General features: G+C 42.5%; 1 protein-coding gene across 1 annotated transcript; it reads right to left on the bottom strand.

Moving 5' to 3' along the window:
- Window positions 1-15,583: 15,583 nt before the first annotated feature.
- LOC120038322 (zinc finger protein 436-like) lies at window positions 15,584-60,092 on the bottom strand. Its single transcript, XM_038984115.1, has 2 exons — window positions 60,006-60,092; window positions 15,584-16,634 (listed from the first exon to the last, which is right to left on the bottom strand). The coding sequence occupies exon 2, from the start codon at window positions 16,531-16,533 to the stop codon at window positions 15,745-15,747; it is 789 nt and encodes a 262-aa protein (XP_038840043.1). The 5' UTR covers window positions 16,534-16,634; window positions 60,006-60,092; the 3' UTR covers window positions 15,584-15,744.
- Window positions 60,093-72,089: the final 11,997 nt, after the last annotated feature.

Below are 72,089 nucleotides of genomic sequence, written 5' to 3'. Positions count from 1 at the left end.
TTCATAAATGACCAGCATGGTCAAATAATAATAATCACAGTAGTTATCGAGGGTGTAGCAAGTCAGCACCTCAGGAGTAAATGTCAGTTAGCTTTTCATAGCCGATCATTAAGAGTATCTCTACCGCTCCTGCAGTCTCTAGAGTTGAAAACAGCAGGCCTGGGACAGGTAGCACGTCCGGTGGACAGGTCAGGGTTCCATAGCCGCAGGCAGAACAGTTGAAACTGGAACAGCAGCAAGGCCAGGTGGACTGGGGACAGCAAGGAGTCATCATGCCAGGTAGTCCTGACGCATGGTCCTAGGGCTCAGGTCCTCCGAGAGAGAGAAGGAGAGAATTAGAGAGAGCATACTTAAATTCACACAGGACACCTGTCCTATCTTATCTCCACAGAGTTATAGCTGGGTCGGTTCAAACATAGGTTAACGAGTCTCTTTGCTTTTCTTTCGGCACACACATACATTCCTTTCTTCCCCAATGGTTATCATTTTTAATTACCCCTTGTCCATGCTACATAACCTCTAATCCTAATGGTTAAGTTTTTGGGTAGAATTATTTAATCATTTATCTTAAACCTTGATAAAATATTTTAACAGGGAGTACCAAGATGGAGGCACGGTGGCGTCAACACAATGGTGGGGGAGAGCCAAGATGGAGGCACGGTGGCATCAACACTATGGTGGGGGAGCCAAGATGGAGGCACGGTGGCGTCAACACAATGGTGGGGGAGAGCCAAGATGGAGGCACGGTGGCGTCAACACAGTGGTGGGGGAGTACCAAGATGGAGGCACGGTGGCTTCAATACAGTGGTGGGGGAGAGCCAAGATGGAGGCACGGTGGCTTCAACACAGTGGTGGGGGAGAGCCAAGATGGAGGCACGGTGGCGTCAACACAATGGTGGGGGAGAGCCAAGATGGAGGCACGGTGGCGTCAACACAGTGGTGGGGGAGTACCAAGATGGAGGCACGGTGGCGTCAACACAATGGTGGGGGAGAGCCAAGATGGAGGCACGGTGGTGTCAACACAATGGTGGGGGAGAGCCAAGATGGAGGCACGGTGGCTTCAACACAGTGGTGGGGGAGTACCAAGATGGAGGCACGGTGGCGTCAACACAGCGCCTCCTATCAGTCATCTAGTGTATATATAAATCATTGGGTATGACAGGTGAAATAAGCTCATTGGGCATTTATAAAGTTAGGCTATATTCACCAAGATTTAATGGCTATGCCTCTATATCACACATTTAAAAGTAAAACAAATGCATGGACCCGAGTGGCACAGCATCTCAGTGCTAGAGGCGTCACTACAGACCCTGGTTCGATTCCAGGCTGTATCACAACCGGCCGTGATTGGGAGTCCCATAGGGCGGCGCACAATTGGCCCAGCGTCTTCCGGGTTAGGGTTTGGCCGGGGTAGGCCGTCATTGTAAATAAGTATTTTTTATTTTATTTAACTAGGCAAGTCAGTTAAGAACAAATTCGTATTTACAATGATGGCCTATCAAAAGGTAAAAGACCTCCTGAGAGGACAGCAGGACAGCTGGGATTAAAAATAAAAATGTAATAAAATATAAATATAAATATAGGACAAAACACACATCACGACAAGAGAGACAATACTACATAAAGAGAGACCTAAAGACAACAACATAGCAAGGCAGCGACACATGACAACACAGCATGGTAGCAACACAACATGACACCAACATGGTTACAAAACAACATGGTAGCAGTACAAAACATTGTACAAACATTATTGGCCACAGACAACAGCACAAAGGGCAAGAAGGTAGAGAAAACAATACATCACGCGAAGCAGCCACAACTATCAGTAAGAGTGTCCATGATTGAGTCTTTGAATGAAGAGATGGAGATAAAACTGTCCCGTTTGAATAAAAAACTTCTCTACGCCACTTCCTCAAATGGAACCGTTTTGTTCCTCTCTGTCGCTCTTTCAATTGTTACATAATGAAATAGATTATTATAAACGATAGAGGGTTGGTTGATTTTCCAGCTAAGCATATATTTTTGCAAGATAATAGACGAGAAGAGTATAGTCCAACCCATCGGGTATCTCACTGCACATTCATATGACATGTATAGAAAGATGCAGACGGACCAATTAAAACACATTTACATTGTAATACTTTTTAACTCCGCCCATAACTTTTGGACTTCATACCGTTCCCAGGAGACACAGATTATTACATCATTAGTTCCTTTTACACATAAGACAAGTACCGTCGGTGTGACTATATATGGAAAAATAAATGTTATACAATTTTGACCAATCCTCTAATAACTTTTTTTTTTTTTTTAGTCGGGGACAGCCCTAGTAGAAATGCAGGAAATTAACTTTAGGTGCCCTTAAAAATTCTGAGGGAGGACCCCCAGACCCTCCGACCAGGTTATACCTCCCCCCCTTCCAAAACCAAAGTTCCACCCCTTTGGCACATCTCCTGATCCTGTTACATTCTGACAGGTAACCATACCTGCATCATACCTGCATACCTGTAACCATACCTGCATCATACCTGCATACCTGTAACCATACCTGCATCATACCTGCATACCTGTAACAATACCTGCATCATGGTGCAGAAATAAAGGGTCAATAAAAAATACCTTCCGTACATAACAACATAAACAAGTATAGAACTTCAGTAGAATTCCCCTTAAAAACCACACATTGGTTCAACAACGGCATAGTTTGTGCCCCTGTTTTTAAATAATACTCACCGGTGTTAATCAGATCTTCAGTCTGCTCCTCCTCTCCTTCGTCGTCCTCCTTTTTCACTCCCAAAACGTCTTCCACCTTCACCTTCACTGAGGTCGCATCCTCCTCCTCTTTCATTCTGAAAGCTTCTACCTCCTCTTCCACTGTGACAGCCTCTATCCCCTCTTCCACTACAGAAGGTTCTTCCTCTTCTTCCACTGTAACACCCTCCTCTTCTTTCAGTATGATATCCTCCTCTTCCTCCTTTTTAATTATGAAAGCTTCTTTCTCTCCTTTCACTGTAATATCCTCCTCTTCTTCTTCTTTCACGACAATGTTCAGCCCCAGAGCTTCTTTCTCTGTCCAGCAGACCTCCTCTTCTTTAGCAGAGGGGGAGTAGTTTAGCGAGCTCATGGTCGGGGACGTTAGGTAGCATTAGCGACTAGCCTAGTGCTAGGCTCAGTATCAATCTTAACACGTTTGCAAATTTAAGAAGCAAATTTGGTTAAAGTTTACAGCAGATATACGTAAACAGAATTGTGTTTGAAACACTGCGATTCGCGAATGTAAATAAAACATGGTGTAAAGCGCGTCAAATGCTTCGGTTTTAAGTTAGCTAGCAAGCTAAAAAACCTGGCTGAAAGAGTAGCCGTATTGTTGCTGCAGAAACGTCCCGTCCGGTTCACTAGATTATACGTCATGCGAGAAGGGTCACCTGAAAACCACACATTCGCCAACCCACAGTCGCCATCTGCTGACTGGAGTGGGTAACGCAGTTTAGAAAAATATTTACAACATTGTTTACATTAGCAAAAAAAATATATAATTTTTTAAACACAAGATATGTTTTCTCTTACGTCTTGCAAATAATACCTTCATATACACAGACGTAGAACCCTCATGAAAAATTCCCATTGGATTCCCATTTTTTCTTAACAGGGTTACAGGTAGTTCTCAAATGGGCATTTCATATTTTATATTTTATTGTATCTATGGGCTGCCACTAGAAAGAAGAAGAAATGCATACAAGAATAGTATGGGCTCTCGAGTGGCACAGCGGTGGTAAGCCACTGCATCTCAGTGCTAGAGGTGTCAATACAGACAACCCTGGTTCGAATCCAGGCTGTATCGTAAACTCTTGCATGTCATCTCTAGCTGTCACCTTTGCTGACAGCTAGCTAGCTACTAGCAATATGCTCTAAACATTTCAAGATGGCGTAGAAGTCGGACGTGTGTTTGTCTTGTCCCGTGTAAATAGTTTTCCTCATTTTTGATGTATATATTTCATATACATTTTGATCAAAATCAAAATCAAATGTATTTATAAAGCCCTTCTTACATCAGCTAATATATCAAAGTGCTGTACAGAAACCAAGCCTAAAACCCCAAACAGCAAGCAATGCAGGTGTAGAAGCACGGTGGCTAGGAAAAACTCCCTAGACAGGCCAAAACCTAGGAAGAAACCTAGAGCGGAACCAGGCTGATATTTGATATATGAGGGGTGGCCAGTCTTCTTCTGGCTGTGCCGGGTGGAGATTATAACAGAACATGGCCAAGATGTTCAAATGTTCATAAATGACCAGCATGGTCAAATAATAATAATCACAGTGGTTGTCGAGGTTGCAACAAGTCAGCACCTCAGGAGTAAATGTCAGTTGGCTTTTCATAGCCAATCATTGAGAGTATCTCTAACGCTCCCGCTGTCTCTGGAGAGTTGAAAGCAGCAGGTCTGGCACAGGTAGCACGTCCGGTGAACAGGTCAGGGTTCCATAGCCGCAGGCAGAACAGTTGAAACTGGAGCAGCAGCATGGCCAGGTTCACAGCAAGGAGTCATCATGCCAGGTAGTCCTGAGACATGGGCCTGGGCTCAGGTCCTCCGAGAGAGAGAAAGAAAGAGAAAGAAAAAGAGAAAGAGAAAGAGAGAATTAGAGAGAGCATACTTAAATTCACACAGGACACCGGATAAGACAGGAGAAATACTCCAGATATAACAGACTGACCCTAGCCCCCCGACACAAACTACTGCAGCATAAATACTGGAGGCTGAGACAGGAGGGGTCAGGAGACACTGTGGCTCCATCCGATGATACCCCCGGACAGGGCCAAACAGGCAAGATATAACCCCACCCACTTTGCCAAAGCACAGCCCCCACACCACTAGAGGGATACCTTCAACCACCAACTTACCATCCTGAGACAAGGCCCACAAAGTATAGCCCACAAAGATCTCCGCCACGGCACAACCCAAGGGGGGGACCAGTTATCCTTGAGCTCGCTTCGAGCTAGGCCCATCTCCCGGCTAGCCAAAGAGGTCTACCAGCTAATTCTTGGGCTACAATACCTATTTTGCCAATTGGCCTGGGCCCTTTATTGCCGACATGGAGCCCCGCCAATCCATCACGACTGGTCTGCCGAGGTGATTTCAACATGTTTTTCCTTTGCGATGTCGCCGAAGACCCATCTGCTAGCCCCGGCCCGCTAGCTGTCTGAATCACCGTGTCACCAGCTCGCCTAGCGTAGTAGCGACTACCGAACGGCTCCCTGACTCACCTATTGCTGCTCATTGGACCCTATGATCAGTCGGCTACACATGCCTCTCTCTATTGTCAATCTGCCTTGTCTACTGCTGTTTAGGTTAGTTAATATTGTTTAATTTCACTGTAGAGCCCCCAGCCCCGCCCAACATGCCTTAGATAGCTCTTTTGTCCCAACCCCACACATGCGGAGACCTCACCATGCTTAACTGGTGCCTCCAGAGACACAACCGCTCTCATCGTCACTCAGTGCCTAGGTTTACCTCCACTGTACTCACATCCTACCATACCCTTGGCTGTACATTATGCCCTGAATCTATTTTACCACGCCCAGAAATCTGCTCCTTTTATTTTCTGTTCACAATGCACTAGACGACCAGTTCTTATAGCCTTTAGCCGTACCCTTATCTCACTCCTCCTCTGTTCCTCTGGTGATGTAGAGGTTTACCCAGGCCCTGTAGCCCCCAGCACCACACCTATTCCCCAGGCGCTCTCATTTGTTGACTTCTGTAACCGTAAAAGCCTTGGTTTCATGCATGTTAACATCAGAAGCCTCCTCCCTAAGTTTATTTTATTCAATGCTTTAGCACACTCCGCCAACCCTGATGTCATAGCCGTGTCTGAATCCTGGCTTAGAAAGGCCACCAAAAATTCTGAAATTTCCTTCCTCAACTACAACATTTTCCAACAAGATAGAACTGCCAAAGGGGGCGGAGTTGCAATCTACTGCAGAGAGTTCTGTCATACTATCCAGGTCTGTGCCCAAACAATTCGAGCTTCTACTTTTAAAATGTCTCTCACTGTTGCCGCTTGTTATAGACCCCCTTCAGCCCCCAGCTGTGCCCTGGACACCATATGTGAATTGATTGCCCCAGATCTATCTTCAGAGTTCGTACTGTTAGGTGACCTAAACTGGGATATGCTTAACACCCGGCCGTCCTACAATCTAAGCTAGATGCCCTCAATCTCACACAAATCATCAAGGAACCTACCAGGTACAACCCCAAATCCATAACCATGGGCACCCCCATAGACATTATCCTGACCAACTTGCCCTCTAAATACACCTCTGCTGTCTTCAACCAAGATCTCCGCGATCACTGCCTCATTGCCTGCGTCCGTAATGGGTCCGCTGTCAAACAACGTCCACTCATCACTGTCAAACGCTCCCTAAAAAACTTCAGCGAGCAGGCCTTTCTAATCGACCTGGCCCGGATATCCTGGTAGGATATTGACCTCATCCCGTCAGTAGAGGATGCCTGGTTGCTATTTAAAAGGGCTTTCCTCACCATCTTAAATAAGTATGCTCCATTAAAAAAATGTAGAACTATAAACAGATACAGCCCTTGTTTCAACCCAGACTTGACTGCCCTCGACCAGCACAAAAACATCCTGTGTCATACTGCATTAGCATTGAATAGCCCCCGCGATATGCAACTTTTCAGGGAAGTCAGGAACCAATATACACAGTCAGTTAGGAAAACTAAGGTTAGCTTTTTCAAACAGAAATTTGCATCCTGTAGCACTAATTCCAAATAGTTTTGGGACTCTGTAAAGTCCATGGAGAATAATAGCACCTCGTCCCAGCTGCCCACTGCATTGAGGCTAGGAAACACTGTCACCACCGATAAATCTACGGTAATCGATCATTTTAATAAGCATTTTTCTACATCTGGCCAGCTTTCCATCTGGCTACCCCAACCCCGGCCAACAGCTCTGCACTCCCCGCAGAAACTTGCCCAAGCCCCCCCCCCCCCCCCCCCCCCCATTTCTCCTTCACCCAAATCCAGACAGCTGATGTCTCGAAAGAGCTGCAAAATCTGTATCCCTATAAATCAGCTGAGCTAGACAATCTGGACCCTCTCTTTCTAAAATGATCCACTGAAATTGTTGCAACTCCTATTACAAGCCTGTTCAACCTCTCTTTCGTATCGTCTGAGATCCTCAAAGATTGGAAAGCTCATCCCTCTCTTCAAAGGGGGAGACACTCTAGACCCAAACTGTTAGACCTATATCCATCCTGCCCTGCCTTTCTAAAATCTTCGAAAGCCAAGATGGTTGGAATAAGGGGGTAGCTAGAGGGATGGTTGGAATAAGGGGGTAGCTAGAGGGATGGTTGGAATAAGGGGTAGCTAGAGGGATGGTTGGAATAAGGGGGTAGCTAGAGGGATGGTTGGAATAAGGGGGTAGCTAGAGGGATGGTTGGAATAAGGGGGTAGCTAGAGGGATGGTTGGAATAAGGGGGTAGCTAGAGGGATGGTTGGAATAAGGGGGTAGCTAGAGGGATGGTTGGAATAAGGGGGTAGCTAGAGGGATGGTTGGAATAAGGGGGTAGCTAGAGGGATGGTTGGAATAAGGGGGTAGCTAGAGGGATGGTTGGAATAAGGGGGTAGCTAGAGGGATGGTTGGCCATGGAATAAAGATACAATGGGGTACGGGTGTTCTTCTGCACGCCTCATAGCCTGGTTCCTCTCTAGGTTTCTTCCTAGGTTTTGGCCTTTCTAGGGAGTTTTTCCTAGCCACCGTGCTTCTACACCTGCATTGCTTGCTGTTTGGGGTTTTAGGCTGGGTTTCTGTACAGCACTTTGAGATATCAGCTGATGTACGAAGGGCTATATAAAAAATAAATACAAATACATTTGATTTGTTTAGGTCCTTGTCACAAATACCCAGCCCACATGTCCAGTCATACTGGGGGTGTCTCAGTGTATCATACTGGGGGTGTCTCAGTGTATCGTACTGGGGGTGTCTCAGTGTATCATACTGGGGGTGTCTCAGCGTGTGTCCCTTCCACGTCATTCCGTCTCCGTTGCAGCATTCAAACTGTGGTCACGGTGTGTCTGTGAATCACAACATTAAAGACGATGAGCGAATCGCAGCATTTCCACAGAACCATGCACAATACAACTTCAGCATTGAGGGCAGAGTTTTATTGACAACATAGTGATTTGGGATTTGGGATGCTTCCTCTCAAAGTACAGGAAGTTAACAAATCTGTGGCTTTAGATTGAATTCAAAGCTGACACAAATTATAAACTAAGCAATCCAATGCAACAAACCACTACGCATGTGAAAGACTGTACCACACAGGCCAGGACAATAGCCTACACATGGAGAGGAACCTAAAGGTACATACGGTACCAACCAGGATATGAGTAAAGTGGAGCTGGAGTGGGGAGCGTCATTTGGCTGGAGTTGATGAGCGTAATTTGGCTGGAGTTGAGGAGCGTCATTTGGCTGGAGTGAGGAGCGTCATTTGGCTGGAGTGAGGATCGTCATTTGGCTGGAGTGAGGAGCGTCATTTGGCTGGAGTTGAGGAGCGTCATTTGGCTGGAGTGAGGATCGTCATTTGGCTGGAGTGAGGAGCGTCATTTGGCTGGAGTTGAGAACCGTATTTTGGCTGGAGTCAAGGACCGTAATTTACCCTAGTAATACTGTGGTTACCCTAGTAGTTTACCCTAGTAGTTTATGGCTACCCCAGTAGTATACCCAGTAATACTATGGTTACTCCAGTAGTTTGCCCTAGTAATCCTATGCCTACCCCAGTAGTTTACCCTAGTAGTTTACCCTAGTAATACTATGGCTACCACAGTAGTTTACCCTAGTAGTTTACCCTAGTAATACTATGACTACCCCAGTAGTTTACCCTAGTAATACTATGACTACCCCAGTAGTTTACCCTAGTAGTTTACCCTAGTAATACTGTGGCTACCTCAGTAGTTTACCCTAGTAATACTATGGCTACCCTAGTAGTTTACCCTAGTAATAATATGGCTACCCCAGTAGTTTACCCTAGTAGTTTGCCCAAGTAATACTGTGGTTACCCCAGTAGTTTACCCTAGTAGTTTACCCTAGTAATACTATGGTTACCCCAGTAGTTTAATCTAGTAATATTATGGCTACCCCAGTAGTTTACCCTAGTAGTGTACCCTAGTAATACTATGGTTACCCCAGTAGTTTACCCTAGTAGTTTACCCTAGTAATACTATGGTTACCCCAGTAGTTTACCCTAGTAGTTTACCCTAGTAATACTATGACTACCCCAGTCGTTTACCCTAGTAATACTATGGCAACCCCTGCAGTTTATCCTAGTAGTTTACCCTAGTAATACTATGGTTACCCCAGTAGTTTACCCTAGTAGTTTACCCTAGTAATACTATGGTTACCCCAGTAGTTTACCCTAGTAGTTTACACTAGTAATACTATGACTACCCCAGTCGTTTACCCTAGTAATACTATGGCAACCCCTGCAGTTTATCCTAGTAGTTTACCCTTAGTAATACTATGTCTACCCCAGTCGATTACCCTAATAATACTATGGCTACCCCAGTAGATTACCCTAGTAATACTAGGGTTACTCTAGTAGTTTACCCTAGTAATACTATGGCTACCCCAGTAGTTTACCCAGTAATACCATGGTTAACCCCAGTAGTTTACCCTAGTAATACTATGGCTACCCCAGTAGTTTACCCTAGTAGTTTACCCTAGTAATACTATGGTTATCCCAGTAGTTTACCCTAGTATTAATATGCCTACTCCAGTAGTTTACACTAGTAATACTGTGGCTACCCCAGTAGTTTACCCTAGTAATAATATGGCTACCCCAGTAGTTTACCCTAGTAGTTTACCCTAGTAATAATATGGCTACACCAGAAGTTTACCCTAGTAATACTATGGCTCCCCCATAATTTACCAGAGTAATACTATGGCTACCCCAGTAGTTTACCCTAGTAATACTATGGCTACCCTAGTATTTTACCCTAGTAATACTATGCCTACCCCAGTAGTTTACCCTAGTAATACTATGGCTACCCCAGTAGATTACCCTGGTAATACTATGGTTACTCTAGTAGTTTACCCTAGTAATACTATGGCTACCCCAGTAGTTTACCCAGTAATACCATGGTTACCCCAGTAGTTTACCCTAGTAATACTATGGCTACCCCAGTAGTTTACCCTAGTAATACTATGGCTACCCCAGTAGATTACCCTAGTAATACTATGGCTACCCCAGTAGTTTACCCAGTAATACCATGGTTACCCCAGTAGTTTACCCTAGTAATACTATGGCTACCCCAGTAGTTTACCCTAGTAATACTATGGTTATCCAGGTAGTTTATCCTAGTAATACTATGGTTACCCAAGTAGTTTACCCTAGTAATACTATGGTTACCCCAGTAGTTTACCCTGGTAATACTATGGTTACCCAAGTAGTTTACCCTAGTAATACTATGGCTACCCCAGTAGTTTACCCTAGTAATACTATGGTTACCCAAGTAGTTTACCCTAGTAATACTATGGTTACCCCAGTAGTTTACCCTGGTAATACTATGGTTACCCAAGTAGTTTACCCTAGTAATACTATGGCTACCCCAGTAGTTTACCCTAGTAATACTATGGTTACCCAAGTAGTTTACCCTAGTAATACTATGGTTACCCCAGTAGTTTACACAAGTAATATTATGGTTATTCGAGTAGTTTACCCCAATAGTTTACCCTAGAAATACTATGGCTACCCCAGTAGTTTACCCTAGTAATACTATGATTATTCGAGTAGTTTACCCCAATAGTTTACCCTAGTAATACTATGGCTACCCCAGTAGTAATACCATTATATTGAGACGACCAAAGAGAAGCATGTGTTGATTGATTAGTGCAGATTGTTTTTGGTTGAGAATTTAAAACAAACTACATTTAAGGCATTTTCTTAATTCAGTCAAAGAAACGCTCTGTACCATGTGGTTTGTGGTAGTTCTATATGATGTCATAATACACTCCTCTGATAATCAAGTGATATTTGGAATGTCTGAGTAGTTCTATATGATGTCATAATACACTCCTCTGATAATCAAGTGATATTTGGAATGTCTGATTAGTTCTATATGATGTCATAATACACTCCTCTGACAGTGATCCCCATTCTATGAAAGCTGCTCTTCTCAGTCCAACCACAATTATAAATAACCCTTAACTTAATAAACGCTGGGCCTTATTCCCTGAAGACTGCCTCCATTAAACCAACCTTGAAAACACCTGGACTGGTGTCCACCTTCAGGTCGCCAGCTGTAACGCTGTTTCCTCTGACACATTGGTGCGGCTGGCTTCCGGGGTAAGGGAGCGTGTGTGATTGTGTCAAGGAGCACACGCTAGATGTGACCAGACTAGTAAAGACACTCTGTTAGATGTGACCAGACTATTAAAGACACTCTGTTAGATGTGACCAGACTATTAAAGCCACTCTGTTAGATGTGACCAGACTATTAAAGCCACTCTGTTAGATGTGACCAGACTATTAAAGACACTCTGTTAGATGTGACCAGACTAGTAAAGCCACTCTGTTAGATGTGACCAGACTAGTAAAGACACTCTGTTAAATGTGACCAGACTATTAAAGACACTCTGTTAGATGTGACCAGACTAGTAAAGCCACTCTGTTAGATGTGACCAGACTATTAAAGACACTCTGTTAGATGTGACCAGACTATTAAAGCCACTCTGTTAGATGTGAACAGACTAGTAAAGACACTCTGTTAGATGTGACCAGACTAGTAAAGACACTCTGTTAGATGTGACCAGAATAGTAAAGCCACTCTGTTAGATGTGACCAGACTAGTAAAGCCACTCTGTTAGATGTGACCAGACTAGTAAAGCCACTCTGTTAGATGTGACCAGACTATTAAAGACACTCTGTTAGATGTGACCAGACTAGTAAAGACACTCTGTTAGATGTGACCAGAATAGTAAAGCCACTATGTTAGATGTGACCAGACTATTAAAGACACTACGTAGGATGTGACCAGACTATTAAAGACACTCTGTTAGATGTGACCAGACTATTAAAGACACTCTGTTAGATGTGACCAGACTATTAAAGACACTCTGTTAGATGTGACCAGACTATTAAAGACACTCTGTTAGATGTGACCAGACTAGTAAAGACACTCTGTTAGATGTGACCAGACTAGTAAAGACACTCTGTTAGATGTGACCAGACTATTAAAGACACTCTGTTAGATGTGACCAGACTATTAAAGACACTCTGTTAGATGTGACCAGACTAGTAAAGACACTCTGTTAGATGTGACCAGACTATTAAAGACACTCTGTTAGATGTGACCAGACTAGTAAAGACACTCTGTTAGATGTGAACAGACTATTAAAGACACTCTGTTAGATGTGACCAGACTAGTAAAGACACTCTGTTAGATGTGACCAGACTATTAAAGCCACTCTGTTAGATGTGACCAGACTATTAAAGACACTCTGTTAGATGTGACCAGACTAGTAAAGACACTCTGTTAGATGTGACCAGACTATTAAAGACACTCTGTTAGATGTGACCAGACTATTAAAGACACTCTGTTAGATGTGACCAGACTAGTAAAGACACTCTGTTAGATGTGAACAGACTATTAAAGACACTCTGTTAGATGTGACCAGACTAGTAAAGACACTCTGTTAGATGTGACCAGACTATTAAAGCCACTCTGTTAGATGTGACCAGACTATTAAAGACACTCTGTTAGATGTGACCAGACTAGTAAAGACACTCTGTTAGATGTGACCAGACTAGTAAAGCCACACTGTTAGATGTGACCAGACTAGTAAAGACACTCTGTTAGATGTGACCAGACTATTAAAGACACTCTGTTAGATGTGACCAGACTATTAAAGACACTCTGTTAGATGTGACCAGACTAGTAAAGACACTCTGTTAGATGTGACCAGACTATTAAAGACACTCTGTTAGATGTGACCAGACTATTAAAGACACTCTGTTAGATGTGACCAGACTCTTAAAGACACTCTGTTAGATGTGACCATTCTATTAAAGACACTCTGTTAGATGTGACCAGACTAGTAAAGACACTCTGTTAGATGTGACCAGACTAGTAAAGACACTCTGTTAGATGTGACCAGACTATTAAAGACACTCTGTTAGATGTGACTAGACTAGTAAAGACACTCTGTTAGATGTGACCAGACTAGTAAAGTCACTCTGTTAGATGTGACCAGACTATTAAAGACACTCTGTTAGATGTGTCCAGACTATTAAAGACACTCTGTTAGATGTGACCAGACTATTAAAGACACTCTGTTAGATGTGAACAGACTATTAAAGACACTCTGTTAGATGTGACCAGACTAGTAAAGACACTCTGTTAGATGTGACCATTCTATTAAAGACACTCTGTTAGATGTGACCATACCAGTAAAGACACTCTGTTAGATGTGACCAGACTAGTAAAGACACTCTGTTAGATGTGACCAGACTATTAAAGCCACTCTGTTAGATGTGACCAGACTATTAAAGACACTCTGTTAGATGTGACCAGACTATTAAAGACACTCTGTTAGATGTGACCATTCTATTAAAGACACTCTGTTAGATGTGACCAGACTAGTAAAGACACTCTGTTAGATGTGACCAGACTAGTAAAGACACTCTGTTAGATGTGACCAGACTATTAAAGACACTCTGTTAGATGTGACTAGACTAGTAAAGACACTCTGTTAGATGTGACCAGACTAGTAAAGTCACTCTGTTAGATGTGACCAGACTATTAAAGACACTCTGTTAGATGTGTCCAGACTATTAAAGACACTCTGTTAGATGTGACCAGACTATTAAAGACACTCTGTTAGATGTGAACAGACTATTAAAGACACTCTGTTAGATGTGACCAGACTATTAAAGACACTCTGTTAGATGTGTCCAGACTATTAAAGACACTCTGTTAGATGTGAACAGACTAGTAAAGCCACTCTGTTAGATGTGACCAGACTAGTAAAGACACTCTGTTAGATGTGAACAGACTAGTAAAGACACTCTGTTAGATGTGACCAGACTAGTAAAGACACTCTGTTAGATGTGACCAGACTAGTAAAGACACTCTGTTAGATGTGACCATTCTATTAAAGACACTCTGTTAGATGTGACCAGACTAGTAAAGACACTCTGTTAGATGTGACCATTCTATTAAAGACACTCTGTTAGATGTGACCATACCAGTAAAGACACTCTGTTAGATGTGACCAGACTAGTAAAGACACTCTGTTAGATGTGACCAGACTATTAAAGCCACTCTGTTAGATGTGACCAGACTATTAAAGACACTCTGTTAGATGTGACCAGACTATTAAAGACACTCTGTTAGATGTGACCATTCTATTAAAGACACTCTGTTAGATGTAACCAGACTATTAAAGACACTCTGTTAGATGTGACCAGACTATTAAAGACACTCTGTTAGATGTGACCAGACTAGTAAAGCCACTCTGTTAGATGTGACCAGACTATTAAAGACACTCTGTGTACCTACCTGATTAGGTTGCAGACGCATGTCAGATCTCATCTTACGACGTCTGAATAGATATTTGACATATCAGCTAACCACATCATATGATATAACATTCCGATGCCCTACTACACAGTTAAAGACGTGGTTGATGCAATGCAACATATGCACGTCTAGTCGGTCAGGAACTCCACCAAGATCTGTAGGATGTCACCATACTATTCATTTACAGCCCCTCTGTCAGATATAAATCATCAGAGTGGGAAACCAACTGACATGGAAACAATGGAGCAAATGTATCACTATCAGAGGTGTGTATTATGACATCATATAGAACTACTCAGACATTCCAAATATCACTTGATTATCAGAGGGGTGTATTATGACATCAGATAGAACTACTCAGACATTCCAAATATCACTTGATTATCAGAGGGGTGTATTATGACATCAGATAGAACTACTCAGACATTCCAAATATGCCCCACTAAGATGTCACCATACTATTCATTTACAGCCCCTCTGTAAGATATAAATCATCAGAGTGGGCCACCAACTGACATGGGTATGGGGAGAAACACCGCTGGTAGTGGGGTTACTAGGAATCTGGAAGGTTACCGTTGTGGCTTGTTGCCTGGTAGATATTGCGCGGAATTATTCCAGCAAAGCATTGAAGGCCATGCGTCCGCCAAGGTATGGAGTCCCTCCACAAGGTTAAGAAGTAACTCCTCGTGTCTTCCAATGGTGGCTCCTTGGAGGAAAACAATGGAGCAAATGCATCACATCCAAATAGATTATCTGTAGTGCTGGAGGAATGACACACACAGATAAACACACAAACACACGCAGTTTTAAAATGATCATTTAATCACAACGCGTCTACATTGACACTGGCATACTATATATTTAAACTGAAATACTCCATATTCAATTTGTGTTTAAAAAAAAAACATACAAATATATTTTTTGTACAATTCGATTTAATATGGCATAAAAAAAAACACATTCTTCGTAAAAAATACAAGACAATGGGAGCACTGTGTTTATTCTCTGATGAACTTTAAGTTAATGTGACGTGAAATATCAATTTACAGGTCCTAGGAGCATTGGAAAAGCTTCTCTCCTGTGTGTGTCCTCATGTCTTTTCAGGTTCGCAAACAAGGAAAAACTATTTCCACACTGGGAGCAGTGGTAAGGCTTATCTCCTGTGTGTGTCCTCATGTCTTTTCAGGTTCGCTAACGAGGAAAACGTTTTCCCACACTGGGAGCAGTGGTAAGGCTTCTCCCCTGTGTGCAATCTCTTATGTTCTTTCAGGTGACTTAACTGGGCAAAACTCTTTCCACACTGGGAGCAGTGATAAGGCTTCTCTCCAGTGTGTGTTCTTTGATGACGTTTCAGGTGACCTAATTGTGTAAAACGCTTTGCACACTGGGAGCAGTGGTACGGCTTTTCTCCTGTATGTATTCTTTCATGTTCTTTCAGGTCCCTTGACTGGTTAAAACTCTTTCCACACTGGGAGCAGTGGTATGGCTTTTCTCCTGTATGTATTCTCTCGTGATCTTTCAGGTCCCTTGACTGGTTAAAACTCTTTCCACACAAGGAGCAGTGGTATGGCTTTTCTCCTGTGTGCATTCTCTCATGCATTTTCAGGGACCCTATCCGGGTAAAACTCTTTCCACACTGGGAGCAGTGATGAGGCTTATTTCCTGTGTGTGCCCTCTCATGTCTTTTCAGGCTCGCTAACAAGGAAAAGTTATTTCCACACTGGGAGCATTGGAAAGGTTTATCGCCTGTGTGCGTCTTCTCATGTATTTTCAGGCATCCTGAGGAGGAAAATCTCTTTACACACAAGGAGCAGGGGTAAGGCTTGTCTCCTGTGTGCATTCTCTCATGCATTTTCAGGGACCCTATCCGGGTAAAACTCTTTCCACACTTGGAGCAGTGGAACGGTTTATCCTCTGTGTGTGTCCTCTCGTGTCTTTTCATGTTCCCTAACTGGGTAAAACTCTTCGCACACTGGGAGCAGTGGTATGGTCTTGCTGGTTTGGAAGTTTCTTCCTCTGGTTCCTCAGAGTCTGGTCTTTCTCCTGCCAAAAACAAACAAAGTGTTTATTTAATCATAGAGACATGAATGAAACCTCCACATGACAAAACTGTCTTCCTATGATATTTAATCCAAATCAGATCCATTTTACAGTGCAGCTTTAAAGGAATACAGCGAGATTCTGGTAACTAGCATTAGCGCAATGACTGGAAGTCTACAGGTACAGTAGCATATGCTAAGGTACCTGTATTCCCAATCTGGCCCTCATACCATCACGGTCACCTTATCATCCCCAGTCTACAATTGGCTCACTCATTCCCCATCCTCTCCCCTGTAACTATTCCCCAGGTCGTTGGTGTAAATGAGAATGTGTTCTCAGTCAACTTACCTGGTAAAATAAGGGTTAAATAAAAGAAGGGTTAAATAAAAGAAGGGTTAAATAAAAGAAGGGTTAAATAAAAGAAGGGTTAAATAAAAGAAGGGTTAAATAAAAGAAGGGTTAAATAAAGGGTTAAATAAAGAAGGGGTAAATAAAAGAAGGGTTAAATAAAAGAAGGGTTAAATAAAAAAAGGGTTAAATAAAGGGTTAAATAAAAGGGGTAAATAAAAGAAGGCTTAAATAAAAGAAGGGTTAAATAAAGGGTTAAATAAAAGGGGTAAATAAAAGAAGGCTTAAATAAAAGAAGGCTTAAATAAAGAAGGGGTAAATAAAAGAAGGGTTAAATAAAAGAAGGGGTAAATAAAAGAAGGGTTAAATAAAAGAAGGGTTAAATAAAAGAAGGGTTAAATAAAAGAAGGGTTATATAAAAGAAGGGTTATATAAAAGAAGGGTTAAATAAAAGAAGGGGTAAATAAAAGAAGGGTTATATAAAAGAAGGGTTAAATAAAAGAAGGGTTATATAAAAGAAGGGTTAAATAAAAGAAGGGTTAAATAAAAGAAGGGTTAAATAAAGGGTTAAATAAAAGAAGGGTTAATTTAAAAGAAGGGTTATATAAAAGAAGGGTTATATAAAAGAAGGGTTAAATAAAATAAGGGTTATATAAAAGAAGGGTTAAATAAAATAAGGGTTAAATAAAAGAAGGGTTAAATAAAGGGTTAAATAAAAGAAGGGGTAAATAAAAGAAGGGTTAAATAAAAGAAGGGTTAAATAAAAGAAGGGTTAAATAAAGGGTTAAATAAAAGAAGGGTTAAATAAAAGAAGGGTTATATAAAAGAAGGGTTATATAAAAGAAGGGGTAAATAAAAGAAGGGTTAAATAAAAGAAGGGTTATATAAAAGAAGGGTTATATAAAAGAAGGGTTAAATAAAAGAAGGGTTAAATAAAAGAAGGGTTAAATAAAGGGTTAAATAAAAGAAGGGTTAAATAAAAGAAGGGTTATATAAAAGAAGGGTTATATAAAAGAAGGGTTAAATAAAAGAAGGGTTATATAAAAGAAGGGTTATATAAAAGAAGGGTTAAATAAAAGAAGGGTTAAATAAAAGAAGGGTTAAATAAAGGGTTAAATAAAAGAAGGGGTAAATAAAAGAAGGGTTAAATAAAAGAAGGGTTATATAAAAGAAGGGTTAAATAAAAGAAGGGTTATATAAAAGAAGGGTTAAATAAAAGGGTTAAATAAAGGGTTAAATAAAAGGGTTAAATAAAGGGTTAAATAAAAGGGTTAAATAAAAGAAGGGGTAAATAAAAGAAGGGGTAAATAAAAGAAGGGGAAAATAAAAGAAGGGGAAAATAAAAGAAGGGGTAAATAAAAGAAGGAGAAAAAGAAAGGCATCCAGTCATTTCACTAACACTAGTTATCATTGGCTCGCAAAACAACCTCTTAAGTTCCTTCCTACTGCACACAGACACCATACAAATGGTATCCAGCCCTGACAGAAAACCAGAATCTCACAGTATTCCTATATTTTTTAAAAACAACATATTCAATGTAGAACTTCAGTATAATGTCCATACAGGGTGATTCCTCACTACATGTAATCCATCTACAGTAGAATGCCCATACAGGGTGATTCCTCACTACATGGTGATTCCGCACTACATGTAATCCATCTACAGTAGAATGCCCATACAGGGTGATTCCTCACTACATGGTGATTCCGCACTACATGTAATCCATCTACAGTAGAATGCCCATACAGGGTGATTCCTCACTACATGTAATCCATCTACAGTAGAATGCCCATACAGGGTGATTCCTCACTACATGTAATCTATCTACAGTAGAATGCCCATACAGGGTGATTCCTCACTACATGTAATCCATCTACAGTAGAATGCCCATACAGGGTGATTCCTCACTACATGTAATCCATCTACAGTAGAATGCCCATACAGGGTGATTCCTCACTACATGTAATCCATCTACAGTAGAATGTCCGTACAGGGTGATTCCTCACTACATGTAATCCATCTACAGTAGAATGTCCATACAGGGTGATTCCTCACTACATGTAATCCATCTACAGTAGAATGCCCTTACAGGGTGATTCCTCACTACATGTAATCCATCTACAGTAGAATGTCCATACAGGGTGATTCCTCACTACATGGTGATTCCTCACTACATGTAATCCATAGAAGGGTCCTTTGTGGGATTGTTGACATCTATTTGTATATTTTATTACAGAGCGGTAAAGCATCATATGACACCAATGTTGACCTTGGAGCTCCTACAGATGAAGCTACATTATGGGGTCTTAGAGGAGGACTGTAGCATCTAATGATGAAACATTATGGAGTCTTAGAGGAGGACTGTAGCATCTAATGATGAAACATTATGGAGTCTTAAAGGAGGACTGTAGCATCTAATGATGAAACATTATGGAGTCTTAAAGGAGGACTGTAGCATCTGATGATGAAACATTATGGAGTCTTAAAGGAGGACTGTAGCATCGAATGATGAAACATTATGGAGTCTTAAAGGAGGACTGTAGCATCTAATGATGAAACATTATGGAGTCTTGGAGGAGGACTGTAGCATCTAATGATGAAACACTATGGAGTCTTAGAGGAGGACTGTAGCATCTAATGATGAAACATTATGGAGTCTTAAAGGAGGACTGTAGCATCTAATGATGAAACATTATGGAGTCTTAAAGGAGGACTGTAGCATCTAATGATGAAACATTATGGAGTCTTAAAGGAGGACTGTAGCATCTAATGATGAAACATTATGGAGTCTTAAAGGAGGACTGTAGCATCTAATGATAAACATTATGGAGTCATAAAGGAGGACTGTAGCATCTAATGATGAAACATTATGGAGTCTTGAAGGAGGACTGTAGCATCTAATAATGAAACATTATGGAGTCTTAAAGGAGGACTGTAGCATCGAATGATGAAACATTATGGAGTCTTAATAAAGGAGGACTGTAGCATCTAATGATGAAACATTATGGAGTATTAAAGGAGGACTGTAGCATCTAATGATGAAACACTATGGAGTCTTGAAGGAGGACTGTAGCATCTAATGATGAAACATTATGGAGTATTAAAGGAGGACTGTAGCATCTAATGATGAAACATTATGGAGTCTTAAAGGAGGACTGTAGCATCTAATGATGAAACATTATGGAGTCTTACAGGAGGACTGTAGCATCTAATGATGAAACATTATGGAGTATTAAAGGAGGACTGTAGCATCTAATGATGAAACATTATGGAGTCTTAAAGGAGGCCTGTAGCATCTAATGATGAAACATTATGGAGTATTAAAGGAGGACTAGGTAGGCTAAAATGTCACAATGCTTTAAGATGCAAATGTTAAATATATGTCAACAATCCTTTCTCCTGAAGTTTATATAACTTAAAAAGGTCAAGTCTAAAAAAAGGCTTATTTCATGGCTTTTCGAAAGGCTCGCAGCCTGTTCTTCTATTTACAGCTGTTATGAAGATGATAATGAAGCATACAGAGCCTGTTCTTCTATTTACAGCTGTTATGAAGATGATAATGAATCAATACAGAGCCTGTTCTTCTATTTACAGCTGTTATGGAGATGAGATGATAATGAAGCATACAGAGCCTGTTCTTCTATTTACAGCTGTTATGGAGATGATATGATAATGAAGCATACGGAGCCTGTTCTTCTATTTACAGCTGTTATGGAGATGATATGATAATGAAGCATACAGAGCCTGTTCTTCTATTTACAGCTGTTATGGAGATGATAATGAAGCATACAGAGCCTGTTCTTCTATTTACAGCTGTTATGAAGATGATAATGAATCAATACAGAGCCTGTTCTTCTATTTACAGCTGTTATGGAGATGAGATGATAATGAAGCATACAGAGCCTGTTCTTCTATTTACAGCTGTTATGGAGATGATATGATAATGAAGCATACGGAGCCTGTTCTTCTATTTACAGCTGTTATGGAGATGATATGATAATGAAGCATACAGAGCCTGTTCTTCTATTTACAGCTGTTATGGAGATGATAATGAAGCATACAGAGCCTGTTCTTCTATTTACAGCTGTTATGAAGATGATAATGAAGCATACAGAGCCTGTTCTTCTATTTACAGCTGTTATGAAGATGAGATGATAATGAAGCATACAGAGCCTGTTCTTCTATTTACAGCTGTTATGAAGATGATAATGAAGCATACAGAGCCTGTTCTTCTATTTACAGCTGTTATAAAGATGATAATGAAGCATAGAAACTAATGTGAACTGATGTACATAGTCTAATCCTATTCTATACACTGGGTCATATAATTTACCCAGTAACTAATGTACATGTAGTCTAATCCTGTTCTATACACCGGGTCATATTATTTACCCAGTAACTAATGTACATGTAGTCTAATCCTGTTCTATATACCGGGTCATATTGTTTACCCAGTAACTAATGTACATAGTCTAATCCTATTCTATACACCGGGTCATATTGTTTACCCGGTAACTGATGTACATGTAGTCTAATCCTGTTCTATACACCGGGTCATATTATTTACCCAGTAACTAATGTACATGTAGTCTAATCCTGTTCTATACACCGGGTCATATTATTTACCCAGCAACTAATGTACAGTCTAATCCTGTTCTATACACCGGGTCATATTGTTTACCCAGTAACTAATGTACATGTAGTCTAATCCTGTTCTATACACCGGGTCATATTATTTACCCAATAACTGACGTACATGTAGTGTAATCCTGTACTATACACCGGGTCATATTGTTTACCCAGTAACTAATGTGAACTGATGTACAGTCTAATCCTGTTCTGTACACCGGGTCATATTGTTTACCCAGTAACTAATGTACATGTAGTCTAATCCTGTTCTATACACCGGGTCATATTGTTTACCCAGTAACTGATGTACATGTAGTGTAATCCTGTTCTATACACCGGGTCATATTATTTACCCAGTAACTAATGTATATAGTCTAATCCTGTTCTATACACCGGGTCATATTGTTTACCCAGTAACTAATGTACATGTAGTCTAATCCTGTTCTATACACTGGGTCATATTGTTTACCCAGTAACTAATGTACATGTAGTCTAATCCTGTTCTATACACCGGGTCATATTATTTACCCAGTAACTAATGTACATGTAGTCTAATCCTGTTCTATACACCGGGTCATATTGTTTACCCGGTAACTGATGTACAGTCTAATCCTGTTCTATACACCGGGTCATATTATTTACCCAGTAACTAATGTACATGTAGTGTAATCCTGTTCTATACACCGGGTCATATTATTTACCCAGTAACTAATGTACATGTAGTCTAATCCTGTTCTATACACCGGGTCATATTGTTTACCCAGTAACTAATGTACATGTAGTCTAATCCTGTTCTATACACTGGGTCATATTGTTTACCCAGTAACTAATGTACATGTAGTCTAATCCTGTTCTATACACCGGGTCATATTGTTTACCCAGTAACTAATGTACATGTAGTGTAATCCTGTTCTATACACCGGGTCATATTGTTTACCCAGTAACTAATGTACATGTAGTCTAATCCTGTTCTATACACCGGGTCATATTGTTTACCCAGTAACTAATGTACATGTAGTCTAATCCTGTTCTATACACCGGGTCATATTGTTTACCCAGTAACTAATGTATATGTAGTCTAATCCTGTTCTATACACCGGGTCATATTGTTTACCCAGTAACTAATGTACATGTAGTCTAATCCTGTTCTATACACCGGGTCATATTGTTTACCCAGTAACTAATGTACATGTAGTCTAATCCTGTTCTATACACCGGGTCATATTATTTACCCAGTAACTAATGTACATGTAGTCTAATCCTGTTCTATACACCGGGTCATATTGTTTACCCAGTAACTAATGTACATGTAGTCTAATCCTGTTCTATACACCGGGTCATATTATTTACCCAGTAACTAATGTACATGTAGTCTAATCCTGTTCTATACGCCGGGTCATATTGTTTACCCAGTAACTAATGTGAACTGATGTACAGTCTAATCCTGTTCTATACACCGGGTCATATTGTTTGCCCAGTAACTAATGTACATGTAGTCTAATCCTGTTCTATACACCGGGTCATATTGTTTACCCAGTAACTAATGTACATGTAGTCTAATCCTGTTCTATACGCCGGGTCATATTGTTTACCCAGTAACTAATGTGAACTGATGTACAGTCTAATCCTGTTCTATACACCGGGTCATATTGTTTGCCCAGTAACTAATGTACATGTAGTCTAATCCTGTTCTATACACCGGGTCATATTGTTTGCCCAGTACCTTAGACTGCAGTGATGCTGACATGCAATCAATGACGATACAGTCAGAATTCTTTCTGGACTCCGTTTATTTATTTATTAGGATCCCCTTAATTAGCTGGTGCAGAGGCAGCGTTCTTCCCGGGGTCCAAAAAATGGAATCAAAACACAACAAATAAAACACAGTATTACATGAACATTATAATGTAGTCATTCAGCAGAGACCCTCAGCTCAGGGCATTCATCTCAAGATACCCAGACAACCATATAGTAAAGAGACCCTCAGCTCAGGGCATTCATCTCAAGATACCCAGGCCCAGACAACCATATATCACAGTGGTATCACAACCACCACATTATCACATATCACGACATGATACAATACATCATATAATACAACATCTATTTAAAAAAAAATCTCTCTCTTCACACTCCCCGTCCTGCAGTAAGGTGTTCTTTTGTCTGGTTTTAATCTGGCTTTACTGTTATCTTGAGTTACCTGGGTGACAAAGAGTTCTATTTAATACTGTCTATCTTGAGTTACCTGGGTGACAGAGAGTTCTATTTAATACTGTCTATCTTGAGTTACCTGGGTGACAGAGAGTTCTATTTAATACTGTCTATCTTGAGTTACCTGGGTGACAGAGAGTTCTATTTAATACTGTCTATCTTGAGTTACCTGGGTGACAGAGAGTTCTATTTAATACTGTCTATCTTGAGTTACCTGGGTGACAGAGAGTTCTATTTAATACTGTCTATCTTGAGTTACCTGGGTGACAGAGAGTTCTATTTAATACTGTCTATCTTGAGTTACCTGGGTGACAGAGAGTTCTATTTAATACTGTCTATCTTGAGTTACCTGGGTGACAGAGAGCTCTATTTAATACTGTGCTTTTCCTAGCCTCTGTTCTGGACGTGGGGACTGTGAAGAGACCGCTGGTTGCATGTCTTGTGTTGTACCCGTGAGTGTTCAAACTGTGTGCTAACTGGTTGCATGTCTTGTGTTGTACCCGTGAGTGTTCAAACTGTGTGCTAACTGGTTGCATGTCTTGTGTTGTACCCGTGAGTGTTCAAACTGTGTGCTAACTGGTTGAAACAGACAGTTGGTACGTTCAACACATCAACACCTCACACAAAAGACCAATAGTGATGCAGTCAATCTCGCCTCAACTTTGAGCCGGGAGAGATTGACATGTCATTGTCATTCTCCCTCCTTGTACATCTAAGTGCTGTTAGGTGCCTCCTCCGACATGTCATTGTCATTCTCCCTCCTTGTACATCTAAGTGCTGTTAGGTGCCTCCTCCGACATGTCGACTTTCGGCTACTTTCACAGTATCTTTTCCTTTAGCTTGTTGACTAGTTACACAAATGAACTCAATGAAACAAAATACAAGAGGTTTCAAAGTTAGACTAAAACAATTATATTAAATCTAAAAATCGACCATTTGACCCAAATCATATAATTAATATCTAATGGTTCATACTTCAATCAATTAAAATCCATAAATCACAATAAAATACACATTTTAAAATCTGACTTTAGACTAGATTGTACAAACTCCTCCCACTCCTCCCACCGCTGCTCCTTACTGGTTGCCACACCTCAGTCAATCTCATCAACCTGGAAGGGGCGGGTCAAGCCCTTTAATGGAACCCTAGAGATGTGTTATTGACTGAGTATGGACCAGCATGGAACCCTAGAGATGTGTTATTGACTGAGAGTATGGACCAGCATGGAACCCTAGAGATGTGTTATTGACTGTGGGTCTAGCCCTTTAATGGAACCCTAGAGATGTGTTATTGACTGAGTATGGACCAGCATGGAAACCTAGAGATGTGTTATTGACTGAGTATGGACCAGCATGGAACCCTAGAGATGTGTTATTGACTGTGAGTATGGACCAGCATGGAAACCTAGAGATGTGTTATTGACTGAGTATGAACCAGCATGGAACCCTAGAGATGTGTTATTGACTGAGAGTATGGACCAGCATGGAACCCTAGAGATGTGTTATTGACTGAGTATGGACCAGCATGGAACCCTAGAGATGTGTTATTGACTGAGTATGGACCAGCATGGAACCCTAGAGATGTGTTATTGACTGAGTATGGACCAGCATGGAACCCTAGAGATGTGTTATTGACTGAGTATGGACCAGCATGGAACCCTAGAGATGTGTTATTGACTGTGACTATGGACCAGCATGGAAACCTAGAGATGTGTTATTGACTGACTATGGACCAGCATGGAACCCTAGAGATGTGTTATTGACTAAGTATGGACCAGCATGGAACCCTAGAGATGTGTTATTGACTGAGTATGGACCAGCATGGAACCCTAGAGATGTGTTATTAACTGTGAGTATGGACCAGCATGGAACCCTAGAGATGTGTTATTGACTGAGTATGGACCAGCATGGAACCCTAGAGATGTGTTATTGACTGAGTATGGACCAGCATGGAACCCTAGAGATGTGTTATTGACTGAGACTATGGACCAGCATGGAAACCTAGAGATGTGTTATTGACTGACTATGGACCAGCATGGAACCCTAGAGATGTGTTATTGACTGAGTATGGACCAGCATGGAACCCTAGAGATGTGTTATTGACTGAGTATGGACCAGCATGGAACCCTAGAGATGTGTTATTGACTGTGACTATGGACCAGCATGGAAACCTAGAGATGTGTTATTGACTGACTATGGACCAGCATGGAACCCTAGAGATGTGTTATTGACTGAGTATGGACCAGCATGGAACCCTAGAGATGTGTTATTGACTAAGTATGGACCAGCATGGAACCCTAGAGATGTGTTATTGACTGTGAGTATGGACCAGCATGGAACCCTAGAGATGTGTTATTGACTGAGAGTATGGACCAGCATGGAACCCTAGAGATGTGTTATTGACTGAGAGTATGGACCAGCATGGAACCCTAGAGATGTGTTATTGACTGAGTATGGACCAGCATGGAACCCTAGAGATGTGTTATTGACTGAGTACGGACCAGCATGGAACCCTAGAGATGTGTTATTGACTGAGAGTATGGACCAGCATGGAACCCTAGAGATGTGTTATTGACTGAGTATGGACCAGCATGGAACCCTAGAGATGTGTTATTGACTGAGTATGGACCAGCATGGAACCCTAGAGATGTGTTATTGACTGAGTATAGACCAGCATGGAACCCTAGAGATGTGTTATTGACTAAGTATGGACCAGCATGGAACCCTAGAGATGTGTTATTGACTGTGAGTATGGACCAGCATGGAACCCTAGAGATGTGTTATTGACTGAGAGTATGGACCAGCATGGAACCCTAGAGATGTGTTATTGACTGAGTATAGACCAGCATGGAACCCTAGAGATGTGTTATTGACTGACTATGGACCAGCATGGAACCCTAGAGATGTGTTATTGACTGAGTATGGACCAGCATGGAACCCTAGAGATGTGTTATTGACTGAGTATGGACCAGCATGGAACCCTAGAGATGTGTTATTGACTGTGAGTATGGACCAGCATGGAACCCTAGAGATGTGTTATTGACTGTGAGTATGGACCAGCATGGAACCATAGATATAGTTGAAGTCGGAAGTTTACATACACTTAAGTTGGAGTCATTAAAACTCGTTTTTCAACCACTCCACAAATTTCTTGTTTACAAACTATAGTTTTGGAAAGTCGGTTAGTACATCTACTTTGTGCACGACACAAGTAATTTTTCCGACAATTCTTTACAGACAGATTATTTCACTTATAATTCACTGTATCACAATTCCAGTGGGTCAGAAGTTTACATACGCTATGTTGACTGTGCCTTTAAACAGCTTGGGAAATTCCAGAAAATGATGTCATGGCTTTAGAAGCTTCAGATGGGCTAATTGACATAATTTGAGTCAATTGGAGGTGTACCTGTGGATGTATTTCAAGGCCTACCTTCAAACGCAGTGCCCTCTTTGCTTGACATCATGAGTAAATCAAAAGAAATCAGCCAAGACCTCAGAAAAACAATTGTAGACCACAAGTCTGGTTCATCCCTGGGAGCAATTTCCAAACGCCTGAAGGTACCACGTTCATCTGTACAAACAATAGTATGCAAGTATAAACACCATGGGATCACGCAGCCATCATACCCCTCAGGAAGGAGACGCGTTCTGTCGCCTAGAGTTTAACATACTTTGGTGTGAAAAGTGCAAATCAATCCCAGAACAACAGCAAAGGACCTTGTGAAGATGCTGGATGAAACGGTTACAAAATGACCTATATCCACAGTAAAACAAGTCCTATATTGACATAACCTGAAAGGCCGCTCAGCAAGGAAGAAGCCACTGCTCCAAAACCGCCATAAAAAAGCCAGATTACAGTTTGCAACTGCACATGGGGACAAAGATCGTACTTTTTGGAGAAATGTCCTCTGGTCTGATGAAACAAAAATAGAACTGTTTGGCCATAATGACCATCATTATGTTTGGAGGAAAAAGGGGGATGCTTGCAAGCCGAAGAACACCATCCCAACCGTGAAGCACGGGGGTGGCAGCATCATGTTGTGGAGGTGCTTTGCTGCAGGAGGGACTGGTGCACTTCACAAAATAGATGGCATCAGGCTGCAGGAAAATTATGTGGATATATTGAAGCAACATCTCTAGACATCAGTCAGGAAGTTAAAGCTTGGTCGCAAATGTGTCTTCCAAATGGACAATGGCCCCAAGCATACTTCCAAAGTTGTGGCAAAATTGCTTAGGACAACAAAGTCAAGGTATTGAAGTGGCCATCACAAAGCCCTGACTTCAATCCTATAGAAAATTTGTGGACAGAACTGAAAAAGCGTGTGTGAGCAAGGAGGCCTACAAACCTGACTCAGTTACACCAGCTCTGTCAGGAGGAATGGGCCAAAATTAAACCAACTTATTGTGGGAAGCTTGTGGAAGGCTACCCAAAACGTTTGACCCAAATTAAACAATTTAAAGGCAATGCTACCAAATACTAATTGAGTGTATGTAAACTTCTGACCCACTGGCAATGTGATGAAAGAAATAAAAGCTTAAATAAATCATTCTCTCTACTATTATTCTGACATTTCAGATTTTTTAAATAAAGTGGTGATCCTAGCTGACCTAAGACAGGGAATTTTTACTAGGATTAAATGTCAGGAATTGTGAAAAACTGAGTTTAAATGTATTTGGCGAAGGTGTATGTAAACTTCAAACTTCAACTGTATGTTAGTGAGGTTTCATATAAACAATTTCACTTCAAGTTGCATAAACAAAAACACTAATTCTCAGTCAGAAACACAAGTCAGAACACAGCCTCTCTATTCTCTCATGTGATTTCAGGTCCTCTGACTGGGAAAATGTCTTTCCACAATGAGAACAGTGAAAAGGCTTCTCTCCTGAATGTGTTATTTCATGTGATTTCAGGTGCTTTAACTGTTTAAAAGTCTTTCCACATTGGGAGCAGTGGTAAGACTTCTTTCCAGAGTGTATTTTGTTATGTATTTTCAGGCTCCCTAACTGGGTGAAACTCTTGCCACACTGAGAACATTGGTAAGGCTTTTCTCCTGTGTGTATTCTCTCATGCCTTTTCATGTTAACTAACAAGGTAAAACTCTTTCCACACTGAGAACATTGGTAAGGCTTTTCTCCTGTGTGTATTCTCTCATGCCTTTTCATGTTAACTAACACGGTAAAACTCTTTCCACAGTGGGAACATTGGAAAGGCTTTTCACCCGTGTGTGTCCTCTCATGCTCTTTTAGGTTCCGTAACTTAGTAAAACTCTTTCCACAATGGGAACAGTGGTGTCGTCTTGCTGGTTTGGGAGTCTCTGGTTCCGGTTTCCCTGAAGGACTCTTCCTGCTATCGCAGAATCTCTTCCTACTGGAGGGAGAATCTGGTCTCTTTCCTGCCAAAGACATATTATTTTGTTAAACAGAGACCTGAATGAAATCTACACATGATAAAACTTTATTTATATTAGGGTTGCAAAAACCCAGTAGCGTTCACAAAATTCCCAAGTTTTTCAGATATCCTGGTTGGAGGTAGAGGTCTTCACGGGTCCAAAAAGTTGGACCTGTTCCGAAAGGGATCTGAACTAACAAAAAGCAGCATAAAGTATATATATTTTTTAAACCTACTTTATTATCTGAAGCTGACAAAGCATGAGAAGAGCGGGAGAGGGGCCGCTCTAGCAGGCGGGGGAGGGGCCGTACTGTGAAAGCTCGGGCTATAGTAGACTAATAGCTGCCATTACTAGGTTATTTATCAAATAAGATTACGTAGTACCTGTCTTGGACTAAAAAACGGGAGAAACTAGTTAAGCTACATAGCTATGGTTAGCTAGCTAGCTAGCTAGCTATGCTAATTCAGGCTGGGAGTGCTAGCTAGCTACTCTAATTCAGGCTGGGAGTGCTAGCTAGCTATGCTAATTCACGCTGGGAGTGCTAGCTAGCTATGCTAATTCACGCTGGGAGTGCTAGCTAGCTACTCTAATTCAGGCTGGGAGTGCTAGCTAGCTACTCTAATTCAGGCTGGGAGTGCTAGCTAGCTATGCTAATTCAGGCTGGGAGTGCTAGCTAGCTATGCTAATTCAGGCTGGGAGTGCATACGCTTTCTGATCCTACAGTTACAAACAACAACACCTCCATTCAGACTATTAAATAGCAGCCTGTTGGCTCTTGGTCGGTGTAGCCTGTCCTTCTTTAACTTTTAATTCCGTCATTTTAATTCCATCTTCCATTGATTAGATTCTCTGAACTTTTACAGAGAGAATCTGTAGCCTAGCGCTGCTTTGATGACTTGTGATTGGCCAACAACAAGCTACATGTTCAACGCTCCACTTTTCGTGAAAATCAAGAGCAGCAGCATAAATTATATTTAAAAAATAAAATGTCTCTCTCTCTGCTGCAGAAGTCACGTTTGGATCTGTATGGGCCCTTCCGGACAAGTCAGTTAAAATTACACCCGAGACCCGTGACAATCATTTTAGATCCCAAAACACTATTTACAATACCAGGATTGCGTCTCGGTTATTCGGGAATAGTTGGAGCTGCGAAGACCTCTGATTCAGAAGACCTATAGTTATAATAGTTGGAGCTGAGAAGACCTCTGATTCAGAAGACCTATAGTTATAATAGTTGGAGCTGTGAAGACCTCTGATTCAGAAGACCTATAGTTATAATAGTTGGAGCTGTGAAGACCTCTGATTCAGAAGACCTATAGTTATAATAGATGGAGCTGTGAAGACCTCTGATTCAGAAGACCTATAGTTATAATAGTTGGAGCTGCGAAGACCTCTGATTCCGGGAATCTTTCAACTGGGTTTGATTTCATGGATTGTCATGTTTATAGGCTGTCCAGATCTCTATAATAATAGATAATGTGATGGTTATAGGCTGAGCAGAGCTCTATAATAATAGATAATGTCATGTTTATAGGCTGTCCAGATCTCTATAATAATAGATCATGTCATGGTTACAGGCTGAGCAGAGCTCTATAATAATAGATAATGTCATGTTTATAGGCTGAGCAGAGCTCTATAATAATAGATAATGTCATGTTATAGGCTGAACAGAGCTCTATAATAATAGATAATGTCATGTTTACAGGCTGAGCAGAGCTCTATAATAATAGATAATGTCATGGCTACAGGCTGAGCAGAGCTCTACAATAATAGATAATGTCATGGCTACAGGCTGAGCAGAGCTCTATAATAATAGATAATGTCATGGCTACAGGCTGAGCAGAGCTCTATAATAATAGATCATGTTATGTTTACAGGCTGAGCAGAGCTCTATAATAATATATAATGTCGTGTTTATAGGCTGAACAGAGCTCTATAATAATAGATAATGTCATGTTTACAGGCTGAGCAGAGCTCTATAATAATAGATAATGTCATGTTTATAGGCTGAGCAGAGCTCTATAATAATAGATAATGTCATGTTTATAGGCTGAGCAGAGCTCTATAATAATAGATAATGTCATGTTTATAGGCTGAGCAGAGCTCTATAATAATAGATAATGTCATGTTTATAGGCTGAGCAGAGCTCTATAATAATAGATAATGTCATGTTTATAGGCTGAGCAGAGCTCTATAATAATAGATAATGTCATGTTTATAGGCTGAGCAGAGCTCTATAATAATAGATAATGTCATGTTTATAGGCTGAGCAGAGCTCTATAATAATAGATAATGTCATGTTTATAGGCTGAGCAGAGCTCTATAATAATAGATAATGTCATGTTTATAGGCTGAGCAGAGCTCTATAATAATAGATAATGTCATGGTTACAGGCTGAGCAGAGCTCTATAATAATAGATAATGTCATGTTTATAGGCTGAGCAGAGCTCTATAATAATAGATAATGTCATGGTTACAGGCTGAGCAGAGCTCTATAATAATAGATAATGTCATGTTTATAGGCTGAGCAGAGCTCTATAATAATAGATAATGTCATGTTTATAGGCTGAGCAGAGCTCTATAATAATAGATAATGTCATGTTTATAGGCTGAGCAGAGCTCTATAATAATAGATAATGTCATGGTTACAGGCTGAGCAGAGCTCTACGATAACATACTGAACAAAAATATAAACACAACATGTACAGTGTTGGCCCCATGTTTCATGAGCTGAAATTAAAGCTCCCAGAATTGTTCTGTAAGCACAGAAAGCTTTGCCATTTGCTATTGAGCTGAATGTTGAGACAATTTTACTTCCCAGTTCGTTGACATTTCTCCTTTGCCAAGATAATCCATCCATCTGACAGGTATATCAAGAAGCTGATTAAACAGCATGATCATTACACAGGTGCACCTTGTGCTGGGGACAATAAAAGGCCGCTGTAAAAGGTGCATGTTCTGTCACACAACACAATGCCACAGATGTCTCAAGTTTTGAGGGCGCGTGTAATTGGCATGCTGACTCCACAAGAGCTGTTGCCAGAGAATTTAATGTTAATTTCTCTACCATAAGCCTCCTCCAGAGAATTCGGCAGTACGTCCAACCAGCCTCACAACCACAGACCACGTGTAACCACGCCAGCCGAGGACCTCCACATCCGGCTTCTTCACCTGCGGGATCGTCTGAGACCAGCCACCCGGAGAGCTGATGAAACTGATGAGTATTTCTGTCTGTAATAAAGCCCTTTTGTGGGGAAAACTCATTCTGATTGGCTGGGCCTGGCTCCCAAGTGGGTGGGACTATGCCCTCCAGGCCCACCTATGGCTGCGCTCCTGCCCAGTAATGTGGAATCCATAGATTAGGGCTGAATTTATTTCAATTAACTGAATTCCTTATATTAACTATAACTCAGTAAAATCGTTGAAATTGTTGCGTGCCTAGATATATTTTTGGTACTAATATCCTAATTAATGTAATTAATATCATACTTCATTTGGGTTTCAACACCTGAGTAAGAGGAAACTCAAATCCCATTAGCTAGATAGCTAATTGTAAATATAATACCCACTGCTAGTAGCCAGGTATTCATTCAACAGTACATGTAATGTCCTAAAAAGGTTAGCAGTTGTGTGCTACTACCCGTGAGACCTATAGGTCTATGACCTCACAATGGCCTGTGCACATGAAGCGCGCGCCCCACTCCGTATCTCAAAGCCATATAAATCATGTTGGAATGTTGAGAAATAAAAGAATACATCCAGAACGCTGAGACCCTCCTCTCTTAAACAAGGACAAGAGGACGAAGCCGTGGTTTTCCTTCGTTTTCGAACTGTAATCCGATCAGAATGCATCTTTCTCTGGAGGGCACGGGGCAAGAGGAGAGTGGCTTGCTCATTACAGCAGCAGGCCCCAGTGAAACAGGGACAAGAGGAGAGTGGCTTGCTCATTACAGCAGCAGGCCCCAGTGAAACAGGGGCAAGAGGAGAGTGGCTCGCTCATTACAGCAGCAGGCACCAGTGAAACAGGGGCAAGAGGAGAGTGGCTCGCTCATTACAGCAGCAGGCCCCAGTGAAACAGGGGCAAGAGGAGAGTGGCTCGCTCATTACAGCAGCAGGCCCCAGTGAAACAGGGGCAAGAGGAGAGTGGCTCGCTCATTACAGCAGCAGGCCCCAGTGAAACAGGGGCAAGAGGAGAGTGGCTCGCTCATTACAGCAGCAGGCCCCAGTGAAACAGGGGCAAGAGGAGAGTGGCTCGCTCATTACAGCAGCAGGCCCCAGTGAAACAGGGGCAAGAGGAGAGTGGCTCGCTCGTTACAGCAGCAGGCCCCAGTGAAACAGGGGCAAGAGGAGAGTGGCTCGATCGTTACAGCAGCAGGCCCCAGTGAAACAGGGGCAAGAGGAGAGTGGCTCGCTCATTACAGCAGCAGGCCCCAGTGAAACAGGGGCAAGAGGAGAGTGGCTCGCTCATTACAGCAGCAGGCCCCAGTGAAACAGGGGCAAGAGGAGAGTGGCTCGCTCATTACAGCAGCAGGCCCCAGTGAAACAGGGGCAAGAGGAGAGTGGCTCGCTCATTACAGCAGCAGGCCCCAGTGAAACAGGGGCAAGAGGAGAGTGGCTCGCTCATTACAGCAGCAGGCCCCAGTGAAACAGGGGCAAGAGGAGAGTGGCTCGCTCATTACAGCAGCAGGCCCCAGTGAAACAGGGGCAAGAGGAGAGTGGCTCGCTCATTACAGCAGCAGGCCCCAGTGAAACAGGGGCAAGAGGAGAGTGGCTCGCTCATTACAGCAGCAGGCCCCAGTGAAACAGGGGCAAGAGGAGAGTGGCTCGCTCATTACAGCAGCAGGCCCCAGTGAAACAGGGGCAAGAGGAGAGTGGCTCGCTCATTACAGCAGCAGGCCCCAGTGAAACAGGGGCAAGAGGAGAGTGGCTCGATCATTACAGCAGCAGGCCCCAGTGAAACAGGGGCAAGAGGAGAGTGGCTCGCTCATTACAGCAGCAGGCCCCAGTGAAACAGGGGCAAGAGGAGAGTGACTCGCTCATTACAGCAGCAGGCCCCAGTAAAACAGGGGCAAGAGGAGAGTGGCTCGCTCATTACAGCAGCAGGCCCCAGTGAAACAGGGGCAAGAGGAGAGTGGCTCGCTCATTACAGCAGCAGGCCCCAGTGAAACAGGGGCAAGAGGAGAGTGGCTCGCTCATTACAGCAGCAGGCCCCAGTGAAACAGGGGCAAGAGGAGAGTGGCTCGCTCATTACAGCAGCAGGCCCCAGTGAAACAGGGGCAAGAGGAGAGTGGCTTGATCGTTACAGCAGCAGGCCCCAGTGAAACAGGGGCAAGAGGAGAGTGGCTCGATCGTTACAGCAGCAGGCCCCAGTGAAACAGGGGCAAGAGGAGAGTGGCTCGCTCATTACAGCAGCAGGCCCCAGTGAAACAGGGGCAAGAGGAGAGTGGCTCGCTCATTACAGCAGCAGGCCCCAGTGAAACAGGGGCAAGAGGAGAGTGGCTCGCTCATTACAGCAGCAGGCCCCAGTGAAACAGGGGCAAGAGGAGAGTGGCTCGCTCATTACAGCAGCAGGCCCCAGTGAAACAGGGGCAAGAGGAGAGTGGCTCGCTCATTACAGCAGCAGGCCCCAGTGAAACAGGGGCAAGAGGAGAGTGGCTCGATCATTACAGCAGCAGGCCCCAGTGAAACAGGGGCAAGAGGAGAGTGGCTCGATCATTACAGCAGCAGGCCCCAGTGAAACAGGGGCAAGAGGAGAGTGGCTCGCTCATTACAGCAGCAGGCCCCAGTGAAACAGGGGCAAGAGGAGAGTGGCTCGCTCATTACAGCAGCAGGCCCCAGTGAAACAGGGGCAAGAGGAGAGTGGCTCGATCATTACAGCAGCAGGCCCCAGTGAAACAGGGGCAAGAGGAGAGTGGCTCGCTCATTACAGCAGCAGGCCCCAGTGAAACAGGGGCAAGAGGAGAGTGGCTTGCTCATTACAGCAGCAGGCCCCAGTGAAACAGGGGCAAGAGGAGAGTGGCTCGCTCATTACAGCAGCAGGCCCCAGTGAAACAGGGGCAAGAGGAGAGTGGCTCGCTCATTACAGCAGCAGGCCCCAGTGAAACAGGGGCAAGAGGAGAGTGGCTCGCTCATTACAGCAGCAGGCCCCAGTGAAACAGGGGCAAGAGGAGAGTGGCTCGCTCATTACAGCAGCAGGCCCCAGTGAAACAGGGGCAAGAGGAGAGTGGCTCGCTCATTACAGCAGCAGGCCCCAGTGAAACAGGGGCAAGAGGAGAGTGGCTCGCTCATTACAGCAGCAGGCCCCAGTGAAACAGGGGCAAGAGGAGAGTGGCTCGCTCATTACAGCAGCAGGCCCCAGTGAAACAGGGGCAAGAGGAGAGTGGCTCGCTCATTACAGCAGCAGGCCCCAGTGAAACAGGGGCAAGAGGAGAGTGGCTCGCTCATTACAGCAGCAGGCCCCAGTGAAACAGGGGCAAGAGGAGAGTGGCTCACTCATTACAGCAGCAGGCCCCAGTGAAACATGGGCAGAGCGCACACACGTTCACTACAGGAATCATGAGGATAATGCACTTTACTGTTTGACCTAATCATGGTTTTAGCCGACCCAAAACGTTTCTACGTTCAGTCATCCTTTCCATTTGGTACGGTCCATGATCTTGGCTGTCTGACTGACGACAGAGTCACCCTTTCCATTTGGTACGGTCCATGATCTTGGCTGTCTGATGACAGAGTCACCCTTTCCATTTGGTACGGTCCATGATATTGGCTGTCTAACTGATGACAGAGTCACCCTTTCCATTTGGTACGGTCCATGATCTTGGCTGTCTAACTGATGACAGAGTCACCCTTTCCATTTGGTACGGTCCATGATCTTGGCTGTCTAACTGATGACAGAGTCACCCTTTCCATTTGGTACGGTCCATGATCTTGGCTGTCTAACTGATGACAGTCACCCTTTCCATTTGGTACGGTCCATGATCTTGGCTGTCTGACTGATGACAGAGTCACCCTTTCCATTTGGTATGGTCCATGATCTTGGCTGTCTAACTGATGACAGTCATCCTTTCCATTTGGTACGGTCCATGATCTTGGCTGTCTAACTGATGACAGAGTCACCCTTTCCATTTGGTACGGTCCATGATCTTGGCTGTCTAACTGACGACAGTCACCCTTTCCATTTGGTACGGTCCATGATCTTGGCTGTCTAACTGATGACAGAGTCACCCTTTCCATTTGGTACGGTCCATGATCTTGGCTGTCTGACTGACGACAGAGTCACCCTTTCCATTTCATACGGTCCATGATATTGGCTGTCTGACTGACGACAGAGTCACCCTTTCCATTTCATTTGGTCCATGATCTTGGCTGTCTAACTAATGACAGAGGCACCCTTTCCATTTCATTAGGTCCATGATATTGGCTGTCTGACTGATGACAGAGTCACCCTTTCCATTTGGTACGGTCCATGATCTTGGCTGTCTGACTAATGACAGAGGCACCCTTTCCATTTCATACGGTCCATGATATTGGCTGTCTGACTGATGACAGAGTCAAAGCAGGTCTCTTTGCTGATGCTGCGGTTGACTTTGAATGTGAGTTTGCGTGAACTCAACAAGAACAAAAATATTTTCCAACGTAATTGCTCTTGGATCACCAAGATTCAGATCTGTATATATCTATTTCATAATAACTATGTTATTTCATAATAAATATATTATTTTATAATAAATATGTTATTTTATAATAATTACTATCTTTAAGTACACATATTTGGATAAAAAACTAAATGCACTATCAAATTAAGACACACTTAAGTATCCATTTTATTTAGACTAACATTTCCTAAAGATGGTGCATCATGGTAAAGAAAAGAGGGTTTCAGAAATGAGAATGTTTCGCTAATGAGCGTTGCATTACATCACCAAACTGCACTGGTCTCTATCAGAGATTCAGTAACCCAATACATCACCAAACTGTACTGGTCTCTATCAGAGATTCAGTAACCCAATACATCACCAAATTGTACTGGTCTCTATCAGAGATTCAGTAACCCAATACATCACCAAACTGTACTGGTCTCTATCAGAGATTCAGTAACCCAATACATCACCAAACTGTACTGGTCTCTATCAGAGATTCAGTAACCCAATACATCATCAAACTGCACTGGTCTCTATCAGAGATTCAGTAACCCAATACATCATCAGACTGTACTGGTCTCTATCAGAGATTCAGTAACCCAGTACATCATCAAACTGCACTGGTCTCTATCAGTGATTCAGTAACCCAGTACATCATCAAACTTTACTGGTCTCTATCAGTGATTCAGTAACCCAATACATCATCAGACTGTACTGGTCTCTATCAGAGATTCAGTAACCCAGTACATCATCAAACTGTACTGGTCTCTATCAGAGATTCAGTAACCCAATACATCATCAAACTGCACTGGTCTCTATCAGAGATTCAGTAACCCAATACATCATCAGACTGTACTGGTCTCTATCAGAGATTCAGTAACCCAGTACATCATCAAACTGCACTGGTCTCTATCAGTGATTCAGTAACCCAATACATCACCAAACTGTACTGGTCTCTATCAGAGATTCAGTAACCCAGTACATCATCAAACTTTACTGGTCTCTATCAGAGATTCAGTAACCCAATACATCTCCAGACTGTACTGGTCTCTATCAGAGATTCAGTAACCCAATACATCATCAAACTGTACTGGTCTCTATCAGAGATTCAGTAACCCAATACATCACCAGACTGTACTGGTCTCTATCAGAGATTCAGTAACCCAATACATCACCAAACTGTACTGGTCTCTATCAGAGATTCAGTAACCCAATACATCATCAAACTGTACTGGTCTCTATCAGAGATTCAGTAACCCAATACATCACCAGACTGTACTGATGTCTATCAGGTCTTTACAGGAAATATCAGTGTTTTAAGACATGGATAAGTGTGGTTCAAATCAAATTAAACTGTATTTATCAGATGCGCTGAATACAACAAGTGTAGACTTTACCGTGAAATGCTGAATACAACAAGTGTAGACTTTACCGTGAAATCCTGAATACAACAGGTGTAGACCTTACCGTGAAATCCTGAATACAACAAGTGTAGACCTTACCGTGAAATGCTGAATACAACAAGTGTAGACCTTACCGTGAAATGCTGAATACAACAAGTGTAGACCTTACCGTGAAATGCTGAATACAACAGGTGTAGACCGTAACATGAAATGCTGAATACAACAAGTGTAGACCTTACCGTGAAATGCTGAATACAACAAGTGTAGACCTTACCGTGAAATGCTGAATACAACAGGTGTAGACCTTACCGTGAAATGCTGAATACAACAGGTGTAGACCTTACCGTGAAATGCCGAATACAACAAGTGTAGACCTTACCGTGAAATGCTGAATACAACAAGTGTAGACCTTACCGTGAAATGCCGAATACAACAAGTGTAGACCTTACCGTGAAATGCTGAATACAACAAGTGTAGACCTTACCGTGAAATGCTGAATACAACAGGTGTAGACCGTAACATGAAATGCTGAATACAACAAGTGTAGACCTTACCGTGAAATGCTGAATACAACAAGTGTAGACCTTACCGTGAAATGCTGAATACAACAGGTGTAGACCTTACCGTGAAATGCCGAATACAACAGGTGTAGACCTTACCGTGAAATGCCGAATACAACAAGTGTAGACCTTACCGTGAAATGCTGAATACAACAAGTGTAGACCTTACCGTGAAATGCCGAATACAACAGGTGTAGACCTTACCGTGAAATGCCGAATACAACAGGTGTAGACCTTACCGTGAAATGCCGAATACAACAAGTGTAGACCTTACCGTGAAATGCCGAATACAACAAGTGTAGACCTTACCGTGAAATGCTGAATACAACAAGTGTAGACCTTACCGTGAAATGCTGAATACAACAGGTGTAGACCTTACTGTGAAATGCTGAATACAACAGATGTAGACCTTACCGTGAAATGCTGAATACAACAGGTGTAGACCTTACCGTGAAATGCTTACTTACAAGCCTTTAACCAACAGTGCAGTTCCAGAAGAGTTAAGAGAATATTTACCAAATAAACTAAAGTAAAAAATAATCAAAAGTAACATAAAGTAACAATAACGAGATTATATACAGGAGGTACCGGTACAGCGTCAGTGTGAGGCTATATACATGAGGTACCGGTACAGCGTCAGTGTGAGGGGGTGGGGGGTGTCAATGGAATAGTCCGGTGGCAATGTGATTAGTTGTTCAGCAGTCTTATGGCTTGGGGGTAGAAGCTGTTAAGGAGCCTTTTGGTCCTAGGCTTGGCATTGCGGTACCGCTTGCCGTGCTTCTAAGGTATTTTAGATGTATTTCTAAGTTGAGTGGGATTCTAAGGGAAAATGGCATTACATGATATGCCTTTTAAGTATCTAAATATGTGGGATATGAACCAACAGGTGGGATACCTAACAACACTATAGGTAGGTGTTATAACAACTGGGATATCTAACAACACTATAGGTAGGTGTTATAACAGGTAGGATATCTAACAACACTATAGGTAGGTGTTATAACAGGTGGGATATCTAACAACACTATAGGTAGGTGTTATAACAGGTGGGATATCTAACAACACTATAGGTAGGTGTTATAACAGGTGGGATATCTAACACTATAGGTAGGTGTTATAACAGGTGGGATATCTAACAACACTATAGGTAGGTGTTATAACAGGTAGGATATGTAACAACACTATAGGTAGGTGTTATAACAGGTAGGATATCTAACAACACTATAGGTAGGTGTTATAACAGGTGGGATATCTAACAACACTATAGGTAGGTGTTATAACAGGTGGGATATCTAACAACACTATAGGTAGGTGTTATAACAGGTGGGATATCTAACACTATAGGTAGGTGTTATAACAGGTAGGATATCTAACAACACTATAGGTAGGTGTTATAACAGGTGGGATATCTAACAACACTATAGGTAGGTGTTATAACAGGTAGGATATGTAACAACACTATAGGTAGGTGTTATAACAGGTGGGATATCTAACAACACTATAGGTAGGTGTTATAACAGGTGGGATACCTAACAACACTATAGGTAGGTGTTATAACAGGTAGGATATCTAACAACACTATAGGTCGGTGTTATAACAGGTGGGATATCTAACAACACTATAGGTAGGTGTTATAACAGGTGGGATATCTAACAACACTATAGGTAGGTGTTATAACAGGTGGGATACCTAACAACACTATAGGTAGGTGTTATAACAGGTGGGATATCTAACACTATAGGTAGGTGTTATAACAGGTGGGATACCTAACAACACTATAGGTAGGTGTTATAACAGGTGGGATATCTAACAACACTATAGGTAGGTGTTATAACAGGTGGGATATCTAACAACACTATAGGTAGGTGTTATAACAGGTGGGATATCTAACAACATTATAGGTAGGTGTTATAACAGGTGGGATATCTAACAACACTATAGGTAGGTGTTATAACAGGTGGGATGTCTAACAACACTATAGGTAGGTGTTATAACAGGTAGGATATCTAACAACAGTACAGGTAGGTGTTATAACAGGTGGGATATCTAACAACACTATAGGTAGGTGTTATAACAGGTGGGATATCTAACAACACTATAGGTAGGTGTTATAACAGGTAGGATATCTAACAACACTATAGGTAGGTGTTATAACAGGTGGGATATCTAACAACACTATAGGTAGGTGTTATAACAGGTGGGATATCTAACAACACTATAGGTAGGTGTTATAACAGGTGGGATACCTAACAACACTGTAGGTAGGTGTTATAACAGGTGGGATACCTAACAACACTGTAGGTAGGTGTTATAACAGGTGGGATATCTAACAACACTGTAGGTAGGTGTTATAACAGGTGGGATATCTAACAACACTATAGGTAGGTGTTATAACAACTGGGATATCTAACAACACTATAGGTAGGTGTTATAACAGGTAGGATATCTAACACTATAGGTAGGTGTTATAACAGGTAGGATATCTAACAACACTATAGGTAGGTGTTATAACAGGTGGGATATCTAACAACACTATAGGTAGGTGTTATAACAGGTAGGATATGTAACAACACTATAGGTAGGTGTTATAACAGGTGGGATATCTAACAACACTACAGGTAGGTGTTATAACAGGTTGGATACCTAACAAAACTATAGGTAGGTGTTATAACAGGTAGGATATCTAACAACACTATAGGTAGGTGTTATAACAGGTGGGATATCTAACAACACTATAGGTAGGTGTTATAACAGGTGGGATATCTAACAACACTATAGGTAGGTGTTATAACAGGTGGGATATCTAACAACACTATAGGTAGGTGTTATAACAGGTGGGATGTCTAACAACACTATAGGTAGGTGTTATAACAGGTGGGATATCTAACAACAGTACAGGTAGGTGTTATAACAGGTGGGATATCTAACAACACTATAGGTAGGTGTTATAACAGGTAGGATATCTAACAACACTATAGGTAGGTGTTATAAAAGGTGGGATATCTAACAACACTATAGGTAGGTGTTATAACAGGTGGGATATCTAACACTATAGGTAGGTGTTATAACAGGTAGGATATCTAACAACACTATAGGTAGGTGTTATAACAGGTGGGATATCTAACAACACTATAGGTAGGTGTTATAACAGGTAGGATATGTAACAACACTATAGGTAGGTGTTATAACAGGTGGGATATCTAACAACACTATAGGTAGGTGTTATAACAGGTGGGATACCTAACAACACTATAGGTAGGTGTTATAACAGGTAGGATATCTAACAACACTATAGGTAGGTGTTATAACAGGTGGGATATCTAACACTATAGGTAGGTGTTATAACAGGTGGGATACCTAACAACACTATAGGTAGGTGTTATAACAGGTAGGATATCTAACAACACTATAGGTAGGTGTTATAACAGGTGGGATATCTAACAACACTATAGGTAGGTGTTATAACAGGTGGGATATCTAACAACACTATAGGTAGGTGTTATAACAGGTGGGATATCTAACAACACTATAGGTAGGTGTTATAACAGGTGGGATGTCTAACAACACTATAGGTAGGTGTTATAACAGGTAGGATATCTAACAACAGTACAGGTAGGTGTTATAACAGGTAGGATATCTAACAACACTATAGGTAGGTGTTATAACAGGTGGGATATCTAACAACACTATAGGTAGGTGTTATAACAGGTGGGCTATCTAACAACACTATAGGTAGGTGTTATAACAGGTGGGATATCTAACAACACTATAGGTAGGTGTTATAACAGGTAGGATATCTAACAACACTATAGGTAGGTGTTATAATAGGTGGGATATCTAACAACACTATAGGTAGGTGTTATAACAGGTGGGATATCTAATAACACTATAGGTAGGTGTTATAACAGGTAGGATATCTAACAACACTATAGGTAGGTGTTATAACAGGTGGGATATCTAACAACACTATAGGTAGGTGTTATAACAGGTGGGATATCTAACAACACTATAGGTAGGTGTTATAACAGGTAGGATATGTAACAACACTATAGGTAGGTGTTATAACAGGTGGGATATCTAACAACACTATAGGTAGGTGTTATAACAGGTGGGATATGGACCAATAACTGGGATATCTAACAACACTATAGGTAGGTGTTATAACAGGCGGGATATCTAACAACACTATAGGTAGGTGCTATAACAGGTGGGATATGAACCAATAACTGGGATATCTAACAACACTATAGGTAGGTGTTATAACAGGTAGGATATCTAACACTATAGGTAGGTGTTATAACAGGTAGGATATCTAACAACACTATAGGTAGGTGTTATAACAGGTGGGATATCTAACAACACTATAGGTAGGTGTTATAACAGGTAGGATATGTAACAACACTATAGGTAGGTGTTATAACAGGTGGGATATCTAACAACACTACAGGTAGGTGTTATAACAGGTTGGATACCTAACAAAACTATAGGTAGGTGTTATAACAGGTAGGATATCTAACAACACTATAGGTAGGTGTTATAACAGGTGGGATATCTAACAACACTATAGGTAGGTGTTATAACAGGTGGGATATCTAACAACACTATAGGTAGGTGTTATAACAGGTGGGATATCTAACAACACTATAGGTAGGTGTTATAACAGGTGGGATGTCTAACAACACTATAGGTAGGTGTTATAACAGGTGGGATATCTAACAACAGTACAGGTAGGTGTTATAACAGGTGGGATATCTAACAACACTATAGGTAGGTGTTATAACAGGTAGGATATCTAACAACACTATAGGTAGGTGTTATAAAAGGTGGGATATCTAACAACACTATAGGTAGGTGTTATAACAGGTGGGATATCTAACACTATAGGTAGGTGTTATAACAGGTAGGATATCTAACAACACTATAGGTAGGTGTTATAACAGGTGGGATATCTAACAACACTATAGGTAGGTGTTATAACAGGTAGGATATGTAACAACACTATAGGTAGGTGTTATAACAGGTGGGATATCTAACAACACTATAGGTAGGTGTTATAACAGGTGGGATACCTAACAACACTATAGGTAGGTGTTATAACAGGTAGGATATCTAACAACACTATAGGTAGGTGTTATAACAGGTGGGATATCTAACACTATAGGTAGGTGTTATAACAGGTGGGATACCTAACAACACTATAGGTAGGTGTTATAACAGGTAGGATATCTAACAACACTATAGGTAGGTGTTATAACAGGTGGGATATCTAACAACACTATAGGTAGGTGTTATAACAGGTGGGATATCTAACAACACTATAGGTAGGTGTTATAACAGGTGGGATATCTAACAACACTATAGGTAGGTGTTATAACAGGTGGGATGTCTAACAACACTATAGGTAGGTGTTATAACAGGTAGGATATCTAACAACAGTACAGGTAGGTGTTATAACAGGTAGGATATCTAACAACACTATAGGTAGGTGTTATAACAGGTGGGATATCTAACAACACTATAGGTAGGTGTTATAACAGGTGGGCTATCTAACAACACTATAGGTAGGTGTTATAACAGGTGGGATATCTAACAACACTATAGGTAGGTGTTATAACAGGTAGGATATCTAACAACACTATAGGTAGGTGTTATAATAGGTGGGATATCTAACAACACTATAGGTAGGTGTTATAACAGGTGGGATATCTAATAACACTATAGGTAGGTGTTATAACAGGTAGGATATCTAACAACACTATAGGTAGGTGTTATAACAGGTGGGATATCTAACAACACTATAGGTAGGTGCTATAACAGGTGGGATATGGACCAATAACTGGGATATCTAACAACACTATAGGTAGGTGTTATAACAGGCGGGATATCTAACAACACTATAGGTAGGTGCTATAACAGGTGGGATATGAACCAATAACTGGGATATCTAACAACACTATAGGTAGGTGTTATAACAGGTAGGATATCTAACACTATAGGTAGGTGTTATAACAGGTAGGATATCTAACAACACTATAGGTAGGTGTTATAACAGGTGGGATATCTAACAACACTATAGGTAGGTGTTATAACAGGTAGGATATGTAACAACACTATAGGTAGGTGTTATAACAGGTGGGATATCTAACAACACTACAGGTAGGTGTTATAACAGGTGGGATACCTAACAACACTATAGGTAGGTGTTATAACAGGTGGGATATCTAACAACACTATAGGTAGGTGTTATAACAGGTGGGATATCTAACAACACTATAGGTAGGTGTTATAACAGGTGGGATATCTAACAACACTATAGGTAGGTGTTATAACAGGTGGGATGTCTAACAACACTATAGGTCGGTGTTATAACAGGTAGGATATCTAACAACAGTACAGGTAGGTGTTATAACAGGTGGGATATCTAACAACACTATAGGTAGGTGTTATAACAGGTAGGATATCTAACAACACTATAGGTAGGTGTTATAAAAGGTAGGATATCTAACAACACTATAGGTAGGTGTTATAACAGGTGGGATATCTAACAACACTATAGGTAGGTGTTATAACAGGTAGGATATCTAACAACACTATAGGTAGGTGTTATAACAGGTGGGATATCTAACAACACTATTCATGGCATTCATCTACGCATTCAACAACCCGGTCGCATTCCACTTCGCTCCGACAGGTAGTATCACATTTCACTTCATTTCATTACAGTACAACGGTTTGATTTGTTTGATCTTAGCTAGCTACATAGCCGTCTTTGTATCAAAGATAATTGTGTAGTTTAGAGCGATTTTCTAGGTTAGCTAGCCAGCTATTTTCGTCCTTTTAACGTAACGTAACGTAATCAACACTGCTAGCTAGCCAGCTAGCCACCGAATAGCAGCACTGTAGAATCTATTACATTCAACGGAACAACGGAACGACTTGATTAGTGTAGTGTTAGCTAGCTACACAGTTGTCTTTGCTGTCCTTGTATCTAAGATAACTGTGGAGTCTAGAGTAATTTTCGGTTAGCTAGCCAGCTATTTTCGTCCGCCGCGCTGCCGTTCCCCTACCTAGTCAATACTGCTAGTCAACACTGCTAACACTGCTATCACTGCTAGCTAGCCAACTTCTACCGAATAGCAGCACTGTAGAAACTATTACATTACAACGGAACGATTTGATTAGTGTAGTGTTAGCTAGCTAGTGTTAGCTAGCTACATAGTTGTCTTTGCTGTCCTTGTATCTAGGACAATTGTGTAGTTAGACTAATTATCTGGCCAGTTACCGAGGTTACCTAGCCAGCTATCGAGGTTACCTAGCCAGCTACACTTTCAAACAAAGTCAACAACGCAGCCACTGCTAGCCAGCCTACTTCAGCAGTACTGTATCATTTTAATCATTTTAGTCAATAAGATTTTTGCAACGTAAGCTTAACTTTCTGAACATTCGAGACGTGTAGTCCACTTGTCATTCCAATCTCCTTTGCATTAGCGTAGCCTCTTCTGTAGCCTGTCAACTATGTGTCTGTCTATCCCTGTTCTCTCCTCTCTGCACAGACCATACAAACGCTTCACGCCACCCTAACCTGGTGGTCCCAGCCCGCACGACCCACGTGGAGTTCAAGGTCTCCGGTAGCCTCTGGAACTGCCGATCTGCGGCCAACAAGGCAGAGTTCATCTCAGCCTATGCTTCCCTCCAGTCCCTCGACTTCTTGGCACTGACGGAAACATGGATCACCACAGATAACACTGCTACTCCTACTGCTCTCTCTTCGTCTGCCCACGTGTTCTCGCACACCCCGAGAGCTTCTGGTCAGCGGGGTGGTGGCACCGGGATCCTCATCTCTCCCAAGTGGTCATTCTCTCTTTCTCCCCTTACCCATCTGTCTATCGCCTCCTTTGAATTCCATGCTGTCACAGTTACCAGCCCTTTCAAGCTTAACATCCTTATCATTTATCGCCCTCCAGGTTCCCTCGGAGAGTTCATCAATGAGCTTGATGCCTTGATAAGCTCCTTTCCTGAGGACGGCTCACCTCTCACAGTTCTGGGTGACTTTAACCTCCCCACGTCTACCTTTGACTCATTCCTCTCTGCCTCCTTCTTTCCACTCCTCTCCTCTTTTGACCTCACCCTCTCACCTTCCCCCCCTACTCACAAGGCAGGCAATACGCTTGACCTCATCTTTACTAGATGCTGTTCTTCCACTAACCTCATTGCAACTCCCCTCCAAGTCTCCGACCACTACCTTGTATCCTTTTCCCTCTCGCTCTCATCCAACACTTCCCACACTGCCCCTACTCGGATGGTATCGCGCCGTCCCAACCTTCGCTCTCTCTCCCCCGCTACTCTCTCCTCTTCCATCCTATCATCTCTTCCCTCTGCTCAAACCTTCTCCAACCTATCTCCTGATTCTGCCTCCTCAACCCTCCTCTCCTCCCTTTCTGCATCCTTTGACTCTCTATGTCCCCTATCCTCCAGGCCGGCTCGGTCCTCCCCTCCCGCTCCGTGGCTCGACGACTCATTGCGAGCTCACAGAACAGGGCTCCGGGCAGCCGAGCGGAAATGGAGGAAAACTCGCCTCCCTGCGGACCTGGCATCCTTTCACTCCCTCCTCTCTACATTTTCCTCTTCTGTCTCTGCTGCTAAAGCCACTTTCTACCACTCTAAATTCCAAGCATCTGCCTCTAACCCTAGGAAGCTCTTTGCCACCTTCTCCTCCCTCCTGAATCCTCCTCCCCCTCCCCCCCCCCCCTCCTCCCTCTCTGCAGATGACTTCGTCAACCATTTTGAAAAGAAGATCGACGACATCCGATCCTCGTTTGCTAAGTCAAACGACACCGCTGGTTCTGCTCACACTGCCCCACCCTGTGCTCTGACCTCTTTCTCCCCTCTCTCTCCAGATGAAATCTCGCGTCTTGTGACGGCCGGCCGCCCAACAACCTGCCCGCTTGACCCTATCCCCTCCTCTCTTCTCCAGACCATTTCCGGAGACCTTCTCCCTTACCTCACCTCGCTCATCAACTCATCCTTGACCGCTGGCTACGTCCCTTCCGTCTTCAAGAGAGCGAGAGTTGCACCCCTTCTGAAAAAACCTACACTCGATCCCTCCGATGTCAACAACTACAGACCAGTATCCCTTCTTTCTTTTCTCTCCAAAACTCTTGAACGTGCCGTCCTTGGCCAGCTCTCCTGCTATCTCTCTCAGAATGACCTTCTTGATCCAAATCAGTCAGGTTTCAAGACTAGTCATTCAACTGAGACTGCTCTTCTCTGTATCACGGAGGCGCTCCGCACTGCTAAAGCTAACTCTCTCTCCTCTGCTCTCATCCTTCTAGACCTATCGGCTGCCTTCGATACTGTGAACCATCAGATCCTCCTCTCCACCCTCTCCGAGTTGGGCATCTCCGGCGCGGCCCACGCTTGGATTGCGTCCTACCTGACAGGTCGCTCCTACCAGGTGGCGTGGCGAGAATCTGTCTCCTCACCACGCGCTCTCACCACTGGTGTCCCCCAGGGCTCTGTTCTAGGCCCTCTCCTATTCTCGCTATACACCAAGTCACTTGGCTCTGTCATAACCTCACATGGTCTCTCCTATCATTGCTATGCAGACGACACACAATTAATCTTCTCCTTTCCCCCTTCTGATGACCAGGTGGCGAATCGCATCTCTGCATGTCTGGCAGACATATCAGTGTGGATGACGGATCACCACCTCAAGCTGAACCTCGGCAAGACGGAGCTGCTCTTCCTCCCGGGGAAGGACTGCCCGTTCCATGATCTCGCCATCACGGTTGACAACTCCATTGTGTCCTCCTCCCAGAGCGCTAAGAACCTTGGCGTGATCCTGGACAACACCCTGTCGTTCTCAACTAACATCAAGGCGGTGGCCCGTTCCTGTAGGTTCATGCTCTACAACATCCGCAGAGTACGACCCTGCCTCACACAGGAAGCGGCGCAGGTCCTAATCCAGGCACTTGTCATCTCCCGTCTGGATTACTGCAACTCGCTGTTGGCTGGGCTCCCTGCCTGTGCCATTAAACCCCTACAACTCATCCAGAACGCCGCAGCCCGTCTGGTGTTCAACCTTCCCAAGTTCTCTCACGTCACCCCGCTCCTCCGCTCTCTCCACTGGCTTCCAGTTGAAGCTCGCATCCGCTACAAGACCATGGTGCTTGCCTACGGAGCTGTGAGGGGAACGGCACCTCAGTACCTTCAGGCTCTGATCAGGCCCTACACCCAAACAAGGGCACTGCGTTCATCCACCTCTGGCCTGCTCGCCTCCCTACCACTGAGGAAGTACAGTTCCCGCTCAGCCCAGTCAAAACTGTTCGCTGCTCTGGCACCCCAATGGTGGAACAAACTCCCTCACGACGCCAGGACAGCGGAGTCAATCACCACCTTCCGGAGACACCTGAAACCCCACCTCTTTAAGGAATACCTAGGATAGGATAAAGTAATCCTTCTAACCCCCCCCCTTAAAAGATTTAGATGCACTATTGTAAAGTGGCTGTTCCACTGGATATCATAAGGTGAATGCACCAATTTGTAAGTCGCTCTGGATAAGAGCGTCTGCTAAATGACTTAAATGTAATGTAAATGTAAATAACAGGTGGGATATCTAACAACACTATAGGTAGGTGTTATAACAGGTGGGATATCTAACAACACTATAGGTAGGTGTTATAACAGGTAGGATATCTAACAACACTATAGGTAGGTGTTATAACAGGTGGGATATCTAACACTATAGGTAGGTGTTATAACAGGTAGGATATCTAACAACACTATAGGTAGGTGTTATAACAGGTGGGATATCTAACAACACTATAGGTAGGTGTTATAACAGGTAGGATATGTAACAACACTATAGGTAGGTGTTATAACAGGTGGGATATCTAACAACACTATAGGTAGGTGTTATAACAGGTGGGATACCTAACAACACTATAGGTAGGTGTTATAACAGGTAGGATATCTAACAACACTATAGGTAGGTGTTATAACAGGTGGGATATCTAACAACACTATAGGTAGGTGTTATAACAGGTGGGATATCTAACAACACTATAGGTAGGTGTTATAACAGGTGGGATATCTAACAACACTATAGGTAGGTGTTATAACAGGTGGGATGTCTAACAACACTATAGGTAGGTGTTATAACAGGTAGGATATCTAACAACACTATAGGTAGATGTTATAACAGGTAGGATATCTAACAACACTATAGGTAGGTGTTATAACAGGTGGGATATCTAACAACACTATAGGTAGGTGTTATAACAGGTGGGATATCTAATAACACTATAGGTAGGTGTTATAACAGGTAGGATATCTAACAACACTATAGGTAGGTGTTATAACAGGTGGGATATCTAACAACACTATAGGTAGGTGTTATAACAGGTGGGATATGGACCAATAACTGGGATATCTAACAACACTATAGGTAGGTGTTATAACAGGTAGAATATCTAACAACACTATAGGTAGGTGTTATAACAGGTAGAATATCTAACAACACTATAGGTAGGTGTTATAACAGGTGGGATACCTAACAACACTGTAGGTAGGTGTTATAACAGGTTGGATATCTAACACTATAGGTAGGTGTTATAACAGGTGGGCTATCTAACACTATAGGTAGGTGTTATAACAGGTTGGATATCTAACACTATAGGTAGGTGTTATAACAGGTTGGATATCTAACACTATAGGTAGGTGTTATAACAGGTGGGATACCTAACAACACTATAGGTAGGTGTTATAACAGGTGGGATATCTAACAACACTATAGGTAGGTGTTATAACAGGTAAGTTATCTAACAACACTATAGGTAGGTGTTATAACAGGTAGGATATCTAACAACACTATAGATAGGTGTTATAACAGGTGGGATATCTAACAACACTATAGGTAGGTGTTATAACAGGTAGGATATCTAACAACACTATAGGTAGGTGTTATAACAAGTGGGATATCTAACAACACTATAGGTAGGTGTTATAACAGGTGGGATATCTAACAACACTATAGGTAGGTGTTATAACATGTGGGATATCTAACAACACTATAGGTAGGTGTTATAACAGGTGGGATATCTAACAACACTATAGGTAGGTGTTATAACAGGTGGGATATGTAACAACACTATATGTAGGTGTTATAACAGGTAGGATATCTAACAACACTATAGGTAGGTGTTATAACAGGTGAGATATCTAACAACACTATAGGTAGGTGTTATAACAGGTGGGATATCTAACACTATAGGTAGGTGTTATAACAGGTGGGATGTCTAACAACACGATAGGTAGGTGTTATAACAGGTGGGATATCTAACAACACTATAGGTAGGTGTTATAACAGGTAGGATATGTAACAACACTATAGGTAGGTGTTATAACAGGTGGGATATCTAACAACACTATAGGTAGGTGTTATAACAGGTGGGATACCTAACAACACTATAGGTAGGTGTTATAACAGGTGGGATATCTAACAACACTATAGGTAGGTGTTATAACAGGTGGGATATCTAACAACACTATAGGTAGGTGTTATAACAGGTAGGATATGTAACAACACTATAGGTAGGTGTTATAACAGGTGGGATATCTAACAACACTATAGGTAGGTGTTATAACAGGTAGGATATCTAACAACACTATAGGTTGGTTTTATAACAGGTGGGATATCTAACAACACTATAGGTAGGTGTTATAACAGGTGGGATATCTAACAACACTATAGGTAGGTGTTATAACAGGTGGGATATCTAACAACACTATAGGTAGGTGTTATAAGAGGTGGGCTATCTAACAACACTATAGGTAGGTGTTATAACAGGTGGGATATCTAACAACACTGTAGGTAGGTGTTATAACAGGTGGAATATCTAACAACACTATAGGTAGGTGTTATAACAGGTGGGATATCTAACAACACTGTAGGTAGGTGTTATAACAGGTGGGATATCTAACAACACTGTAGGTAGGTGTTATAACAGGTGGGATATCTAACAACACTGTAGGTAGGTGTTATAACAGGTGGGCTATCTAATACTATAGGTAGGTGTTATAACAGGTGCACACGTCAAAATGAGGGGATATCCTTCTTTAAGTGCTCTTTGCTGAAAAACAAACTCCAGATTGTGGCTTTATGTTAATTCAATAGGGTTTTTATACTCATATTTATTGACAACCTCTTCTTTATCAGATAACTGATGGTTTACAAAATAATCTATACAATAGGTGAAAGCAGTGGTCCTAGTAAATAATGAAAGTTACCAGCACAGCACACCCACTGACGATACATTAGAATTAGCTTATAATCATTACCGAAATGAAGGTTCTCATTACCGAAACGGGCCTAAAAATGATGCGGTAATGAGAAATGTGTGTTTTGGTAATGAGAGGTCCTTAACAGGAGACAGACATTATGAGTCAGCAAACTACTGACCACATCACTAAAGCCCATTCATGTCTCCATGTTGGTAAGGTAATGGGTCTCTAAGTGTTTACCACATCACTAAAGCCCATTCATGTCTCCATGCTGGTAAGGTAATGGTTCTCTAAGTGTTTACCACATCACTAAAGCTCATTCATGCCTCCATGCTGGTAAGGTAATGGTTCTCTAAGTGTTTACCACATCACTAAAGCCCATTCATGTCTCCATGCTGGTAAGGTAATGGTTCTCTAAGTGTTTACCACATTACTAAAGCCCATTCATGTCTCCATGCTGGTAAGGTAATGGGTCTCTAAGTGTTTACCACATCACTAAAGCCCATTCATGTCTCCATGTTGGTAAGGTAATGGTTCTCGACGAGGTTTACCACATCACTAAAGCCCATTCATGTCTCCATGTTGGTAAGGTAATGGTTCTCTAAGTGTTTACCACATCACTAAAGCCCATTCATGTCTCCATGCTGGTAAGGTAATGGTTCTCTAAGTGTTTACCACATTTTTATTTATTTTTTTATTTCACCTTTATTTAACCAGGTAGGCAAATTGAGAACACGTTCTCATTTACAATTGCGACCTGGCCAAGATAAAGCAAAGCAGTTCGACACATACAACAACACATAGTTACACATGGAGTAAAACAAACATACAGTCAATAATACAGTGAAAAATAAGTCTATATACAATATGAGCAAGTGAGGTGAGATAAGGGAGGTGAAGGCAAACAAAATATATATATAAATAAAAAAATATATAAAAAGGCCATGGTGGCGAAGTAAATACAATATAGCAAGTAAAAAAAAGAAAAAAAGTAGAGATAGTAGAGATAGAAAAAAGTAGAGATAGAAATAATGGGGTGCAAAGGAGCAAAATAAATAAATAAATACAGTAGGTAAAGAGGTAGTTGTTTGGGATAAATTATAGATGGGCTATGTACAGGTGCAGTAATCTATGAGCTGCTCTGACAGCTGGTGCTTAAAGCTAGTGAGGGAGATAAGTGTTTCCAGTTTCAGAGATTTTTGTAGTTCGTTCCAGTCATTGGCAGCAGAGAACTGGAAGGAGAGGCGGCCAAAGGAAGAATTGGTTTTGGGGGTGACCAGAGAGATATACCTGCTGGAGCGCGTGCTACAGGTAGGTGCTGCTATGGTGACCAGCGAGCTGAGATAAGGGGGGACTTTACCTAGCAGGGTCTTGTAGATGACCTGGAGCCAGTGGGTTTGGCGACGAGTATGAAGCGAGGGCCAGCCAACGAGAGTGTACAGGTCGCAGTGGTGGGTAGTATATGGGGCTTTGGTGACAAAACGGATGGCGCTGTGATAGACTGCATCCAATTTATTGAGTAGGGTTTTGGAGGCTATTTTGTAAATGACATCACCGAAGTCGAGGATTGGTAGGATGGTCAGTTTTACAAGGGTATGTTTGGCAGCATGAGTGAAGGATGCTTTGTTGCGGAATAGGAAGCCAATTCTAGATTTAACTTTGGATTGGAGATGTTTGATGCGAGTCTGGAAGGAGAGTTTACAGTCTAACCAGACACCTAGGTATTTGTAGTTGTCCACATATTCTAAGTCAGAGCCGTCCAGAGTAGTGATGTTGGACAGGCGGGCAGGTGCAGGCAGCGATCGGTTGAAGAGCATGCATTTAGTTTTACTTGTATTTAAGAGCAAATGGAGGCCACGGAAGGAGAGTTGTATGGCATTGAAGCTCGCCTGGAGGGTTGTTAACACAGTGTCAAAAGAAGGGCCAGAAGTATACAGAATAGTGTCGTCTGCGTAGTGATGGATCAGAGAATCACCAGCAGCAAGAGCGACATCATTGATGTATACAGAGAAGAGAGTCGGTCCAAGAATTGAACCCTGTGGCACCCCCATAGAGACTGCCAGAGGCCCGGACAACAGACCCTCCGATTTGACACACTGAACTCGATCAGAGAAGTAGTTGGTGAACCAGGCGAGGCAATCATTAGAGAAACCAAGGCTGTCGAGTCTGCCGATGAGGATGTGGTGATTGACAGAGTCAAAAGCCTTGGCCAGGTCAATGAATACGGCTGCACAGTATTGTTTCCTATCGATGGCGGTTAAGATATCGTTTATGACCTTGAGCGTGGCTGAGGTGCACCCATGACCAGCTCTGAAACCAGATTGCATAGCGGAGAAGGTATGGTGGGATTCGAAATGGTCGGTAATCTGTTTGTTGACTTGGCTTTCGAAGACCTTAGAAAGGCAGGGTAGGATAGATATAGGTCTGTAGCTGTTAGGGTCAAGAGTGTCCCCCCCTTTGAAGAGGGGGATAACCGCAGCTGCTTTCCAATCTTTGGGAATCTCAGACGACACGAAAGAGAGGTTGAAAAGGCTAGTAATAGGGGTGGCAACAATTTCAGCAGATAGTTTTAGAAAGAAAGGGTCCAGATTATCTAGCCCGGCTGATTTGTAAGGGTCCAGATTTTGCAGCTCTTTCAGAACATCAGCTGACTGTATTTGGGAGAAAGAGAAATGGGGAAGGCTTGGGCGAGTAGCAGAGGGGAGGGCAGTGCTGTTGACCGGGGTAGGGGTAGCCAGGTGGAAAGCATGGCCAGCCGTAGAAAAATGCTTATTGAAATTCTCAATTATAGTGGATTTGTCGGTGGTGACAGTGTTTCCTATCTTCAGTGCAGTTGGAAGCTGGGAGGAGGTGTTCTTATTCTCCATGGACTTTACAGTGTCCCAGAACTTTTTTGAATTTGTGTTGCAGGAAGCAAATTTCTGCTTGAAAAAGCTAGCCTTGGCTTTTCTAACTGCCTGTGTATATTGGTTTCTAGCTTCCCTGAAAAGTTGCATATCACGGGGGCTGTTCGATGCTAATGCAGAACGCCATAGGATGTTTTTCTGTTGGTTAAGGGCAGTCAGGTCAGGAGAGAACCAAGGGCTATATCTGTTCCTGGTTCTAAATTTCTTGAATGGGGCATGCTTATTCAAGATGGTGAGAAAGGCATTTAAAAAAAATATCCAGGCATCCTCTACTGACGGGATGAGATCAATATCCTTCCAGGATACCTCGGCCAGGTCGATCAGAAAGGCCTGCTCGCTGAAGTGTTTCAGGGAGCGTTTGACAGTGATGAGTGGAGGTCGTTTGACCGCTGACCCATTACGGATGCAGGCAATGAGGCAGTGATCGCTGAGATCTTGGTTGAAAACAGCAGAGGTGTATTTGGAGGGCAAGTTGGTTAGGATGATATCTATGAGGGTGCCCGTGTTTACGGAATTGGGGTGGTACCTGGTAGGTTCATTGATAATTTGTGTGAGATTGAGGGCATCAAGCTTAGATTGTAGGATGGCTGGGGTGTTAAGCATGTTCCAATTTAGGTCGCCTAGCAGCACGAGCTCTGAAGATAGATGGGGGGCAATCAGTTCACATATGGTGTCCAGAGCACAGCTGGGGGCAGAGGGTGGTCTATAGCAGGCGGCAACGGTGAGAGACTTGTTTTTAGAGAGGTGGATTTTTAAAAGTAGAAGTTCAAATTGTTTGGGAACAGACCTGGATAGTAAAACAGAACTCTGCAGGCAATCCTTGCAGTAGATTGCAACACCGCCCCCTTTGGCCGTTCTATCTTGTCTGAAAATCTTGTAGTTGGGGATGAAAATGTCAGAATTTTTGGTGGTCTTTCTAAGCCAGGATTCAGACACGGCTAAAACATCCGGGTTGGCAGAGTGAGCTAAAGCAGTGAACAAAACAAACTTAGGGAGGAGGCTTCTAATGTTAACATGCATGAAACCAAGGCTATTACGGTTACAGAAGTCATCAAAAGAGAGCGCCTGGGGAATAGGAGTGGAGCTAGGTACTGCAGGGCCTGGATTCACCTCTACATCACCAGAGGAACAGAGGAGGAGTAGGATAAGGGTACGGCTAAAAGCTATGAGAATTGGTCGTCTAGAACGTCTAGAACAGAGAGTAAAAGGACGTTTCTGGGGGCGATAAAATAGCTTCAAGGAATAATGTACAGACAAAGGTATGGTAGGATGTGAATACAGTGGAGGTAAACCTAGGTATTGAGTGATGATGAGAGAGATATTGTCTCTAGAAACATCATTGAAACCAGGTGATGTCATCGCATATGTGGGTGGTGGAACTGAAAGGTTGGATATGGTATAGTGAGCAGGGCTAGAGGCCCTACAGTGAAATAAGCCAATAAACACTAACCAGAACAGCAATGGACAAGGCATATTTACATTAAGGAGAGGCATGCTTAATCGAGTGATCAATAAGGGTCCAGTGAGTAGAGGTTGGTTGGGGTCACGGCGATCCAGACAGCTGGCCGGGTAGATGGCTATCGGTAGCAAGATAGCATAGGATGGAGGTCTATTTTTTAGACACCTCGTGCGTTTCCGTCGGTAGATTAGTGGGGTTCCGTGTCTTGTAGAGGGGATCAATCCAATTGGCAAAATAGATATAGTGACCCAAGAAAAAAATAGTCCGATATACTTATTCAGATAGCAGCCGATAAGACAGCTAACGATTAGCGGGCCCCAGATGAGCGTTCAGGTAACGTCGCGACGGAGGTGCCAGTTGGATAACTCCCTCGGGCAGATAACGTCGGCAGTCAATCGTGAAGGCCCGGTGGGGCTCCGTATCTGCAGCAAAAAAAAAAACGGGTCCGGATAGGTGACTGTAGCCCAGGAATGGCTGATGAAACTCCTCAGCTGGCTAGCTCCGGAATAATTTAAGTTTGCTCCGGGATCGACGTAAGCCAATAGTCACACGGTTTGCAGCTAGCTAGCTGCGAAATCAAGGTGCAAATGTCCAGAGCCTGCGGCTGAAATCCGGGGAAACTGAGAGAAAAAAAAAAAAAAAAGGCCCGGTATGCTCCGGTCCGAGTCGCGTTGCACAAAAGTGCCGGTAGATTATCGAGCTAAAGGAATAGCTGATGACCACAAAACGTGGGCAGCTGAAACACCAACGCTAGCCAGCAAGCCGGCTAACTTCTGGGCAGCTTCAGATTAGCTTTCGGCTAGCTTCTGGTTAGCTTTCTGGCTAACTTCTGATTAGCCCCTGGTTAGCTTCCACTGTGGATTTTCAGATTTGAGGTAAATAATACTTTTTTTTTGTTGTAATTGGTGAGGCGGGTTGCAGGAAAGCTTTTGTAGTTGAGTTCTTGGATAATAAAAAATATAAAAGATATGCGAAGAAGGTGTAAATATATATGTAAATATATATATACAGGACAAGACAGTACGAGGACAAAAATGACGTCTGAACTGCTAAGCCATCTTGGAACATCACTAAAGCCCATTCATGTCTCCATGCTGGTAAGGTAATGGGTCTCTAAGTGTTTACCACATCACTAAAGCCCATTCATGTCTCCATGTTGGTAAGGTAATGGTTCTCGACGAGGTTTACCACATCACTAAAGCCCATTCATGTCTCCATGTTGGTAAGGTAATGGTTCTCTAAGTGTTTACCACATCACTAAAGCCCATTCATGTCTCCATGTTGGTAAGGTAATGGTTCTCTATGTGTTTACCACATCACTAAAGCCCATTCATGTCTCCATGTTGGTAAGGTAATGGTTCTCTAAGTTTTCCCCAATTTTTTGTCATTTCGGTAATGTCAAGGTCAAGTATCGTAAAGGGGGTGTTTGAGAATAAGATCCTCATTCTGAATGCATATGTGAAAAATGTTAACGAACTTGGGCTCATCTAAGGGCTACTCCACTAGATGATGCATCCTGGGTGAATAAGGGCTACTCCACTAGATGATGCATCCTGGGTGAATAAGGACTACTCCACTAGATGATGCATCCTGGGTGAATAAGGGATACTCCACTAGATGATGCATCCTGGGTGAATAAGGGCTACTCCACTAGATGATGCATCCTGGGTAAATAAGGGCTACTCCACTAGATGATGCATCCTGGGTGAATAAGGGCTACTCCACTAGATGATGCATCCTGGGTGAATAAGGGCTACTCCACTAGATGATGCATCCTGGGTGAATAAGGGCTACTCCACTAGATGATGCATCCTGGGTGAATAAGGGCTACTCCACTAGATGATGCATCCTGGGTGAATAAGGGCTACTCCACTAGATGATGCATCCTGGGTGAATAAGGGCTACTCCACTAGATGATGCATCCTGGGTGAATAAGGGCTACTCCACTAGATGATGCATCCTGGGTGAATAAGGGCTACTCCACTAGATGATGCATCCTGGGTGAATAAGGGCTACTCCACTAGATGATGCATCCTGGGTGAATAAGGGCTACTCCACTAGATGATGCATCCTGGGTAAATAAGGGCTACTCCACTAGATGATGCATTCTGGGTGAATAAGGGCTACTCCACTAGATGATGCATCCTGGGTGAATAAGGGCTACTCCACTAGATGATGCATCCTGGGTGAATAAGGGCTACTCCACTAGATGATGCATCCTGGGTGAATAAGGGCTACTCCACTAGATGATGCATTCTGGGTGAATAAGGGCTACTCCACTAGATGATGCATCCTGGGTGAATAAGGGCTACTCCACTAGATGATGCATCCTGGGTGAATAAAGGCTACTCCACTAGATGATGCATCCTGGGTGAATAAGGGCTACTCCACTAGATGATGCATCCTGGGTGAATAAGGACTACTCCACTAGATGATGCATCCTGGGTGAATAAGGGCTACTCCACTAGATGATGCATCCTGGGTGAATAAGGGCTACTCCACTAGATGATGCATCCTGGGTGAATAACATTTGTAAAAACAAATATTGGAGTTTTTACAGCAACTTGAACAAGTGTTACGGTAATGAGAAATATGTCCACAGACACTTTTCATGGGAATCACCTCTTTCACCACATGATTTAGAAACCTAATTCCAACGGTCCATTATTCCTGTCATGGGAATCACCTCTTTCACCACATGATTTAGAAACCTAATTCCAACGGTCCATTATTCCTGTCATGGGAATCACCTCTTTCACCACATGATTTAGAAACCTAATTCCAACGGTCCATTATTCCTGTCATGGGAATCACCTCTTTCACCACATGATTTAGAAACCTAATTCCAACGGTCCATTATTCCTGTCATGAGAATCACCTCTTTCACCACATGATTCTGAAACCTAATTCCAACGGTCCATTATTCCTGTCATGAGAATCACCTCTTTCACCACATGATTCTGAAACCTAATTCCAACGGTCCATTATTCCTGTCATGAGAATCACCTCTTTCACCACATGATTCTGAAACCTAATTCCAACGGTTCATTATTCCTGTCATGAGAATCACCTCTTTCACCACATGATTTAGAAACCTAATTCCAACGGTTCATTATTCCTGTCATGAGAATCACCTCTTTCACCACATGATTCTGAAACCTAATTCCAACGGTCCATTATTCCTGTCATGAGAATCACCTCTTTCACCACATGATTTAGAAACCTAATTCCAACGGTCCATTTTTCCTGTCATGGAAAGACATGTTGAACACTCTTTAGATTAAAATGTAGATTTTTAACAAATCACTTAATTTCAATAGCTCATTCACAATGTGACCGAGAAACCTAAAACCAACTTAGGATCGTTCACAGGGTAGGTTTTCCCATAGGATTGTTCAACCTATGGTTCACCCATAAAGCACTTACACGTTTATATATAAATATGAGTAACTTTTAAATTTCAATACCTCGCCTTCAAACATGTGACCTAGCAATATTCAAGGACTGAAGAGTTTGTGCCCCCGTTTTTAAGACACTACTTACCGGTGTTACTCAGATCTCCCGTCTCCTCTTCCTCCTCCTCTTTCAACGTGACAGTAATCTGCCCCTCCTCTTCTTCCTCTTTCAACGTGACAGTAATCTCCCCCTCCTCTTCTTCCTCTTTCAACGTGACAGTAATCTCCCCCTCTATCTTCACTCCGAAAACTTCTTCCTCCTCCTCTTTCACTCTGAAAGCTTCTTTCTCTTCTTCTTTCACAGTAACATCCTCCTCCTCTTTGACTCTGAAAGCTTCTTTCTCTTCTGTCACAGTAACTTCTTCCTCCTCTTCTTTCACAGTAACATCCACCTCCTCTTTCACTCTGAAAGCTTCTTCCTCCTCTTCTTTCACAGTAACAGCCTCGTTTTCTACTTCTTGTTTAACTGTAACAGCCTCTTCTTCTTCCTCCGTCCAGCAGACCTCTTCTTTATCAGAGTGGCTTAGTGAACTCATGGTCGGGGATGTTAACTAGCTAGCTACTTAGCATTAGCGATTAGCCTAGTGCAAAGCTAATTTAGCAAGCCAGCTACCTGACAAACAACGTAAATATTAACGTTACAGTAAATGGGCCAACAAGTAGACACGACAGAAGTATGTTTAAAACACAGTGACTGTTTTCAGCAATGTTGGCTACGGAGGTGGCTGACTAACTGTTGTTACTGTTGATGAAGTGTCCCGTCCACTACATTAGACGTCACACTAGCGGTATTGCCTGAAATATGCCCATCGCCATCTGCTGACTGGAGTGGGTAACGCAGTTGTATTCATTAAATTTTTGGGGTGCAAACATTTGTTTCATCGAAGTGTAATATTTAATGTAAACGTACAAAGTGAAGCGTGTGTTGCTGGATTAGTGCGGATTTCGTAAAGAGAGAATTTAAATACTATAAGACACAACAGCCTGATTACCAACAATGACGAGACATCTACATAGCTGGGACCTAGAGACTGAAAAACAGCTTCTATCTCAAGGCCATCAGACTGTTTTTTAACTATCACCGAGCTGGTTTCCACCCGGTTACTCAACCCTGCACATTAGAGGCTGCCGGCGTATGTACATAGACATGGAATCACTAGTCACTTTAATAATGTTTACATACTGTTGTACCCACTTCATATGCATATACTGTATTCTACTGTATTTTAGTCAATGCTACATTGCTCATCCTAATATGTATATATTTCTTAATTCCATTATTTTACTTTTAGATGTGTGTGTATTGTTGTGAATCGTTAGATACTACTGCGCTGTTGGATCTAGGAACACAATCATATCGCTACACCCGCAATAACATCTGCTAAATATGTGTTTGTGACCAATACAATTGGATTTGATTTTACAGCGCATCTGCATGAGCATTTAAACCCTGGTTCATGCAGCGCTCTATCGCCGCATCAAACAAAAACATACGTCCCTTTCTCTTTGGAAGATTGGCGACAGAGTTGCCTGACGATTCAAACTGAATTATTCCACTGTTCTGTCGTTCGCTACATACTTCAGTCTGAGACTGACGTCATTGAAGTCTATTGTGGTGACGTCGAAATGAGGGGTGTTGTACAAAAGAAAGTAATCAGCGATTGGCTCATCCTCAACCAATCAGAGTAGCAACGCCAGACGAACCGTCACTCACAAACCAGCGGACCACTGGAGACTCATTGTTAACGCCTGCCTCTAAAAACCCCGCCCTTCATGGAAAAATAATGACAAAACTCTCATTCCGAAAGACTGGCAGTGAAAGAAAAGATACGAGCAGCGTTAGTACATGCAGGCAAGAGCGTAGGCAAAATGTATTCAATAGGATTGGTTGCTGAGAAAGTTTAACTGAAAACGATTTTTGCATTCGATTTTAAATATTGATTTTATTCATTTGTCATTGAGTTTTGCTCTCGCCTTAATTATTTGCTTACAAGTTTTGGGGTTTTGCTTTTAATGTCTTTTTACATTATTTATTTTTTCTTCATTTTGAAATATGTTTACATTCACAACTTTATTTTTCATTTTTACGATTTGAATTCAATACATATGGCGTGAATTTGACCCCATAGGAGTCTGCTGCAGTGTTGAGAGCGGTTGTATGAAACCAATCAGTACATCAAGCAAAGCTCTTAACCGTTCCAAGCTGCTCTTAATTGTTCCCTTTGATGAAATTTGAGGACGTGACTGTGGAACGGTCTTATTCCGTTAGTACTTTAGTATGTTAGTAAGTTCGTACCTTAGTCACGTGCGATATCTCAGACAGCACTGGCCTGATTTTGACGAAACTTGGGTGAATGATGCGTCTTGCCATTGAGATCTGGCATTTACAAAATTACACTGATTGGCCAGATGATGGTGCTGTAACAAGAGATTGAAAATGTACACTTTGAAAGGTCATGCTCCCTTCACCCCGTTTTACTCAAAGTCATGAAATTCGGTACATAGGTCCCTCTCCTCACAAGGAACCAATTTGTCTCAGGGACCCATGGTCGTCACCAGTTACCACAGCAACTAAGTCAGAAGGCCCTCCTCCTCAACCAATCAGATGACCAGCTTCATAAGTGTCATGGGATCTTTAGTGACCACAGAGTTGAGACACCTGTTTAAAGTCCCATTTCTTCCATTTTGTTGAGGAATATTCCATTGTTAGTCAGTAATTCAACACAATTCAAATGAAATTAATGTTGTAAATATGTATGGTATAAATTACAGTGATCTGTCTTTGCAATTACAGTCTTCTTGTTAATTTCAGCCTCATATTTCTCTTTGGCTTTTGTTTGTCTGTCTTTCCTCTTGGTGACATTCATACGTCTTTGTGCCAACAACTTGAAATGGAACCCCATTTAAATAGGAGCCTGTTCCTCTCCCAACTGTTGTTTTCCTGTTAAAGGCATCTGATGAAGGTCAACAACATGATATATTACTATTAGAATGAAAGGCTTGTATGGAAACTAACAACGTTTCTCTGTCCAATAGAATAACTCCTCTGTGTTTGGAATGGAATCCCTCAAACCAGCTAGCGAGCTCATTTTAGATGAGGGTATTAACAGTTAGCTACTAGGCATCTAAAACAAGACTATACTACTTACCCTTTGACCAAAAAAATTGTCCTTTCGCAATGTTGTGAATGTTAGGGACATCGGTCCTTCCTCAATGTTGTGAATGTTAGGGACATTGGTCCTTCCTCAATGTTATGAATGTTAGGGACATTGGTCCTTCCTCAATGTTGTGAATGTTAGGGACATTGGTCCTTCCTCAATGTTGTGAATGTTAGGGACATTGGTCCTTCCTCAATGTTGTGAATGTGAGTGACATTGGTCCTTCCTCAATGTTATGAATGTTAGTGACATTGGTTCTTCCTCAATTTTATTGAATGTTAGGGATATCGGTCCTTCCTCAATGTTATGAATGTTAGGGACATTGGTCCTTTCTCAATGTTATGAATGTTAGGGACATTGGTCCTTCCTCAATGTTGTGAATGTTAGGGACATTGGTCCTTCCTCAATGTTGTGAATGTTAGGGACATTGGTCCTTCCTCAATGTTATGAATGTTAGGGACATTGGTCCTTCCTCAATGTTATGAATGTTAGGGACATTGGTCCTTTCTCAATGCTGTGAGTTTGAGTGACGTTGCCAATTCTTGTTCCCGAATGTATTCAGATATTTGGTTCCCAAACTTGAACTCTCAAGATACAGAGCATTCAGAAAGTATTCAGACTGCTTAACTTTTTCCACATTTTGTTACGTTACAGAGCATTCAGAAAGTATTCAGACTGCTTAACTTTTTCCACATTTTGTTACGTTACAGAGCATTCAGAAAGTATTCAGACTGCTTAACTTTTTCCACATTTTGTTACGTTCCAGAGCATTCAGAAAGTATTCAGACTGCTTAACTTTTTCCACATTTTGTTACGTTACAGAGCATTCAGAAAGTATTCAGACTGCTTAACTTTTTCCACATTTTGTTACGTTACAGAGCATTCAGAAAGTATTCAGACTGCTTAACTTTTTCCACATTTTGTTACGTTACAGAGCATTCAGAAAGTACTCAGACTGCTTAACTTTTTCCACATTTTGTTACGTTACAGAGCATTCAGAAAGTATTCAGACTGCTTGTTCTAAAATTGATTGAGCTGTTTTTTTCTCTCGTCATCAATATACACACAATACCCGATGACAAAGCAAAAACAGGTTGTTTGAAATGATCAAATGATCAAATGTATAAAATAAAAACACATATGACATTTACATAAATATCCAGACTCAGTACTTTGTTGAAGCACCTTGGGCAGCGATTACAGCCTTGAGTCTTCTTGGGTATGACGCTACAAGCTTGGCTAACCTATATTTGGGGAGTTTCTCCCATTCTTCTCTGCAGATCCTCTCAAGCTCTGTCAGGTTGGATGGGGACCAGCTATTTTCAGGTCTCTCCAGAGATGTTCAATCAAGTTCATCAAGACTTAAAACGAATCACCCAGCGATCATACACTGTTTACCAGGGGGCAGGGCTACCGACGTTAAGGCTAATCTGAAGATGGTGCTGGCTAAAGCTAAAACTGGCGAGTGTAGAGAGTATAGAGATATTGTTATCCACGTCGGCACCAACGATGTTAGGATGAAACAGTCAGAGGTCACCAAGCGCAACATAGCTTCAGCGTGTAAATCAGCTAAAAAGATGTGTCGGCATCGAGTAATTGTCTCTGGCCCCCTCCCAGTTAGGGGGAGTGATGAGCTCTACAGCAGAGTCTCACAACTCAATCGCTGGTTGAAAACTGTTTTCTGCCCCTCCCAAAAGATAGAATTTGTAGATAATTGGCCCTCTTTCTGGGACTCACCCACAAACAGGACCAAGCCAGACCTGCTGAGGAGTGACGGACTCCATTCTAGCTGGAGGGGTGCTCTCATCTTATCTACCAACATAGACAGGGCTCTAACTCCTCTAGCTCCACAATGAAATAGGGTGCAGGCCAGGCAGCAGGCTGTTAGCCAACCTGCCAGCTTAGTGGAGTCTGCCACTAGCATAGTCAGTGTAGTCAGCTCAGCTATCCCCATTGAGACTGTGTCTGTGCCTCGACCTAGGTTGGGCAAAACTTAACATGGCGGTGTTCGCCTTAGCAATTTTACTAGGATAAAGACCTCCTCCATTCCTGCCATTATTGAAAGAGATCGTGATACCTCACATCTCAAAATAGGGCTACTTAATGTTAGATCCCTCACTTCAAAGGCAGTTATAGTCAATGAACTAATCACTGATCATAATCTTGATGTGATTGGCCTGACTGAAACATGGCTTAAGCCTGATGAATTTACTGTGTTAAATGAGGCCTCACCTCCTGGTTACACTAGTGACCATATCCCCCGTGCATCCCGCAAAGGCGGAGGTGTTGCTAACATTTACGATAGAAAATTTCAATTTACAAAAAAAAAAAATGACGTTTTCGTCTTTTGAGCTTCTAGTCATGAAATCTATGCAGCCTACTCAATCACTTTTTATAGCTACTGTTTACAGGCCTCCTGGGCCATATACAGCGTTCCTCACTGAGTTCCCTGAATTCCTAGCAGATAATATAGCAGATAATATTATAATTTTTGGTGATTTTAATATTCATATGGAAAAGTCCACAGACCCACTCCAAAAGGCTTTTGGAGCCATCATCGACTCAGTGGGTTTTGTCCAACATGTCTCTGGACCTACTCACTGCCACAGTCATACTCTGGACCTAGTTTTGTCCCATGGAATAAATGTTGTAGATCTTAATGTTTTTCCTCATAATCCTGGACTATCGGACCACCATTTTATTACGTTTGCAATCGCAACAAATAATCTGCTCAGACCCCAACCAAGGAGCATCAAAAGTCGTGCTATAAATTCTCAGACAACACAAAGATTCCTTGATGCCCTTCCAGACGCCTTCTGCCTACCCAAGGACGTCAGAGGACAAAAATCAGTTAACCACCTAACTGAGGAACTCAATTTAACCTTGTGCAATACCCTAGATGCAGTTGCACCCCTAAAAACTAAAAACATTTGTCATAAGAAAACTAGCTCCCTGGTATACAGAAAATACCCGAGCTCTGAAGCAAGCTTCCAGAAAATTGGAACGGAAATGGCACCACACAAAATTGGAAGTCTTCCGACTAGCTTGGAAAGACAGTACCGTGCAGTATCGAAGAGCCCTCACTGCTGCTCGATCATCCTACTTTTCCAACTTAATTGAGGAAAATAAGAACAATCCAAAATTTATTTTTGATACTGTTGCAAAGCTAACTAAAAAGCAGCATTCCCCAAGTGAGGATGGCTTTCACTTCAGCAGTAATAATTTCATGAACTTCTTTGAGGAAAAGATCATGATCATTAGAAAGCAATTTACGGACTCCTCTTTAAATCTGCGTATTCCTCCAAAGCTTAGCTGTCCTGAGTCTGCACAACTCTGCCAGGATCTAGGATCAAGAGAGACACTTAAGTGTTTTAGTACTATATCTCTTGACACAATGATGAAAATAATCATGGCCTCTAAACCTTCAAGCTGCATACTGGATCCTATTCCAACTAAACTACTGAAAGAGCTGCTTCATGTGCTTGGCCCTCCTATGTTGAACATAATAAACGGCTCTCTATCCACCGGATGTGTACCAAACTCACTAAAAGTGGCAGTAATAAAGCCTCTCTTGAAAAAGCCAAACCTTGACCCAGAAAATATAAAAAACTATCGGCCTATATCGAATCTTCCATTCCTCTCAAAAATTTCAGAAAAAGCTGTTGCGCAGCAACTCACTGCCTTCCTGAAGACAAACAATGTATACGAAATGCTTCAGTCTGGTTTTAGACCCCATCATAGCACTGAGACTGCACTTGTGAAGGTGGTAAATGACCTTTTAATGGCATCAGACCGAGGCTCTGCATCTGTCCTCGTGCTACTAGACCTTAGTGCTGCCTTTGATACCATCGATCACCACATTCTTTTGGAGAGACTGGAAACCCAAATTGGTCTACACGGACAAGTTCTGGCCTGGTGTAGATCTTATCTGTCGGAAAGATATCAGTTTGTCTCTGTGAATGGTTTGTCCTCTGACAAATCAACTGTACATTTCGGTGTTCCTCAAGGTTCCGCTTTACACTGGCTTCCTGTTAAGGCAAGGGCTGATTTCAAGGTTTTACTGTTAACCTATAAAGCGTTACATGGGCTTGCTCCTACCTATCTTTCCGAGTTGGTCCTGCCGTACATACCTACACGTACGCTACGGTCACAAGACGCAGGCCTCCTAATTGTCCCTAGAATTTCTAAGCAAACAGCTGGAGGCAGGGCTTTCTCCTATAGATCTCCATTTTTATGGAATGGTCTGCCTACCCATGTGAGAGACGCAGACTCGGTCTCAACCTTTAAGTCTTTACTGAAGACTTATCTCTTCAGTAGGTCATATGATTGAGTGTAGTCTGGCCCAGGAGTGTGAAGGTGAACGGAAAGGCTCTGGAGCAACGAACCGCCCGAGGCCGGTTCCCCTCTCTCCACTGGGATTCTCTGCCTCTAACCCTATTACAGGGTCTGAGTCACTGGCTTACTGGTGCTCTTTCATGCCGTCCCTAGGAGGGGTGCGTCACTTGAGTGGGTTGAGTTACTGACGTGATCTTCCTGTCTGGGTTGGCGCCCCTCCTTGGTTTGTGCTGTGGTGGAGATCTTTGTGGGCTATACTCAGCCTTGTCTCAGGATTGTAAGTTGGTGGTTGAAGATATCCCTCTAGTGGTGCGGGGGCTGTGCTTTGGCAAAGTGGGTGGGGTTATATCCTTCCTGTTTGGCCCTGTCCGGGGGTATCATCGGATGGGGCCACAGTGTCTCCTGACCCCTCCTGTCTCAGCCTCCAGTATTTATGCTGCAGTAGTTTATGTGTCGGGGGGCTAGGGTCGGTTGGTTATATCTGGAGTACTTATCCGGTGTCCTGTGTGAATTTAAGTATGCTCTCTCTAATTCTCTCCTTCTCTCTTTCTTTCTCTCTCTCGGAGGACCTGAGCCCTAGGACCATGCGTCAGGACTACCGGGCATGATGACTCCTTGCTGTCCCCAGTCCACCTGGCCTTGCTGCTGTTCCAGTTTCAACTGTTCTGCCTGCGGCTATGAACCCTGACCTGTCCACCAGACGTGCTACCTGTCCCAGGCCTGCTGTTTTCAACTCTCTAGAGACCGCAGGAGCGGTAGAGATACTCTTAATGATCGGCTATGAAAAGCCAACTGACATTTACTCCTGATTATTATTTGACCATGCTGGTCATTTATGAACATTTGAACATCTTGGCCATGTTCTGTTATAATCTCCACCCGGCACAGCCAGAAGAGGACTGGCCACCCCTCATAGCCCGGTTCCTCTCTAGGTTTCTTCCTAGGTTTTGGCCTTTCTAGGGAGTTTTTCCTAGCTACCGTGCTTATACACCTGCATTGCTTGCTGTTTGGAGTTTTAGGCTGGGTGTCTGTACAGCACTTCGAGATATTAGCTGATGTACGAAGGGCTATATAAAAAATAAACTTGATTCAAGTCCGGGCCACTCAATGACATTCAGAGACTTGGCCCGAAGCCACTCCTGCGTTGTCTTGGCTGTGTGCTTAGGGTCGTTGTTCTGTTGGAAGGTGAACCTTCGCCCCAGTCTGAGGTCCTGAGTGCTCTGGAGCAGGTTTTCATCAAGAATCTCTCTGTACTTTTCTCCGTTCATCTTTCCCTCGATCACCTCCCTGACCAAGGCCCTTCTCCCCTGATTGGTCAGTTTGGCCTGGCGGCCAACTCTAGGAAGAGTCTTGGTGGTTCCAAACTTCTTCCGTTTAAGAATGATGGAGGCCACTGTGTTCCTGGGGACCTTCAATGCTGCAGACATGTTTTGGTACCCTTCCCTAGATCTGTGCCTCAACACAATCCTGTCTCGGAGCTCTACGTTCAACCTCATGGCTTGGTTTTTGCTCTGACATGCACTGTCAACTGTGGGACCTTATATATAAAATCATGTCCAATCAATTGAATTTACCACAGGTGGACTCCCAATGAAGTTGGAGAAACATCTCAAGGATGATCAACGGAAACAGGATGCACCGGAGGTCATTTTCGAGACTCATAGCAGAGGGTCTGAATACTTAAACAAGTTATTTCATTTTTTTTCTCAATTTTTAATACATTTGCAAACATTTCTAAAAACCTGTTTTCGCTTTGTCATTATGGGGTATCGTGTGTAGATTGATGAGCATTTTTATATATTTAATCCATTTTAGAATAAGGCTGTAACGTCACAAAATGTGGAAAAGGCAAGGGGTCTGAATGCTTTCCGAATGTAATTTAAAAAAAATGTGTTTCATGCAAATCGGAATACACTCCTCATCTGATTGGTCAAGTAGGCGGACCTTCTGACTTTGTGACTGTGGTAACTTTTGGAATTTTGTGGAAAACACTGAAAACTCTACTCTTCTGGCACCGAATGATCGATCTGCACCAAACTTGATATGTGGCATCTATGGCCAAAAGACTCTAAACACAATATTTTCCAGACTTAAAATAAAATGGCTGCTATTTGACCAATCACCCTGCAGGTGGGCGTGGTCTGGCACGTAAATCAGTCAAGGATGTTCGTATTGTAACAAAACTTGGTACACATGTTGCAAACACTGTCAAGACTCAATATATGCAAGAACATTCGTATCTACCGCACGGTGGGGATCTGTTTGACTCAGAGTGGTGAAATTTGGCACACATGCTCAGGGATATGAGTCTAGCTAACCCAAATTATATCTCAGACCCCACTGGGCTAATTTTGACGAAACTTGGGTGAATTATATGTTTTTGCATTAGATCCGGCATTTGCTAAATTACACTGATTGGCCCAAAGGGGGCGGTGCATCATTCATGAGGGTCAACATGTTTACTGTTGCCATTTTTCTATTCAATTCAACTCACCTTAAATTCAGCATCTGAACAGTGCGTAAGGCAATTTCATATTAATGAAGTAGACTAACAGATAATATTAAAAAGAACAGCTAGGTCTTTACTCCTCCTGCGTGGTGTAACAATACATAGATGTATATAATGAACAGACTAGGTCTTTACTCCTCCTGCGTGGTGTAACAATACATAGATGTATATAATGAACAGACTAGGTCTTTACTCCTCCTGCGTGGTGTAACAATACATAGATGTATATAATGAACAGACTAGGTCTTTACTCCTCCTGCGTGGTGTAACAATACATAGATGTATATAATGAACAGACTAGGTCTTTACTCCTCCTGCGTGGTGTAACAATACATAGATGTATATAATGAACAGACTAGGTCTTTACTCCTCCTGCGTGGTGTAACAATACATAGATGTATATAATGAACAGACTAGGTCTTTACTCCTCCTGCGTGGTGTAACAATACATAGATGTATATAATGAACAGACTAGGTCTTTACTCCTCCTGCGTGGTGTAACAATACATAGATGTATATAATGAACAGGCTAGGTCTTTACTCCTCCTGCGTGGTGTAACAATACATAGATGTATATAATGAACAGACTAGGTCTTTACTCCTCCTGCATGGTGTAACAATACATAGATGTATATAATGAATGTCCACTAGTAGCTAACAGTTAAAAAATATGAATATTATTTTATTCCAGAAAAATATGTTGCATTCATCAAATCCTTTTTTGCAATCATCAACAGTGTTTTCTCTGACATGGTGGAATAACAGGACTCTCAAGACACGGTGGAATAACGGGACTCTCAAGACACGGTGGAATAACGGGACTCTCAAGACACGGTGGAATAACGGGACTCTCAAGACACGGTGGAATAACGGGACTCTCAAGACACGGTGGAATAACGGGACTCTCAAGACACGGTGGAATAACGGGACTCTCAAGACACGGTGGAATAACGGGACTCTCAAGACACGGTGGAATAACGGGACTCTCAAGACACGGTGGAATAACGGGACTCTCAAGACACGGTGGAATAACGGGACTCTCAAGACACGGTGGAATAACGGGACTCTCAAGACACGGTGGAATAACGGGACTCTCAAGACACGGTGGAATAACGGGACTCTCAAGACACGGTGGAATAACGGGACTCTCAAGACACGGTGGAATAACGGGACTCTCAAGACACGGTGGAATAACGGGACTCTGTAGACACGGTGGAATAACGGGACTCTGTAGACACGGTGGAATAACGGGACTCTGTAGACACGGTGGAATAACGGGACTCTGTAGACACGGTGGAATAACGGGACTCTGTAGACACGGTGGAATAACGGGACTCTGTAGACACGGTGGAATAACGGGACTCTGTAGACACGGTGGAATAACGGGACTCTGTAGACACGGTGGAATAACGGGACTCTCAAGACATGGTGGAATAACGGGACTCTCAAGACATGGTGGAATAACGGGACTCTCAAGACATGGTGGAATAACGGGACTCAAGACATGGTGGAATAACGGGACTCTCAAGACATGGTGGAATAACGGGACTCTCAAGACATGGTGGAATAACGGGACTCTCAAGACATGGTGGAATAACGGGACTCTCAAGACATGGTGGAATAACGGGACTCTCAAGACATGGTGGAATAACGGGACTCTCAAGACATGGTGGTAACGGGACTCTCAAGACATGGTGGTAACGGGACTCTCAAGACATGGTGGAATAACGGGACTCTCAAGACATGGTGGAATAACGGGACTCTCAAGACATGGTGGAATAACGGGACTCTCAAGACATGGTGGAATAACGGGACTCTCAAGACATGGTGGAATAACGGGACTCTCAAGACATGGTGGAATAACGGGACTCTCAAGACATGGTGGACTAACGGGACTCTCAAGACATGGTGGAATAACGGGACTCTCAAGACATGGTGGAATAACGGGACTCTCAAGACACGGTGGAATAACGGGACTCTCGAGACAACTGGGAACTCTGAAAAAAACAAGGTCAAATCATGACGTCACTGATCTTCAGGTTGGAAAGTCGGGGGTCTATACACACACGTACACATGGATTTAGTGTTCTAGACATGTGGTAGTAGAGTAGAGGCCTGAGGGAACACACTTAATATGTTGTGAAATATGTTTTTTAAATGTTTTGTAATG

The sequence above is a fragment of the Salvelinus namaycush genome, unplaced genomic scaffold (assembly GCF_016432855.1).
Source record: "Salvelinus namaycush isolate Seneca unplaced genomic scaffold, SaNama_1.0 Scaffold213, whole genome shotgun sequence".
Classification (NCBI taxonomy): Eukaryota; Metazoa; Chordata; class Actinopteri; order Salmoniformes; family Salmonidae; genus Salvelinus; species Salvelinus namaycush.
This window is presented reverse-complemented; position numbering and strand designations above follow the sequence as displayed.

What these genes read in the sequence shown, in the direction of transcription:
- LOC120038322 (XM_038984115.1), bottom strand. Translation starts at nt 16,533, where the DNA reads ATGAAAAGACACGAGAGGACACACACAGAGGATAAACCGTTCCACTGC.